General features: G+C 46.7%; 3 long non-coding RNA genes across 3 annotated transcripts; all 3 read right to left on the minus strand.

Annotated features, from left to right (window-relative positions):
• Nucleotides 1-11587: 11587 nt before the first annotated feature.
• Nucleotides 11588-18710, minus strand: LOC140687219 (uncharacterized). Its single transcript, XR_012061392.1, has 5 exons — nt 18637-18710; nt 16779-16907; nt 16303-16435; nt 15862-15915; nt 11588-11668 (listed from the first exon to the last, which is right to left on the minus strand). It is a non-coding gene; the product is annotated as an uncharacterized lncRNA (long non-coding RNA).
• Nucleotides 11841-15569, minus strand: LOC140687214 (uncharacterized). Its single transcript, XR_012061387.1, has 3 exons — nt 15391-15569; nt 13513-13622; nt 11841-12115 (listed from the first exon to the last, which is right to left on the minus strand). It is a non-coding gene; the product is annotated as an uncharacterized lncRNA (long non-coding RNA).
• A 1108-nt stretch (nt 18711-19818) lies between the features above and the next one.
• On the minus strand, nt 19819-26252 carry LOC140687216 (uncharacterized). Its single transcript, XR_012061389.1, has 6 exons — nt 26134-26252; nt 24425-24541; nt 23831-24005; nt 23631-23712; nt 20313-20399; nt 19819-19978 (listed from the first exon to the last, which is right to left on the minus strand). It is a non-coding gene; the product is annotated as an uncharacterized lncRNA (long non-coding RNA).
• Between the last annotated feature and the right edge of the window lie 45625 nt (nt 26253-71877).

Below are 71877 nucleotides of genomic sequence, written 5' to 3' on the forward strand. Positions count from 1 at the left end.
TCTCACGTTTCACCCTGGGAGTGAATGATGGAGGATGAGACAGCCTCATGCCTTCAGCTCATTTTTAACTGAACCAAGCCCTGCTTTCACCACTGTAATCCCTCTCAGTATAAAAACATGTGACATCAACAAGCACCGCCATCATAACCCCTGAAAGTGTTCAAGGTACTTACCTGGGGCAGAAATTCTGTTCAAGGAGACAGAAGCTCCCTCAGCACTGCCGCTCCCTTTTCCCGACTCCACCAGGAGAAGCTGGGAGTTACAGCCGCGGGCTCTCAGCCTGGGGAGCAGCGCCCACGCCGCTAATCTGGACCTCAGGGATCGGGAAAGAGAGGAAGGCAGCCCCGGGGTCGCGGGGCAGGGAGAGCGGGGTGGGGGACGCGGGCTGCAGCCCCGCTCGGAGGCTAGCCCCTGCCCAAGCCGCCCGCCCCGTCCGGGTGTGCAGACCCCGCCCGCCCGGGACACAGCCCGCCCAGTGGTGGGGACGGGTCGGCGGCCTGGGAGAGGAAGCCCGGGAGGGGAGGACTCACGGGCGGGAGAGGGGAAGCGGACGCTAGCCGCGGACTGAGGGGAGCCCGGCTGGGCCAAGAGGCGGCAGGGGCACACCTGGCCCTGGACAGCTGTGGCCGGGGCGCCGGGGCAGGTGGCGCGGGCAGAGGGGTCTGGCCCGAGCAATCCAGCTGAACACACGCTGACTGGCGCCCTGGGGGGCTGTGACACGCCGACCGCCCTCCCGCAGCCGCCTCACCCCTTTCCCGATATCCCCTCACCTTGCACTTCCACAGCCAGAGGCCCCGGCCCCAGGCAGTAGCCAAAGGCCTACAGGGCGACAGAGCTGAGAAGCCATTGGGGCCGATCCCCGGCTCGGAGCTGGAGCTTCCAACCCGCGGTCCAGCTGGCAGCAACTGCGCATGCGCAGGAGGGCCAGCGATCCGCTCTGGGTCCTGAGAGAGAAGGGGAACCGAGGGAGGGAGAATAGGGGAGGAGGAGGGGAGGCGGGGAAAAGTGAAGGGAGACACATGGACAGGAGGAGCAGAGGGAAGGCAGTTATCTGGAATTGGGAGGGGAGTAACAGAGATGGGGAGAAAGCGTTTTACCTCTTGTGGCACCCCGAAGGAGGCAACAGTCCTGCCTATTACACCCTTCTCTTACCCGTCATTGCCCACAGCTCATATTTTACGTCCCTTGCCCAGCCCTCCAGCTAAGGTCTCTGCAGAAACCCTACGGGTATCACACCCGTTGCCCCCACAAGGAGCTAGGTTTACTGTTGCTCAGGGAACCAAGCACCCACAGGTGTTGTTTCTCAGAACTACCTTGGGAAGAGTACATATTCCCCTTTTACATGCTGGGAAACAGGCAGGCACCATCTCTGCCTTAGCTCCACTGTCCCAAATGTTGGGCTGGCAGGGAGCGGGAGGTAAAATGTCAGAGCCCCAGAAGGAGCAGACTGCCTGAGTGTTGGTGTAGAGTCCCCATCACTCCTGGGTAAACCACACCCCAACCTCGGGGAATGATCAAGGGCTCACTGTAGGCCCCTGTGTGTGGGAGAGCTGCCCTCAGTCCCAGTGTCCAACTTGCTAGCTAGGTAGAAGTGTTATTGAGTCCAAGTTCATTCTCCTCAGTGCAGGACAGGCCAGTAAGTTGGGAGGCCAAGTGTTGGGGCATGGAATAGCAAGTTTCTTTAGACCTAGATGGCAAACTAATGTCCTGGAAAACCATCTCCCCAAGTCAGAATTCAGGCTGCTTTCCTATGTGCTTGGTTTTTGCAAACTTCCTGGTGTAGGAATTCCTTCTTGTTAGAATTCTTTGTTCTTGCAGCTATCTCCCTGGGTCAGATCCCTGTAAACCTCCAACAAAACAAACGTTATTTTCTATTCTGCAGCGTGTTATCTTTATATGACTGGAAAAGTGTTAAATACCCTTAAAGGTCAGAGCCTTCAGAATAGGCTCTCCTGTATATTTTAGGCTCTAGGCAACATTGTTTTACAAGCAAGAAGAAGCCTAGGAGACAGAGCACAGGGTTAAAGTCAAAGGAACAGATCTAATATGGAGTCAGAATTCTTCTTTTCTATTACTGTGGCAGAAGCCACTTGAGGATTTAAATCCCTTTAAGTTAAAAATAAGTAAAACTTTTAAGGAATTTACATACATTGGTGGGAACTTGCATAGCATATCTGGAAAAGCACACAAAGGATTGTAAACATTGGCATCTCCAGGGAGGCGTGTAAGAACAGAGGATGAGGGAAAACTACTTTCACTTGAGTATTTTTTGCTCTGTTTGAATTTTTTTAACCATATGCATATATTTCTTTTTCAGTTAAAAGAAATGTGTAATGGAGCAAAGGAGTAACTAGTTCAGCAAATACAGCAGCCATAGACTCACTGAGTCATCATTTTCGATTTAAGCCAGGAAGCATTGACTGTCTCTCTCCTATGTGCCCAGTGCTGTTTTAAAACTTTTTTATATTTTTTTTTATAAAATAATAACATTCTATCCCTCACCCCTGCTCAGGGCTGGTGGGAAACCAACTGAGTTTTTATTGAGTTGTTTTCCAAGGAGTAGAGATGAGTTATAAACAGAACACAACTTCAGGGCAAAACAGGCGGACTAGTTTTCCAGCAGGCCAGATAGCGATGACCGGTTTTCAATAGAGGCGCACAGAGGCTGAGAGAGAAAGCCTCCAGGACCCTACAGAAAGCTGCCCACAGTGCCTTCCCCATGGCACTACTGAAATAGGAAAGAACAAATCTGACTCCATATTAGATCTGTTCCTTTGACTTTAAACCTGTGCCCTGTTTCCTAGGCTTAGTCTTGTTGTTTCTGCACCTTTTGTGAAACAATGTTGCCTAGATCCTGAAATATACAGGAGACCCTACTCTCAAGGCTCTGACTTTGAAGGATATTAACACTTTTCCATTCGTATAAAGATAACAAGATACAGAATAGAAAATAACATTTGCTTGTTGGAGGTTTACACGGATCTGACCCAGGTGAAGAGCTGCAAGAACAAAGGATTCTAACAACAAAGAATTCATACACCAAGTTTGCAACAACCAAGCATTCCCGCTTCCCCTTTTTAATATAAGAAGAGCCTGAATTCTGACTTGGGATGATGGTTCTCCAGGACATTGGTCTACCATCTTCTCTGCTGGCTTTACAAATTAAAGCCGCTATTTCTTGCCCCAAATCTTTGTCTCCTGATGTGTTGGCCTATAATGCACGAGTAGAACAAGCGTGGACTCGGAAACACAAACATACATTGAAAGTACGCATTTGGTATATTAAATGACCTGCTTCCACTCGTATTCCTGAGGTTTTCTTCCCTTGACCACTCCTACTATATTTATGAAAAACCTGTCATGTGGACACATTTCCTTCTCTAGCCACTACCCTTCCATGTAAAAACTGGTGCCAAGAAGGCAATGGAAGTTGCTAGAAGGTATTACCTGGCCAAAAAAGAGCAGAAGTGGGTTCTGGCTGATGTTCAGGAGCAGGCCGGGGCACCTGACAAGATGTCATAAGTACGGATAGACAGCTGGGCACCAAAGGAGAAGCTTCTAAACTTCCATGAGGGACTTGTTGGATAGGAAGGAACAGTCTCAGACTATAGCTCTGATCCCACCACGAGCTTCCTGGGCAAGGCTGGGCAAGTCATTTAAATTCTCTAGACCCGTGCTGTCCAACACGGGAGCCACCAGCCACATGCAGGATTATGATGTTATTCTGTAGCCAGACAGAATTATAAATAAACACTTTATTGCAAAGGGTCAGCAGGTATAATATTTAAAAACATTATTGGTTATCTTGCCCTAACAAGTTATTTTTGTATGTCTAGCTTTCTGTGGGTTGTAATGCCTGCGACTAATGTTTCCCTTACAGTGAGGTATTTTGAAATTATAAGTTACTGGACACAGTACACTCATATCACAGTTGAAAAAAACTGATCTAAATAAGCAAGGTGATCTGACTTAGTAGTTATGAGCAGGGGCTCTGGGGCCAGCCTGCATAAGTATTAATTCTCACTCTCCCTCCAGGGAGTTCTGTGTGAATCTTGGACAAATTATTGTTGTTGTTGTTGTCGTTGTCATTGTCGTTGTTATTATTTGTGCCTCTTTTTCCTTACCTTTTAAATAGTGAGGAAAATGTAGACTCTATCCCCTACAGTGTTGGCAGGATTAAATGAGTAAACGTCTGTGCTGCCCACTTCCCTGGGTTTCAGCATTCTCCAGGCAATCAGTGCAAAATGCAGTGGCATTCTCCACTGTCTTCGTCAGTCTGGGATTCTGTAACAAATTACCGTGTGTCGGGTGGCTTAAACAACCAGCATATTCCTTACGGTTTGGAGGCTGAGGCTTTCAAGGTCAATGTATCTGGGAGAGGATTGCCAGCTCGAAGATGGCTGTCTTCCCACTATCTTCATGGCCCAGAGAGGAGAGAGAAGCAAGCACTTTGGGGCCCTGTATAAGAACACTAATACCATTCATGAGGGCTCTACTCTCATGACCTCATTTTATCCTACTAATCACCTCCCAAAGGCCCCGCGTCCCTATATCATCACCCTGGGAGATGAGGTTTCGACATATGGATTTTGAGGGGATGCATTCAGTCCACACATCAGCTAACTCTCCCAAACATGCAGTCATCAAACCTGTAGCTAATTTCAAAATAATGTTTATATCTCTCTGCCCATTTCCATTCCTACATCTACTAACACTGAAGCCCTGCTACATTTTATTTCTTATTTTCCTTGTAGAGGTTTAATTGATTCCTCTAACTCCAAGGCTTCGCTCGCTCCAGTCTGCTTGACAGCCCTGCCAGGTAGGTCTTCCTTAAAACACCTTCCCACTTCACCTGGTTGTTTTTTAGGTGTAAATGTCAGAATTCTCTCCACACCCCATCCTAGACCTTTAATCCCTTACACTACCGCTCACTATGTTATTTTCCTATTACCACTGTAACAAATTCCCATAAGCTTAATAGCTTAAACCAGCACAGACTTATCAGCTTATGGCTGTGGATGTCAGAGATCCAACACAGTTCTCATTGGGATAAATTCAAGGTACCAGCAGGGTTCCTTCCTTCTAGAGGGTCTAGAAGAGAATGTTTCCTTTTTTTTTTTCCAGTTTACAGAGGTCACCCACCTTCCTTAGCTTGTGCCCCTCAACTTCCTCCATTTTCATGGTCAGCAGCCTTTCTGAACATTGCTCCATCGCTACACCTCCCTCTGATTTTAAACTCAGCTGGGAAATATCCTCCATTTTAAGGACCCCTGTGATTACATTCAGCCCACCTGGACAATCCAGACTACTCACCCTATTGTCTCATCTCAGGATCCCCTTGTCCCATCCCACTCAGGCAGTATGTATGTGGCTGTGACATTCACCTTGTGTAACATTTCCTCATGAGCAATTTATGGTTCAAGGCACTTATAAGTGACTTTTTGTTTTTCTTCCTTATCCTTTCTACATTCAGTTTGTCTGGTGAGATTATATGAATCCATTTTATTTGTGCCCCTGCACTAATCTATAATAATGTATCATGGGTTTAAAGGCTAACTAATAGACAATTTAGGAGACAGAAATCCTCTAAGATTTTTAATCCTAAAATATCTGTCATCCCTTTTGCCATGTACAGTAACATGTCACAGGTGGCTACCCTGTGGCCGGGGAGGGACATGATTCTGCCATCACACTCCCCTCATTCTCACCAATGTGCTGATCAACTAACCAAGGATCTATGCTCTCCAATTCACTCACTTCCTCCTCCTTTCCATTGACTATCCTGTTCCCACCGCTTCCTTCATTCACCACATCAGGATTTCATGACCACATTCTCCCCTAAATGAAATGGGTATCTTGCATCTAATGTCTGACAGCTGTTCTTATTGTATATGCACACACTGACCTACACATAATCCCGTCCATCTCTTTATTTTCCTAGAATCTTCCAGAAGAATCAGTTCCATGATGATGATGATGATACTGACAATGATGACAGGGGCCTCTCAAGGATTCTGATAAAGAGGGAATCGATAAAGGGAGAGAATCATTGCAAAATTGCCCCAGAAACAGGCTTAAAGGTAAATAACTCTTATAGTGTTTAATGAAATTGACTAATATTTAACCATTTTTAAGACTTTATATCACTGAATTTAAAATTTTAACAGGAATTTTCATTCACCACTAACCAAGATTCAACTCTGGGACCAAAATCTAAGGATTTCCGTCTTCTAAAATATTGTCCACTAGCCTTTTAAACACGTGATCCTTTTAAAAAGTTTAGTGCTGGGCTGAAAATAAGCAGGATTCATATAATCTCACGAGACACAGTGAATGTGGAAAGACTAAGAAATAAAAACAAAAAGCCATTCATAACTTCTTGAACTTTACGTTGCTCACAGGAGAAAATGTTTGCCAATGTGTGTGTCACATCAACATGACGACTGAGTGGGATGGGGAAGCTGATCTTCCTCATCAGTCATTTATGCTGATTTGTTAGATGCCAAAACAGTTTCCTCATTGAAATTGCTTCTAACAAGTATGGAAGAATTTAGGTTCTACCAAAAGCAGGCTAAACATTTTCCCCTGCTTTCAGGTCTCTGGACTGAATGTCCCCACAAGAAGGACATGATTATGTTTCATAGGGAAGTCTTCCTGAGAAGCAACAGGCTTTTCTAGGGCAGAACTGCAGGGCTCCCCATGGAGGGCTGGAGGAGGTCTAGAGGGGACACTGGAAAAATAGCAGGAGTGAATTCAGATACTGCTGCTCAGGTCGCCAAAGACAGCATTGCTATCTCTAAGGATATGACATTCTCCCAAATTTTCCATGAGTGAAGGAGCCTGTGAACACTAAGCAGGTTGTTAAGACACAGCAGCACATAATTTGCGTGACAACAAAATTAGAGTATGATTTGATATTTGGAAAATAACTAGCCCATTGTTCTTTGAAACTGCAGCAGTAGCAATAGAAATAAAAAAGACTGAGCCATCTTGGAGACAACAATCAATAAACAATTCTAAATCTGCAGAATTCCTTGACAATAGTCAAGCAATGAGCTAGATGTGTGCTGCAGATACCTCTTACTGCAGGGCTCACTCCTGCAAAGCATAGAACTAGTTTCTCAGCACACAGAGGGAACCAAGTCAAGATTCCTAATCTTTTGAGATTTACTAAATGGCTGGAAAGATCAGACAAGTACATACAGGCAAATATGATTAAATGTAATCAAATAATATCAAATGTGATTTGAGCACAGACGAAAGAGAAATTCCTTTCACCTGGGATCTAGAGAGACTTCTTCAGAAAATGTGGCTTTGGAGACGGCCAAAGACATGGGTGGAATTTTGGCAGAACAGGATGTAAGGAATTTAAAAACTTATTCTATAATTCATATAAAAATTCAAAGGATCCCAAAAATCCAAAACAACTTTGAACAAGAAAAACAAAGTTGGAAGACTTGCACTATCTGATTTTCAAACATTTTTTATAAAGCTACAGTAATCAGAAATTATGGTGGTGGTGTAAAACAGGAAAATAGAATAATGGAACACAATAGAATGTTCAGAACTAAACCAAGACTTATACAGACAATTGATTCTCAAAAAGGATGCTGTGGAGAAAGGATCTTTTCAGCATGTAGTGCTGGAACAATTAGATGGTGATACGCAAAAAAAAAAAAAAAAAAAGAACTTTGATCCACACCTCACAAAATATACAAAATTTACCTCAAAATGGATCATAGATCTTAATAGGAAATCTAAAACTATAAAACAGCTAGGAGAACAAGCATAGGCTTAAGCTTTATGGCCTTGGGTTTGGCAAATTTTTCTTTGCTATGACACCAAAAGTATCATCTATTTTAAAAAGAAACTGATAGAGTGAACTTTATGAACATGAAGACTCTTCAATGCTCTTCTAAACACTGCTAAGCAAATGAAAAGACAAGCCATAGACAGAAGCTATTTGCAGATCATATATCTGATAATGGTCTCTCTTTGTATCTGATCCAGAATAAAGAGGTCTCAAAATTCAATAATAATTCAAACACCTGAATGAATGAGGCCAGAAAACACACTTCAGTAAAGATATCCAGATGGATAATAAGCATATGAAAAGATGCTGATTAAAGGTGTCATTAGTCATTAGAGAAATACTTTTAAAAACCACAGTGAGATACTAGTTCACATACATACTAGAATGAATACAGTTAGAAAGACTGACCTTACAAGGTGCTGGCAAGGAAGTAGAGCAACCAGAACTGATACACACCACGAGGAATTTACAATAGTACAACCATTTTGGAAAAGTCTTTAACAGATTCTTTTAAAAAGGTAAACACCTATGTACCATATAATCCAGAAGTTCCTCATCTGGTGCTTTAGAAAGGAAAAGCATATGTCCATACAAAGACTTGTAACCAAATATTCACTGCTATTTTATTTATAATAGCACAAGTTGTAAATAACCCATGCATCCATCAAGAAGTAAATGCAGAAAGAAATGATGGTCTATACAAACACTGCTCACAATAAACTCTTCAGTAAAAACTCAGCACTAAACAATACTCTACTATAAGACAAATAAGCTATTAATACAGCAACACAGATGATTCTCAAAATAATTACACTGAATGAAAGAAGTCAGACAACATAGAGTAGATACTGCATGAATCCATTCATATAAGGATCTTGAAAATGCAAACCAATATGTTGTGATAGAAAGCAGATCAATGGTTCCCAGGGGAAGAGACGGGGAGGGAGGGAGGGACAACAAAAGTCAGGAGAGAAGCTTTGTGGGTGATGGGTATGTTCACTGTCTTGAGTGTGGTCATGGTTCCTTGGGGATATACTTACGTCAAAACGTATTAAGCTCTACACTTTAAACGTGTGAAAATTATTTTGCCAAGTATACCTCAAAGCTGTTTTAAGAAAAAAGGCACTTTAGTCCTGATCCACCTCAGCGCCTGATTGGAGTGACATGATCAGTCCCTCACACTGTCTGCCTAACGGGAAGGTAGAAAAGCTCTCACGGAAGATAACATGGATTTTTCATTTGCAATGTCTGCCATGTAATAAAGAATTTCTAGACATGCAACATGTCCAGACTATATGACAGATAACATGAGAATAAGGAGCATTAGACAAAGGATGCAAACCCCAGGTGATGTAGGCATCAGAGTTACCAATAAAGACTATAAAATACTTTTAATATATTCAAGAAAATAAGGAAATAAAAAAATAAGGGAGAATAGATAACAGGGTAGAGACTTTCACCAGAGAAATATACTGGAATGTATTTTTAAGAAAAATCAAACTGATACTCTAGAACTGAAGCTTTCAGCTCTGGAAACAGGTAAACAGAGCTAATTAGGATCCCTTTTAAGTAAAACTTTCAGTAATTCTGGGTAAAATATAACAACAAAGTAACACAGAGCTAACTATGGAGAGAGAAGTTCCCTGATGACAATACAAAGAGGACACTTAAAGCCCAGAGTGGTCATCTTGTGAGCTGATGCCACCGCACCCTGGAGGGAAGGGGTTTTCATCTACACATAAATAAGGATACAATGTCCATGTAGGAAAAAGGGTCCATACCAGATGTAGAAGACTCTTCCTCTATATCTATATAGTCAGAGACAGAGATGTAAAGTGGCAGCAGAGGTCACAGTGACACAGGGCCCTGGGCCAAGGAGTGTGAGCACCTCTGCAAGCTGGGAAAGGTAGGATGATGAATCCCTCCCAAGAGCCTCGGTGTGGAACTTAGCCTTGGCCACTCGTTGGTTTTAGCCCACTGACATTGACTTTGCACTACTGCACCCTAGAACAGTGAGAAGATGAATGTGTATTGCTTTAAGCCACTGAGTCTGTGGTCCTTTGTTACAACAGCAATAGGAAAGGAACTCAGGAACCAATATGAACTTGAACCACAGGCTGCCTGCTGTGCTGGCAGGAAGTCCTTTGTCTCTGATCCTGGGGGAGTGTCCTGTCCTCTGGCAGCATCCACAAACTACCTCATGCTAACTTGGCAGTTTGCAGAGGGTTAAATCTTATCCCTGCACAGTTCTTGATATTTAGTTAATAAAAATGATGGTGTCATCATGGGTATTTTTCCATCTTTTAAATACCCTTCAGTCTTCTAATAAAGCTACTTCTAATTAAGAGACCGTGTAAATAGTTTTCAATCTTCATAATAAATAACTGTGGTTTTATCTGGTTACTTAAATTATGAATAATAATGTTCACATTTGTAAAAGTTATTAAAATCAACATTGTTTAATGAAAATATCATTTCTTTTCGCATGAACATGTATTAACTACAAGAAATGTTCCATGCTTTCTTCTACGATTTACTGTTAGAGCCTTAAAGAATAATATTTTCCTCAAAAGATATTACGGCAAAGGGATTTCTTTTGGTGGAACTGTTCCGGCATCAAATCTGGTGCATGTCTCAGGCCACTGGCAACATAGAGATGATAGAAATTAGGAGGCATTATAAACACAGAATCATTTTTAAAGGAATTAACAAAACTGGATGTGTGTAAACAAAGAATCAGAGAATATTCTGGTGAAATAAATGTATTTTTCAGCTTAAGCAAGACATGGGGTGAATAAATCTGAAATGAAAAAACCACCCAGAGGTTAGCAGCGAGTCATGCATGCAGTGTGAATGATCAAAACCAAGTTGTTTCCAAACCAGTGTGCAGGCTTGATGCCTTCATGAATCAAATCTGTGTGGCACCAGGCCACCTCGAATACATGTTGATGAGGTATTTATAAGCCATTCACCATCCCAAATCAAAGCCCACGCACGAGCCACAAGACCATCACCTACACATTTGGAAAACACACAACATGGTGAATAGCACTTTTCTTGTTCAGTAGCCGGTGGCAGCGAACTGTGAGCAGACAGAGATACAGGGACACAGAGGCACCTCCCCTCACTCAGCTGATAAACTTCCGTGCATCCCTGGGGACAGGATTGTCATAAAATGCACCATGGATTGATCCTCCTCCTAGGAAAGGAACCGTAGTGCTGTCATTAGGTTTGAGCAGGGGTGGGTGGAGGATCTCAGAAGAGTTGTTTCAGCACACCAATAGAATTCTTGGCCACCGTGACCACGAAAGACAAGTCCCCTGCCATCCCGGTAGGCACTTGGGCTCCTGACAAAAGCTGGGCTCAGTAAAGGGTTGAGTAGAAGGCACAGACCTGAGGGATGCCCCAGCAATAGGCAGGAGGTAGGGCCTGGTTTATACTGCTCTGGGTGTATCCCAGACTCATCCGAATACGAAATCAGAAATTTGCAAAACAGCAGAGCTGGGGTGGATCATCTACTCCAGACTCCTCACCTTACAGTTAAAAGGGTGGCAACCCTGACAGGCAAAGCAACGTGCTAAAGGCAGAGGGTGGAAGTGTCAGTGCCAGATGAAACGCAGCGTGCAACCCCCGTTCAAGGCCGCTGACTCTGACGACGGGGCCAAGGTTTCCAATGAGGAGAATAAGACAGTGTAAATACTTTGTTCCCCCTAAAACCCCAAATGTTTTTTAAAGGCACAAAAACTCACCTTAACTAGATCTCTTCTGAGGGGGCTCTCTTCTGCTTCTTCATCTTTCTGTCTCCATTTCCCTCTCTCAGACACAAACACATTCAGTTTTGTGAAAGGGGACTTCCTGCCATACAAAGACAGACTTCACATATTCAGAAAGATACCTGAGAAAGCACGTTTCTCAATTCAAGTCTTTGTGTGAGTTCTGGGCAACTGGCTTATTTTCTAGAACAATCGGTAGTTACAAAATCAGGAAATCATCTTCCACAAAGGCAGAGTTCTGGTCCGTGTTGATAAAGTTGGGGATGTCACATTTCATGAGTCTGTTCGGCTCCTCCTCTGGCCACCTGCTGCATCTGATGGCTTCCTGGAGCCGAATAACACTGTAAAGGGCTATGGTAGGGATACCAGCTTTGGCCTTGTCCAAGTGGTCCACTTCATTGATGTAGCAGTGAAAGAGGGACCTAGATTCGTCATTGCACTGCCAGAGAACACCTTGGGCAGCAGCGGTCTTCCAAAGTCTGACACAAAGCTGTTGAGTCTAAATCTCTTCTCGGGAGACTCTGCATTGCTACAAAGAAAACCAAAATAAAATATCGTTCACACTGTAGCTCGGTGACCTGAAGAATCATAGTTTTTGCCATCTACTGAGAGCAAATCCCTGCACAGAGCATGTTGACATGCACTGGAATTGAAAGACATCACTTCTGAACACATACAATTAAACCCAAGGCAAAAGTCTAAAGTGAGGGCCCACGGACCATCCTAAAAAGACATCGTTCCCTGAGAATCCTCAATATTGGTGCCTCGCACACCAGTGTTTCTCCGTGGGACACTCAGATGTCTTCATCAGGATTCGTTAAAGTGCTTCTTAAAATGCAGAATTCTGGGGTGCACACCCTCAGAGTCTCCAGAGGTAGCAACTGGTAGTCTGTATTTTCATAGCCACCAGGATCATTAAACATGCTCAGGTTTAGCACCGCAGTCTACATCGGGTCACCTGAGCATCGACAATTCTGTCTCACGGGATGGGGGGTGCCATGTGTGTCAGGGTGCTGTCCTACCCATGTGTCTCCCCTGATTCTCAGAACTGACAGTGCTGCCCCAATGGGCACGAAATACCACCATTTCACAATGCATACGCAGGGCGCCCGACTGACAGAAACAATCAGTGATAGGAGAGGGGACAAAACTCAGCTTCCTGTTACCTTGTTTCACTTACTGTGGGACGAGTGATCAATTCAAGGGTAATAAATCAGTGAATGAGTGAATAACATGACTCGCATTAGTCCCACGAGTGCCTGGAAGAGCAAGCCTGGGCACATTGAGAACCATAACAGCCCATCTACTTAAATGTCATCCTCCACAGATCTATGTAAAGGTTACTTCCACCCAGGCAGTGACTCCAGAAGGGCAAGAATCATGTATGAACACACTCTCAAATCCAGAACAGAACCTGACAAAAACTAGGCTCTGGAGTCTGTGTTTAGCAAGTGCGGAATCTCAGTGATTCCAGCTCTTACACCTTGCCTTCCCATCCCACCACACACGATATGGCCCTTATGTCCAGTTCTCCCGGGGCTGGGGCCACGGAACCCATTTATAGGACTGGAAGAATCTGATCATTTAAACCATCCCCCAGATTATCATCAAGAGTCACCTGCATTTCAGGGATGAGTAATCCCAGAAGCTTTGCAGTTCAGGCAGCTGAGGGATTTTTATATCAGCTCTGTCTTCTACTGTGACTACCTGGGTGACATCAGACAAGGAATTCTGAAAAGCCTGAACTTTTCCTTTCAGGAATAATCTAATTAACAAATCTCGTTGACCACTCAACAAATGTGATGTGAAGATCAATGATTTACACAGGAGTACAACATTCACTAGGTCGTGGATTTAGAATCAGAGGAAAATCATTTTAGAAAGATTGACAGAATGTAGCTTTAATGCGAATTTAAGTATTCTTACCTTTCAGTAAATCATCTTCCCCTACTTATCACTTCACCCAAGTTTAAAAGATGTCTGAGAACAGGGATGAGTGTGCCAGCAATCTGAGACCCAATAACCTAAAATGTCACCTAGGAAAAAGAGGGGAGTAACACATTTTTAAGAAGCATGGTGAGGATGGCAGGGCCATCCCCAACCCCAGACTAAGAAGCTCTGAGTAATAGCTTTCCTGCCTGCCTGGGGCATCAGCTGATGTGAAAATCCACCCAGAAACCTCACTGTCCAGCAGCTCTTCCGTAACACAGGCTACACTTTCTCAGAATTAAGAATTGCATCCAGTAACCACTTGGCTGAAGAATAAAGACAAAGGAGAACAAGAGAGTTCTGCCCCTCCCAAGGGAGAGCCCAGACCTCGGGCTGCATGCACTGCGCCCACCTCCCTGGAGAAGAATACACTGGAGAAGGGCGTTCTGCGAAACTGGGGCAGCAAAGGTTGAGGTGGGAACAAATTGACCAGCTGGCCAGGGACAGCCCCCTCCGTCGCTGCCTTGGCGGCTGCCTCAGCCCTCTCAGCCCATCCTGCCCACCTCCGGTGGCTAAGCTGTCAGGGAAATTGCTTTGCGACCTGGAGCAACAGAGGCTGCCCTCAGGCCAAGCTGCGGAAAAGATGGGAGCTAAACCCCCAGCTCCCGAGCGGCAGGCTCCATACCCCCGCCAACACCCCGACGCCCCCGCACCCTACCGCAACCCCGGGGAAATATGACCCGAAGAAGTGTGACCTGGGAACGAGGGGCAGCAGAGGCCGCCCCCACGTCAGGCCTGCAGAGAGATTGGAGCTTATCCTCCAGCTCTCCAGGGGCAGCCCCTGTCCTCTCCACCTCCTGATCTCACCGCGCCCACCTCCCAGGAGCAATCAGACCAGGTGTGGGGTGTCAGGCGAATCTTGCGCCAGAGAGGACGTCCCCAGGCCAGGTCAGGGGAGAGGAGAAGAATTGGCCCCATTAGGCGGGGCAGCCGGCCGTCGCAACTGCCTCTGCCCCTCGACCGCATTGGGCCCGTCTCCCAGGAGCAAGCTGACCTGGAGACGGGCATCCGGCTTCTTGGGCAGCAGAGGACGCCCCCAGGATTGGTCGCGGGGAAGAGGAGAGCAAATTGACAGGCTCCGCGCTGCAGGTCTTCTACCCCCGCCATCGCCACCCCCGCACCTTAAAGGCACCGCCCAGGGCGCTCCTCCCCCAGCAGGCTGAGTAGGACAGGTGCGTCTGGTGACCTGGGGCAGGAGAGGCCACTCCCACACCAGGCCATCGGGGAGACGGGAGCCAATCCACCAGCTCCCCAAGGCAGCCCCTACCCCCGCAGCAGCCACCACTCTTGCCCATGACCTCACAGTGGCCTTCTCTAGGGAGCAGGCTGACCTGGAGATGGACGTCCGACGAACTTGGGACAACAGGGACCGCCCCCAGGGCAAACCATGGGGGGAAGTGGGAGCAAATGGACAAGTTCCATGGGAAAACCTGCCGCTGCTGCCACCACCCCCAAAGTACCAAGTCCAACTCCTGGGGTCAGGCCGACTAGCATACACGCGTCTCATAACACAGGGCAACAGCGACCGCCCCCAGGACAAGACGCGGGGAAGATGGGAGCAAATGGGCCGCTCCCCCGCTGCAGGCCCCCGACCACCGCCACCCCTGCACACTGACTACCCTGCCTCCCGCCCCCAGCAGGCAAAGTGGGACAGGGGTGTCCCGGGACCTGGTGCAGCAGAGGCCGCCTTCAGGCCACGCGGTGCAGACATGGAGCTAATCCACAAACTCCTCCGGGGCAGCCTCCCTATGCCTGCAGCCACCACCTTACCAGCCCCCTGACCGCACCGCACCCATCTCCCAGGAGCAAGCTCACCTGGAGTCGGACCTCAGGCAAATCTCCGGCGGCAGACATCGCCCCCAAGCCAGGCCGCGGGGGAGAGAAGAAATGGAGCAACTTCCTGGAACACATCCCCTGCCCCTGCCGCCTCCGCCGCCGCCTCCCAGGAGCAAGCTCATCTGGAGACCCGCGTCCCGCCTCTAGGGCAGCAGAAGCCGCCCCTGGCTCCGCCTCCGGGGAGAGCGGAGCGAATTGACCGGCTCCCCCGCGGCAGCCTCCCTCCCCCCGTGGGTCCCGCACCTTAACGGCCCCGCCCCCATTCCGCACTCAGCAAGCTGAGTGGGACAGGAGTGTCCGGCGACCTGGGGAAGCAGAGGCCGCTCCCAGGCCCAGCAGCTGGGACAAGGCAGCTATTCCACCCGTTCGCCAGGGGTAGACCCGCTCCGCCCCTCTGCCGCTGCCACCGCCCTCTGACCTAACCGCCCCACCTACCAGGAGCAAGCTTACCTGGAGTGCAACATCTGGCGAATCTCTGGCGGCCAAGCCCCACCCCAGGCCAGGCTGCAGGGAAGAGAAGAAATCGATCGGCTTGCCCGGGCAGCCTCCCAACCGCCACCGCCGCCGCCGCCGCCCAAAAGCATTGCAATAGCCTACCGGGGTCAGGCTGACTGCAAGGATGTGCACTTGCCTTCTTATCCTGGCCAGGTCCCTGAGCACCTCCCTGCATCCCTACACTCCCTGCACCTCTGCACCCCTGCTACTCTCTGCAATTCTGCATCCCTCCACCCCCACATCCCCTGAAATGCCTGCGCCCTCCACAGCCCCTGCACCCCTGTCACCAGTTACACTTTTGCACTGCTTACACTCCTGCACCCCTGCATGTCCCACACACCACCTCTTGGGCCTTTGGCAGAGTCTCTGCTGTTAGACCAATGCACAGGGACTCACTCTTTGCCAGTATATGATGCATCAGTGGACGTCAGGGGTTGCCTGCAGGAAGGTACATGTTCCCGGTCACTAGCCTGGGCCACTAGGGTGATCTCTGTGAGGTCACCCAGGACGGGTTCAGAGATGCTGTTCTCTGGGAAGAGAGGAGTTGAAACCGGTCTTGAGGGCAGAGCTGTGCTCACCAGGCCGTCCACGCTTCATGTTTTACACAGGGCTTCGGAGAAGTGAAATGGATCCGGCCAAATAATACCGGCCTGCTGTGAGCCCACCTCAGTCCTGGGCTCTGAGTCAGACAGACTGGCTCCCTCAATCAGGGCCCAGTTTGGGCACCTGAATGGTCCCTTTGAGGCATCCCATCAGTTCTCAGGATGAAGTCTGGCTGCTTCCACCCCATGGCCCTCCCTCCTACTGTGCTGGCCTCAGGAAGGTTCCTTATATGGGGAAGAAGGCAGCCCACACCCTACCCCACCCCTCACCTTTCTCTAACCCAGGCTGGTGCTCTCTCTGCCCCTCAGAGTCTGGGAAGCCATCCCTCTTCAGTTATGTCCCTTCTGAGATGGACTTGCTTCCACTCAATTCTAGGTGAGGATGCACCATGGAATGCACTGGGTAAGAGAACCAAAATAAATAATTTCTTCTGTGAGGTTGTCTGTTTATATACTGGGGCTGGGCTGTGTGTAGTTTGTTACAGCTATTGGTGTGAGAGGCTAAAACAGCCTGTGTGTCCTTGTTTTCATCTCCCTGCTGTTTTGGGTTTTCCCTAGACACTCCTGAGACATTTACTTCTGTTAGTATTATTCCTGTTATTACACACGGGCCCTACTGACATGGAGGTAAGGTGTTGGGGGAGCGGGACAGAGCAGGGCATCTGCAGTCCTGTGATTAGTTCTCATTGAGCCTGTGCCCTGAGCTGTGACCTCCACAAGTGTGTCTCTTTCCCCCCACCCCAATTTGGGTGACACAGAAGGGATTTCCCTTCTCCCAGGTTGGTTAGGCTCTGGTAAAATAATTTCTCATTAAAAAAACAAACAAAAAACAACTTCCCCCAATGAAACAGAATGTTCTGGGTGTATTTCAATACAGTTATTTTCTCCTCTCCAGGCAGGAAGCATGAGGAGTTATCCTCTGACCTTCATTCTGAGAACAGGACACGGTCCTGGATGTAAAATACATGAAAAAGAGCATGGGGCCCCTCTGACTGGCCCCCTGGACTTGTCACACTCTGATTTCCCCACACTGAGCCTCCTGCTGGCCTCAGGGACCTGTTAAATCTGCCTGCCCCCAGGGTTCTTACAAAAGCAGGTTCTGCCTTGGGAGCTGTGACTCTCCAAGCCTGCCCGCTGTTCCCTTTGCAACCTCTCTGAGTTGGGAGCAGCTTTCCCCCTCAGTCTTCTGGGATCTAAGAAGAGCAGTGGGTTTTCAGCTCCCTCAGATCTGGTGTTATTTTCAGGACAGGAGGAAGAACTTCTGAGCTCCACACGAGCTGGACCAGAGGCTGGAATTCTCCCTTCCTCTGCCACCGTGCAATCAGTGGCTGTGGTTCTAGCCGAGTTTCTGAAGATGTGGACTTAAACACACATATCCCAGCCCTCACAGGAGCACACAGTCCCATAAATCCCCCTAGTTTCCACTGGTAACTATGGAGCCGATGGGGACACGGGTTTCGGGACCACAGAGGCCTGACTGCACGACTTGCTCCGTGGCCTATTTACGTGGTTGCTCTGGGCCTTGTCTGAAGTGGCTTGCTTACCACACCTGGTACGTGGGAAACACAAAATAAGTACAAGAACCTTCACTTTTTCTCCCTCCAGGGCCTTCAAACGTAGAAAGTAATAAGTGAACTCAGACAGCCTAGTCACCACAATGAGGTCCGTCCAGCCTGGCTCTCCTGAGTGATGGGCACTGACTTGCACCTTAACTCGGAACAGTAGGGGAACTGCCTTCCTCTAACTGGGCCTCTCCCCACACCAGGCACGCCCTCAGCTCAGACGGGGCCAGCTCCCCCACTGAGGTGTGTGCTGGTGGCTTCAGTGTGACCTGGCCCTGCCGGGACATGAACCTGCAGTGAGTGAGGTGGAGGGTCGGGTGGAGGGGGGTCCCTTCTGGGGTGGCAGGGGGCCCGGTAGCACCCCTCCCAGCCTGGTGCCTGGGGCTCCCTAACACCTCCTACAGCTCCTGGGTTGGCTCCGGTCCTGGCCACTCCACACACCCTCCCAGTATCTTTTCATTTTGTCCCTTTTCTGCTTTTATCAGCGAGAAGTGGCTTCTGTTGCTTGTTCAGTGAAACAGTACATCGGGAAACCAGACTACTTCTAACATCAGTAAAATACCAACCTCGGTCAGCTCGCCGGGCAGACCGTGCAGCACAAAGGCCTGAACAGGGCTGGGCGAACGGCTTACGTGAAGGGTCCTCAGCATCTGTCTTCAGAGATACAGAAGCTGATGGTTCAGGTAAAACCTCAGGGTGGGATTGAGGAATCCAAAGCTGGTTGGTTTCAAAGGCTAATTGGTCAGACCAGACCCCTGAGCTGTGGTCAGAAGCCTGGCTCAACGTCATGCAGACTCAGCGCCCTAAGTGCCGGGTGGGGCCAGTGCTGTTCCCTTTGCAGGCTCTCGTTGGGGATTCACTGTAGCCTCTTAAATACAGCAGAAATTCCAGCCCCATTAGCCCCCACCCTGAGTGTTCCATGACACAAATCCCGGGAGTGTTTAATTTTCATCTTTGTTTAGGAGGATGAAGGTGGTTCAAGAGAAGACATAAATTCACACTTAGTGACACAAGGTCACAGCCAGTACTTCCTCCACGGAGAGCTATGTGCTCCCACAGTGGCAGCTGGGGGCTGGGCAGAGACCCTCTGCTGGTCCCAGAGGGACTCGCTCCTCTGGCCACAACTCATGGGTTGGACAACAGATCCAGAGGGTGACAGAGCATCTTTCCTGGGAATTTGGAACTGACACATAGAAATCAAGTTCACTCATCTGGGGATTGGCGGAGGGGAGGGGTGGTGGTTGGAAATCAAATGAAACCAGAGCATGAGAGAAAGTTAGAAGTGAAAGAGCGAGAGACAGAGAGATTGAGCTTGTGAGAGCAAATAGTCAGAAATAAGGCAAACAATCAGGGGACAGAGGAATTCCAGCTCCTGACCGTCTAGTCTGTCCCAGCCCATCAACGACCACGCGAGATGTTTAATAACATTCCAATTTTGCAGATTAGGAAACAGGCTGAAAGAGGTGGGGGCTGGGTTTGGGTGCACAGTTAATTGAATTGCCACTGGACCCGACACTTCCCATTGCCTGAAGGCACCCTAATCCTCACTGGGACCCCTGTGGTCCCCTGACAGCCCAGCACCCTGATCAAAGGGCCCCTGCGGGATTGGGAACCCCTCTTGAGTGTGGAGAGTTCCCTGCCCCGAGATTCCATGCATCAGCAGGCTCCCGCTCACCCCAGGTTAACATCAGCCCAGCTGTGCAGTCTCCCGACCCGCTTCCCTCCCTGCCAGGCACCCCCATCCTTACCACCGAGTGTACTGCAGGAATTCAGGCACAGGGATGCCCAAATCAACACGAGCCCACCGGCTATAGAAACAGCAGACTCCCAGCCCCACCTGGGTTGCGAGGGGACAGAAGGTGTCCTCAACTTTCATGTGTCTAAGACAATCTTCTTCAGCTGGAGGTTCTAGAGAAAAATAAAAGGTCCAAAACATAGTTCGGTGAGGAATTCCTCCAAGGACCTGACTCCAGTGTCTACAACCATGTGTACCTACCCCCGGACTTGGGGTGAAGGTGGATTATTGATCAGCACAACCCCTGGTGGCCCAGCTCCTTGGCTTGGCTGCCCAGAGGGGGCTGGGGGAATGGGTAAGGCCAGGGCACTCAGGAAAAGCACAGAGGACCTGACCTCTCCCTTCTGCACTCGTAAACCCTTCCCCAAATCTCAAGGCATTGGACAGAGATCTGCCACAATAATGAGATGCTCCCATCTCTTCACTCACTCCTGTCAGTTCACTTACATGCTGAGCATCCACTGGGTCCCAGGACATGACACATAGGATGGCTGATGGGACAGGCTTGGTCCTTCCCCCTGGAACCTGTTCAATCTGATCAAAGAATGATCACTCATAAAGAGTTTCTCAAAATTATACAGAGACCAAGGACCAACTGCAGAGTGAACCAAATTTAAAAATATATATGAAGATCCCCCAGTCTCCCCGCCTAAGGTTAACAGCATAAAGCAAAAAATTCTTGCCTTTAATCACCAGGGAATTTGTCACCCCCTCTCAGGTGGAAAGGAGAGTTATTCTTTGAGCACGTCACAGAAGTGCTCCATCGGATTGGACCAGGGCATCTACATTCATTCAGCAAATGTGTATAAGCTCCTACTACATACGGGAATCTCCTAACAAGACCGTTCCCAAGGCTCTCGGGCTTTATCAGTCAACAAAATAGACATGACTCCCCATCACTGGGGGCTCAGAATTTTAGCAGAGGAAACAGGCAGCATGTTGGGGTAGCAAGAGTTTGGAAAATTTTTTTAAAAAGAGTGATATGAGCAAACTCGGGTGATGGCGGTGGGGTGGGAGGCAGGCAGGAGAGAATAAGGCAATCCTGGCAGATCTCACGGAGTAATGAACTTGAAGCAGAATAGATCCGGAGGAAGAAGGAAGAGCCGGAGCCAGAGGCCCCCAGAGTGAGGGGGAGAGTGTGGGCAGAGAGGCAGAGCACGCCGGGTCCTGAGGCCTTTGTGACGACTTTGGCTCCTAATGACATGGTGACACGTTTAGTGAGTTTTGAGGGGAGGGGTGATGTAGTCCAACTTATGCTTTTGTGTTTGTGTTTTTTGGGGGGAAGTAATTTATTTATTTTAATGAATGTGCTGGTGATTGAACCCAGGATCTCAAGCATGCTAAGCATGCGCCCTACCACTGAGCAACACCCACCACCCCCAATGTATGTTTTTACAGGCTCCCTCTGACTCTGTGTGGATGAGAGATTGTAGGAAAGCAAAGATGGAAACAGAAGGCTATTGGTATCCAGGAAAGGCTGAAGGTGGCTCTTAGGAGGGCGGGGAGCAGAGAGCAGGTATTTAATTAAGACAGAATATCCAGAATTTTCTAACAAGCTGGATTTGCTGTCTGTGAGTGTAAAAGAAAGAGAGAGAAAGGACATGGTTCCAACATCTGGGCCTGGACAATGGGAGGGATGTCCTCTCCATCCACAGGGGATGGGAAAAGGTGGGGCTGAGCAGGTGGAAAGGGGCTGGTATCAGCTCAGTTCTTCAATGTCATGGTTAAGGGGTGTATTACATATTGCCACAGAAGTGCCTAATAGGTAGAGGAATCTGTTTTCTTTTTCTTTTTAACATTTAAAAAATATAATTAAACATATTAATTGTATTATGTGAATGATTTGGGAATTTTGTTTCATGCCAAGTTATATGTTATATATAGCCAAATGGAACATATATCAAAAAGGGGAGAAATGAGGGCTTTCACATAAACTGACTGTCCGTAACGTAGGTAAAATTTCAATAAAACCAGTCTTCAGGGCAAAAGCCTCATCTCGGTGTTACATAAAAATAAATGAAAAACGACTATGTTGATGTACCATTATTTCATGTTACATAATAGCCCCAAACTAACAGTGTTTAACTATGAGGCTTGTAGAAATACTATTCGCTTTATTCACATAAATACAGAAGTGCAGAAATGTTCTAAGGTAGAATTAGCATCTTAGTGGAAATAATACATATTTGAGCATTTTACATGATATATATGTACTGATTCAAAATTTGGAAAAGTAATTACATAGTAGAACATATGTATGAATGTGAAAGCAAGATGAATGAAAGGAAAAGAATGTGATGTGAGTCTCAGGGATAAAGGCTCAGATGGAAAGGGGAAATCAGGGAATTTTGGAGAAATCGAGAAATTGATGGCATGCCAATTTCCAAGGCTGGGTTGCTTCCACCAAAGGAATAGCAGAGAGAGAGAGGAGAGGCCCAGGAACCCACCCTGGGGAACACCCACAGTATATGTTTGGAAAAAACAGGAGACATTGGCAAAGGACCAGCCAGCAGGCCAAAAGCAGAAACAGACAGAGAGATGGGCTGGAGGTTGAGTGAAGCAGGAACACGGGGTAGGAGGGATGGAAGAGCTGGGTCAAATGCTGCCGAGGGGCCAAGCATGATGAGGAGTCAAAATTGACCACTATATTTAGCAACATGGGGTCACTGATGGCCTTGACAGGGCAGTTTCCATAGAGCGAGGGATCAGGCGAAAAGCCAGAATGGGTGTAAAAGGGGATGGCTCAAGAGAAGATGCAGACAGTGAGTTTAAACAACTCCTTAAAGATTTGCTGCAAAGACACAGGGTGGCAATTGGTGGGGGTGAATTAGGGTCAAGGAGTGCTGTTTGTTTAAGAGGATGGACGTTTATATACTGATGGTGCCAACTAGCAGGAGAACAAAATAGATGAGGCAGTGAAAGAGAGGATGGTTTTGGGAGTGACAACCCAGAGAAGATGGGAGGGATGGGGCCTCGGGGACTTTTGGAGGAACTGGCTTTCGATGCCACTTTTAATAAGCGCTGGGGCACCGAGAGTGAGGTCACAGACATCAGAAGGCGAGCGGATGTGCTGGGAGTTGCTTGTGAAATTTCTCTTCTGTTGGCTTGTCTGCTTGTTCAAAGTAGAAAACTAACCTTACCAGCTGAGGAACAAGGAGGAAGAAAGAGTTACTGGAGCCATGAGCAGAAGATAAGAAAGAGCCTTCCAGGGAGAATGGGACAGTAAAAAGGGCAGGGGGAGGCGGGGGAGTGCGCTCCCAGAAAGTTACATTTTCTCTTTGACGTCCCCAAATGTGTGATGTGTTATTACCCTTCCTGCTGTCTACAAAATAAAAATTAATTATGGTTCAGAGGAAATGCTATTTCATTCTAAGAGGCTGCCTGTTTCTCAGGAATGGTCATCTTAAACTGCAAATATTACAAACAATGTTGAAAAGATGAACCTGTGTACCTAAAATCCCCTATTTTCTATTAATCTGTTTACTACTTAGTTCCCCTATCAATAACACATAACAAATACTGCCATGATGGAGGTACATCGATGCTTAAAAGGAAATGAGATCTGTATCCTTTTGCTAAATTCCATGGCTTCCTTAATATGCAGTTCCACTTGGAATTTAGGAATGTCTGGTATAAGAAGTGAGAAACAGTTTGAGAAAATCCCGGCTCAGAATTATACATCACAACCACATCTCACAAGTATATACAGCCGTAAAAAAGTTTAAAAGCCAAACTCCGTAACTACTCTTAAAGACCTTTGCAAACCTGGGCCTGCCAAGATGTTTCCAAACTGGAAAGGAACTCCAATCTCTTGCCTGGTACCGGACCAGAGGCTGGCCAGCCTTTTCTGTAAAAGCGAGAGAGTAAATATTTTCAGTTTTGCAGATCATTTTGTTGTAACCATGCAGGTAGGCAATAAGAAAGCTAAGAGCACTGGGAGACAGGAAACAAACGGGCATGCCCACACTCTCCCTTCCACTCAGGGCAGCTTCTCTGTGGTGGGGAGCTTTGCCACAATCACTTGCTTCTTTTTTCCATTGGTTTCTTTGTTTCCACCTTACTGCTCGAGCTCAGAACTTCAGGTGGGCCTGGTCCTTCAGCATCCATGCAGAGAAGGCTGAGCGGGGTTGGGAACCCCACCTGATGGAGAAGAGAGATTACTGGGAGGGACATTGTGGAGGCCACCATGACACGAGACAATCACACCTTCCGGGGTGAAAGGGAACGAAGACAAGGGAAGGACACAGTAGTGGGACCCCTAGGTCGCCTGCCAGGCTTGTTCTCTCTCCACGGCAACCATGGGGGCCTGGGGGGTGTTGGGCTTCAGCTACGGTGATTAGGATGAAGGGACTCAATATAAAGGACCCTCCAACTCCTCACTAGGTTCCAAACGCAGCCCCTCTAAGTCCACCCTCTGAGTTTCTGGAACTCTGCTGGAAGAATACATGAGCAGGCCAGAACCAGAGCCCAAGCCAAACATGACAGGGGTCTCGTGGGGCTGTAACCCCATGCTCAGTGGTCAGGGACTCCTTGCAAATCTGCAGAAATCCCTGTTCCACCTCATTCCTGGGAGAAACCCCAGATCTCCTCCTGCTCTGTCTGTTCTTCTCTTGAGGCTATTGTCCTGGAGGGATGCTGAGTCCTTGAACCTGGTCCTCCAAACGTACATAAGCAGCCTGTTCAATAAAACAAATTATGCACTTTTTCACATTTGCCAGTTTTTTGATTCCAGAAAGGCTGTGGGACTCATTCTCACAGTCTCCTGTGCCCCCACCACATGGTGGCCCTCTGCTCATGTAAACACGATTTCCCACAACTGCACCCTGCCTCCCAGTTTGTCAGAGGGGAGTGTCCCACAAAGACACAGGTGTTTGTGAGGATCCTGTCCCCCAGCAGAAAGCCTGCTCCTGGAGCCACGGACAGGGATCTGGCCTCCTAAGCCGCTCAGCTCTAATTCAAAGCCTAAAGTGGGGGCCCCGAACATTGCTGAATGACTTTCTGAATCACCTGGACTGGAGGGGACTGATTTTCTTTCCAGGAATGGAGGTAGCACAGCCTCCATTTTCAGGGCTGACCTTGACGATGGATCTAGTTCCCCCGACTGCACCACAGGAATGAGTGGCCCTTCCATCCCACAGGTTGGAAACCCAACCCAAGGGAGTACTGAAGCAGTGCATTGCTGCCAGGTCCAGCATCCCTGCAGAGTGGCCTCTGCCCTTGAATGACCCCCTTCCCAGGGCCTTTCTTGCCCGGACACCACCACACCCCAGGCTGTGCCAGAGCTCTGGGGCTCTGCGTGTCCAGGTCACACAGGTGGGACCTGAGCCAGGTGTCCCCTGGGCCTCAAGGGAGAGAGGTCTGCTTCTGCATCAGGGGAAGGTGACCCCACAAGGCTGGCAGGACACTCTCAATATGGACCTCCAGGAGCCCTGGGAGCAGTTTCCCTGCAGGTGTTAAGAGCCATCATCAGGAGGGCAGGCCCCTCTTTGTGCAGACCATCCAGCAGTGCTGGGCCCACGTGCTGACCTCAGAAATCTACATGCCCCCAGGATACCCCAGGCAACCTCACAAATTCGTCACTTGGTGACCTGGGTACCACGAGCTCCTTGGCCATCCCATGAGGGTGGTCCTTGCAGGCATGGTCTCCAGGTTCTCCCGTTGAGAAATCCCCCTGGGTTTCTGTGGTCACAGAGCACACACCAGAAGATTCTAGTCCTGCAGTGACCCCCACAGCAGTCAGCTCCCCTGTGCATGTCCAGGGACAAATGACAGCAATTTATTGCCAGGAACCGTGATGAACAAGGGGGTGGGATTCCATACTAAGTTCAGGATCCTGGTAACTCACTCTGCACCCCAAAAAGCTTCCATGAGAAATGTGTGTATTGGGATGTCTGTGCCCCTAGAAGAGCTGTTCCTGAGGGTTCCTGGGACCCTCCAGCCCCTCTCAAGGTTCTCAGATCCTGGGTCTAAATTTCTATCTGCCTCTTTTGGTGTACGGCCACCTGTGTCTCGTGGTCACGGGTCACTTTATTGCATGACTTGGCATGTTCTTAGTGCTCGTCCTCCACCCCTGCACTAGACTCCCAAGATGTTCCCACTGACCCTTGGCTCCCTGGGTGGCTCAGGGGGCCCTAAGTCTGCACCCTTCACTCTCCTCCTCTACCCCCACCTCTGGGGCCACCCCTAGGTGGACTTGGAGGTGTTTGTAAATGAGTCTTACACAAGGACATGTCTGGACAAAGCAGGACCCCACCCCCGGAAAACTCACCTGCTCCCTTCTCAGAAGAGGACCCCACAGCCCCACATTGCCTCCCAGGGGTCTACTCAGGACACAGTCCCCCAGTTCTGGGCAAGGTGTCTCCCTGGAATCCTTGCTTCCAGGAAGAGTCTTTCTGTCCTTCTTCAGAGTTTAGAGGTGTTCCCATGTCCCTGACCACCAAGATGTCCAGCACAGTCCCTTCAGTGACCTGGAGAGACAAGGAACTTATGTGGCCACAGGTCTCACAAGACACACCTGCTGGGACCCCAGGCTAAAGGGCTGTCCTTCTGCCTTCTCAGGTGTGGCTCCCGTGGTACCTTTTTGCAGGGGGCCCAAACGGGGAGTGTGGCCCAAAGTAGTTCATGGGGCTCTCTGGGCAGGGAAGACTTGGGCCAGGTGGCCTTGCCTGGTTTCCCTGCTGGGCCACTCTGAAAACCCCCGCTCCTCTGGCTGTGGCTGGAGGCCCCTCAAACCTCAGGGCGGGGCCCTTTCTCTCAGCCTCCACTGACTCCAAAGCCACGCTGGTGCTGGCGAGGGGAAAGAGCTTTCTTGCCTTCTTTTGGCCAAGTTTCCACAGGTGGATGCTGCGGGGAGCTGGAGAGAGAGGTAGCACTTGCTCAGATGTGAGTGGTTAAGCAATTTGACACCCTGTCAACTAGCCTTAAACATTGGAATGAGGTCTTTCCCGGTAAAGCTGGAAGTTACTTTCAGTAACTTGTCTAAAGATTTCTTTTTTTTTCCCACTTAAAGACTCATAAAACCTCTCCCAGGTCATTCTTGGTATGGACCATTATCCAGGGATCAATCAGGAAATGCAGGAGGACAGGGGTGGGGGTGGGGGAGAGGGGAGGTTAGATCAGAGCCCACGGAGAGGAGATGCCCCTCCCAGGAGCCTCACACTGGGCAGTGGCTTCTGGCATCCAGCTCTCCTGTTCTCAGGCCCATTCCATCTGCGGGGTTTTCCAAAAACATAATGGTGGAAGGGCCATGGAGGACACCTAGAACTTCCAGAATAGACAGGGGGAGCAGAGTTACCATGCTGGCCCTGGGTTTGGAGACAGACCTGCAGTGGAGACCACAGGCTTCTGAGAAGCCAGTTTCGAAATAAAGGCAGTATGCGCTGGAATACCCGGTTCGAGAGAGTGCTTCATCATAGACATGTAATTTACATAGTTCTCACCACTAAATTCTGTGTTCCCAACACGCTACATGAATGACGGCTTCAACACACATTCATTTCTGAGATGTGAAAAAGTGTAGAGCCGCTCTTTCATCCTACATAATGGGCATGGCTACACTTAAGAACACTTACCAAGATTTCTCAGCAAGAGCCAATTTCGAAATAAAGGCAGTCTGTGCAGGAAAAGCCTGTTGGAGTGAGGGCTTCCCCATACACATGTAAGTTATAGAGTTCCCCTCACCATGAAACGCTGTTCCCAACATGCTACATGCATGAAGGCTTCGACACACATTCAGTTCTAAGATGTAAGCATGTGGAGAGCCACTCTTTCATTCAGCACAAAAGGCATGGTTACACCCAGGAAGATTTACCCAGATTTCTCAGCTGCTTCCTTCAGCCAGATTCAAAATAAAGGCAGTTTGTGCTGGGAAAGCCTGTTGGAGCGTGTTCAGAGCTGTTTCGGGCTCTGTCCCAGCTGGAGGGTGCAAAGCCCAACCTCCAGAAAGAGGGACCAGGACCCCACCCGCCAGGTGGTGTTGCCTTTGTAGGGGAACAGTGATCTTTGGGTAAGATATTTTGCGGCTCTCTCTAAAAACCGCTTTGACTTAAGTTTGCATCCTAGTCACCAGTTCCAGGACAACAGAAAAGGCATACCCTACATCCCTTTGCACTCAACTCTTCCCAAAAGAGCAAATATTTGTCCATGAAAATACCAGCTGCTCTTCTAAGGCCCACTAAATACCCAGCAGTGTGGGCGGTGCACTCTTGATCAGGGACAGGAGGAGAGGGGACAGCGGTCCTCCGGCAGGCTTGGCCTGGTGTGGCAGCTGCGCTGTGGGTGCGTGGTGGGGAGGGAATGCAGGGAATCCTGTTTGAGGGGCCTCTGTGCACACCTGCATTATAGTCTGAGGTTTCATACAAAGGCTCCAGGCATCCTAACTGGTCAGATACAGCCCCCACCCTTGGGCTGGAACCACCAGGAGATAAGTACCTGTAACAGGGACGGTGCCTGGTGTGGGGAGAGGTCATGGGACACTCCGGGGGCAGGGGCGGTGGTGCTGGGGAAGGCAGGGGATGCAGTGAAGGGTGGAGGGAGCAGGGTCCTTTGCTTGGGGGTGCGAGTTCTTTGGGAGACCACAGGGCATGGCACACATCATCCCCACCCTATACCCCAAATTCCTAGCCCCGCCAACACAGGGGCTGCTCTGCACCCTCTCAACGTGGCTCTCCTGTAAGACCGCACCCAACCAGGCATCTGGCACCCTTCCCTACCTCCCCTCTTGGGACAGATCCCGTCTTCTTGGAAACTGCCTAGCAGCGCGTATTCAAGGCCGGCAGCCGGCCTGGCGGATCTGCACTTCAGGTGCCCTACCTGGCCAGCCGTGCCTGCCTGGGCTCAGTCCTCTGTCTTGCCCACCGGTAGCCTGGGTCCACTTCCGGTGCAAGCGGAGGCCGCGGAGCCCAGGCTGAGCCCCGCACACAGACAGGTGAGGGTGCCCCCGCCCCGCTGCCCCGCTGCCCCGCTGCCCCGCTGCCCCGCTGCCCCGCTGCCCTGCTGCCCCGCTGCCCCGCCCACTGGTGGCAGCACCGCCCCAGCCTCCGGCCGGCGCCACCTGCAGGTGAGGACCTCCGCGCGGCCCCGCCCACCCCGGCCCCGCCCAGCTGCCCCATAAGCCTCCCCCCACCCCCGTCCTGGCCGGGCCCTGGCTCCCATTGGCTCCGAAAGTTCTGCCCTCGCACGTCTAGCCTCGGGAGGACGCAGACGCAAGCGCTAGGGGAGGGCCCCGCGGCGTTGCCATGGATAAAGACGCCGCGCTCCTCGCAGGCTGGCGTGCGCTTCTGGGGCAGGCAGCGGGCTCCCGAAGTGTGCAGCTGCCCGGGACCATGGCGGTGTTTGCTGCTGGGGATGGCGGCTTGCTTGGCCAGGCCACTAGTTCTGGCCGCGTCAGTCGGCGGCCGACATCCTTTCTGGGGCGGCGTCTCACAGACGGTAAACGTACGGCCGCGCCGTTGGCGGGGCCAGTGGACATGGACCGGGGTGGGATCCGGGTTGGTGTGGCGGCCGGGGAGGGCTGTGGTGGCGGGGGGACAGGGCTGGGGCACAGCCTCCGGCTTTCCTCCCCCTCGGGCTCTGGGGCTTGGACCGCGAGTCCGGGTAGCCCTGAGTGGCCGCGGCCTCCCAGAACCCCTGGGAAGGGCAGGTGGAGGACCCGTCTTTTATGAAGCGGGGCCTTACCCGCGTTTTGAAGAGTCCCAGAATCAGATGTTGGAATAGGGTGGTTTATCAGCCTTGTATATCAGCAGGGAAATTTCAGTTCCATCCAGATGTTGGCTCCTTCGATAAAACTCAGGAATAAGACAAGGGTCAGTGTCAATTAGCAGTTATCTAGGGCTTGACTCAAAATAGACTGTGCGGGGTGTAGAGATGGTAGATGGGCCCTCCCTTTCAAGGTTGGTAGTATTCTGGGATTAGAGGCCTCAGTTGAGGATTACATCCTCATCTGCAGTAATGGAGGTTGTGGGAAACATTAACACAGAGAAGGGAGGGGTGTTGCTGCGGTAACTCATTAAAGAAGCCAGGACACTTGCCTGGCTCTTGTGTAGGAGAGTCTCGCCTAGGGTAGGGCAGCAGTTATCAAAGTGAGTCCGAGGCCCCTGAGATGCAAGACTATTTTCGTAGGAACGCCGGGAAGTCACCTGCCTTTTGCACACTCTTGCACTCCCGAGTTTCCTGTGGGGTTTTCCAGGGAAAACCTGGTCTGTGATATCACAAAACAGGTAATGTAGAGGCAGATAGAATTAAGCTCTCACCAGTCCAAAAGAGATTTTCAGAAATTAAAATCACTGCTATTCCTCTAATTAATGATTTTTGTTTAGAAAAATATACTTATTTTTTGCTTAAGAGTATTAATGGTATCATGTAGTAGGTTGTTATTATTTTTAAGTGAACTCATAAGCATTTTTTAAAGTTCTTATTTAACTTCTAACACAGGAACTATTGATAGATTTAACCCACATAAACAGCAACCTTTTGAAGTCCTCAGTATTTAAGAGTGTACAGGGGTCTTTAGGCCAAGAAGTTTGAGATCCCCTGGAGAACGGGTGCTCAGGTACTAGTCAGGTGCTTAGCGTTGATAGACAGATGCCAAGATGTCTTCTGCATGTGCTCCCGGACTCGAAATAATTGGCCACACAGAGATCGGTGGGCAGTGCCTCCACTATACAAACCAGAAGCTGCTGAACGTGTCTTGAGTCTAGGCCATGTGCTGTGCAGAGATTCCCATTGTATCTGTTCTATCTAAGCCGGGATTCCTGTGCAGAGACCTGGCTCTGAAGACCCGCTCTCCTTTGCTCCCTGCCAGGTACCTTCTGTGTTATGTCAACCCTCCGGAGGGCTTCAGCCTCCGTAGGGGCGTCTGTATCCACATCGCCTTCCTCCTGAAGACCCTGCTGAAAATGGAAGAGTCGGTGCTGGTGATACCCCCTTGGGGCCGCCTCTACCATTGGCAGAGCCTGGACATCCACCAGGGCCGGATTCCCTGGTCTGACTTTTTTGATCTCTCAAGTCTCAACAGAAACATCCCTGACAATGAGTATGAACAGTTCATTGCAGGTGAGATGGTGATCGTTTAACTGGGGCCAGACGGTTTTTGTTCTGGTTCCGATGTGAACATCGGGCCGTCTTGCTTCGGGTTTGTCAGTCTGCTTAGGGGCCGTGCTCATGTTTCCTGCACTGCAGGTGAATTTGGTCTTTCCACAGTTTTTCTCAGGAAATATATCTGAAGTGTATGAGCTCTGTGTTCCCTCCCCTCTGAAAACCCTGGCCTTCTGGTGAGATGGAGCGGTGACAAGGAGGCCACTGCCACAGAGGCCTTGTCCCAGCAGGACTCGCTCCCTGGGCAGTAAGGGCCATTCTTACCTGAAGGAAAACACGATGTATGTGTACCATGGGCCACGTGCTGGAGAAGGTATGTAACCTCTCATTCAGTATAATTTGGTCCTGCTCAAGCTTCCCATTTTACTTTTTGTAGGAGGTAAGAGTTGAAGATTTTCTTTGAATACAGCTATTTAGAGCTTATCTTTTTTTTTAAATTGAAATGTGGTTGATTTACAATGTTTAGTTAGTTTCAGATATACAGCTGTTTTGTTAGTTTCAGGTATACAGCATAGTGATTCAGTTGTACATATACATAGTCTATTCTTTTTCAGGTTCTTTTCCATTATAGGTTGCAAGATACTGAACATTTTCCCCTGTGTTCTACAGTGAATCCTTGCTGTTTGTCTGTTTTACATATAGTAGTTTGTAATTGTTAATCCCAAACTCCTAAGTTTGTTTTCTAAGCCTGTGAGTCTGTTTTTGTTTTGTAAATAAGTTTATTTGTATCTTTTTTAAAAATTCCACATATAAGTGGTATCATATGTTACTTGTCTTTCTCTGTCTGAGTTATTTCACTTTAGTGTGATAATCTCCAAGTCCATCCATGTTGCTGTAAATGGCATTATTTCCTTCTTTGTTACAACTGAGTAATATTCTTTTATATCTAAATACTACATCTTTATCCAGTCATTTGTCAGTGGGCGTTTAGGTTGCTTCTATGTCTTGGTCATTGAAAACAATGCTGCTGTGAACATTGGGGTGCAGGTATATATTGAAATTAAGGTTCCCTCTGGATATCAGCCCAGGAGTGGGATTGCTGGATCAAATGATGTCTTTTTTTAGTCTTTTGAGGTATCTCCATACTGTTTTCCACATTGGCTTCACCAAACTACATTCCCAGCAATAATGTAGGAGGGTTCCCTTTTCTCCAAGCCTCTCCAGCATTTATGGTGAGTGGATGTTTGAATGGTGGCCATTCTGAGTAGTGTGAGATGATAACTTATTGTAGTTTTGATTTGCATTTCTCTGAAAATTAGCGATATTGTGCCTTTTTTTCATATGCCTATTGGCCATTTGTATATCTTCATTGGAGAATTGCTTGTTTAGTTGTTCTGCCCATTTTTGGATTGGGTTGTTTATTTTTTTTTCTTATTAAGTTGTATGAACTATTTTTATAGTCTACAAGTTAAGCCATGTTCAGTCTCATCTTTTGCAAATATTTTCTCACATTCCATAGGTTGTCTTTTCGTTTTGCTTATGGTTTCTATTGCTTTGAAATAGCTGATAGGTGTAACTAGGTCCCATTTGTTTATTTTGGCTTTTATTTTCTGTTGCTTGGGTGGATTGCCCTAGGAAAACACTGCTGAGATATATGTCAAATAATGTTTTGCCTATGTTTTCTTCTGAGAGTTTTTTAGCGTCTTGTCTAATGTTTAAGTCTTTAAGCCATTTAGAGTTTGTTTCTTTTTTGGTTTTTTTTTTCAACTCTATTATATGCTTTCGATTTGTGGTTACCCTATTTTTCAAGTATATCAACCCATTATCATATCTATTTCCTTTAGACTGATAATCACGTAGGCTCCAACACATCCTAAGAATAATGAGAAAAAGGAAAAAGAAAGAGAAAAAAATCTATCTTTTCTTGCTATTGTCTCACTTTCCCACCTTTTTGTATTTTGATGTACTTTTTCTTTTTTACATCTTCATGTTTATTGTCTTGTAACTCGTTATTTCATTTCCAATGATGGTTTTCCCATTTCTATAGCATCCTGCTTCCTTTCTGTTTAGAGTAGAACCTTTTAATGTCTCTGTTTGGTTCCATAATGCTGAATTATCTCCCTAACCCCCTCCCCCCTGAGCCTCTGAATACTCAGTACAGGGAAGCCAAACCATCCTAGCCTTCATCGGTCTTGGGATGCAATCTTCAGAGTGGGAAAGAAGAATCATTGAAAAATAATATTCTGTTTGTTGCTTTCTACCCTTGCCCAGAGAGTGAGAATCACCTCTGAAGGCGGAGGAAGAAAGATGGGGGCATGGGGCACAAAGTCTTTTCTCCTTTTGCTACTGAAAAAATGATTTCTTTTGTAATTAGTGATGATGCCCTTTAAATTGGTAAGATCGAGATTCCACAGCTTCAGCGCCTGTGAAAAACCAGCTGGGAGAAAGCTCTCCAGGGCCCCTGCAGTGGGAAAGGCAGCCCCTCTGAGCACCTGTTGTTCTGTATTCTTCCGGCCTCCACACAGGTTCACTAGGCACTGTGCAGGACGATGCAGTTCCCCAAGGTGGAGGACTGGGAGACCCCTGCTTGGTGGCGAGCCACAGGAGCCCACACTTGAAGGACAAAATGAAGAGTAGTGGGGCGGGCATAGGAACAGAGGATGGTTGAGACCCAGGATAGTTTCCTGGAGGCCAGCAGGTGAGACTGGCGGGGCAGACGGGGCCCTGGTGCATGGGCAGTCCTTGAGGGATCTGAAGCAAAGATATGAACCAAGATACTGGATTCGTGTGGGGGTAAATCGCCCCCTGGAGGCCACGTGGCAGTGCAGTGAGCCCAGGAGGAGCGGGCATTTCCCCAAAGTTGGGTTGACAGATCACAGCCAACTCACTGGGAACCGAGAGGTACAGAGATATTGTTAAATTTTGTCCCTCTTCCTGGAAAAAAATTGCTTCCTGTTGAATAGCCTGTGTAGTTAGTGAGAATTAAAGACATGAAGTAACATTTCCTCAAAAGTCATCCATTGTGCAGTTGTTAATAAGGGTCAAATGCAAACTTGAATAGATTAAATCAAACAGTCATCATCGTATTTTAAAATCTTTTAAAATAAAAAATCTTGCTGTCTTTGTTCTTCATTTCAGGGTTCACTTGGTGATAATAGTAACAAAAGCAACAGCAAACCTTTAAAGAATTCTGTCCTGCTGTTCAAGGAACTCTGTGTTCATGACAAACCAATGAGGTGGCACTTTACAGGAAGGACAGTCATTAATCACACAGCTAATAAATGGCAGGGGTGGGACTTGAACCCAAGCTGTCTGACCCCAGAGCCCCCTCTCAGGCCCTTCAGTGCAGCTCATCACTTGGTATGCCCAACAGAGGCCAGCATTAAAGAGCAGCGTGACCTTGGCTGCTTGGCCTCTGTTTCTTCATCTGTAGAATGGGGGTGTGGGCAGTGAACTCTGTGAGCTCAGTGGTCACTTCCTCCAGCTCTGCTATTCTACTGCTTTGAGTTAATTTAAGAAGTATCCGAGCCCCTGAATGGCCCACCCATAGGCTGGCGCTTTGCTAGGCCGTGGGTTACGGAGAAAAATAAGATCAGCCTGCTTCTCCAAGGAGCCTGTGTCCCTCCACGGCAAACGGCTGTGAGGCCCAGGCTCCCTCGCTGGCAGTCGGGGACTGGGCAGGAATGTCTGATAGAAGATGGAGGCAGAGCCCTTCCGGGAACAGTGGTGGCCACAGAGCTATCAGGAGCGGGAGCATCTGTCCAGGCTGCTGAGAGGGGGGCCCTCATGAGGCCAGTAGCCCCCCCAAACTAAGCCCTCAGGACAAAGATCCAGCCATTCCTGCAGTGTCACAACAGAGCCAGTCCATCCTCATCACTGTGCCCCTGTGCTCCTCTGTCCTGGGGCCTCTCTTCCCCCTACACCCAGAAGACTCATCTCTCTCTCTTCTCTGAGTGTCCCCTCACTTCACCCATGGTCCCTGCTTCCTAGGCCACCATCTCTGGAGTTGACGATTTGCCCCCTCACACTCTCCGTTTGATCAGGAGCCTGGGTTGACCTCCTTGTGCTCACTTTCCCCCATGAGGTGATTTCTCCTCCTCTCTTGGGAACACCTGGAAAACCCAGTCCATTCCTAGCAGTGCCTGCCACCCTGGCCTCCCTGCTCATCTGCCTCAGTCAGGAGCAGCTGGACCACCAACTCTGTATTGCCTCACCGCCTACCATCAAGACGTCAATGTTGATTCTCCCTCCACCACCCAGTATGGTCATTGTAGGGTCTTCTTCTCCGTCAGCCTGAGCCAGACACCTCCCATTCACCCTACCCCCGGGCTCATACCCGGGCGTGTCTCCACCCCAGGTCCAGCCTCTCTCCTTTATGTGCCCAACTCTAGCCATCCAGCTGCTTCTCCACCAGCCTCGTTGGCCCTCCTTCACCCTCACTGGGGCATCATGCACTGACTCCTCTGCTTTCCTACCTGTCCACGTTCCTCTTACTTCCACTTCCCCACCTTCCAGCTCTGCATCCACAGTAAGCACTCTCTTTATGACCAACAAAACTCCCTTGACCCTTGATCTTTTCATTTCCTCACCAGGACGACTTCCATCTCGGTTCACCCAGCTCGATTTGTTCTGAGCCTGCAGGCAGCAGGCTCTCCCAGCACAGATTTCTAAGACTACAAATCAATGCCCAGCATGTTGCCACTGCCAGGCAATCCTCCAGGATTTCTCTAGTGAGCACATTTCCCCACTTGCCACACAGTGGTGTCAACATTCTATGCTCTCTGCACACCTCTAAGCTTCCCTCTGTCTCTTCCCTGACTCCCAGCAGACGGCCTTGCCTCCTGCTTCAGAGAGAATGACATGTTACTTGAAGGGAACTCGCTCACCTGCAGCAAATCTGCTCACCTCACCTTTTATCTGTCCCTCTCCCACCTGGACTCTAGCTGTAGTTGTTCTTAATTTAGTGAGTTTAGTTGACATATATATACACAATTAAAAGCTTAGCACACTATAGGCTACCTTCTTGGGCTTACTTTTTCAATTTAACATAGGGTGTATGATGCATCCACTTCGTTGCATGTACCTACAGTTCATTTGTTTTAACTGATCTTAAATGTTGTGTGTGTGAAAGTAACACAAGGCAAGTGTAAGCCAGGATTCAGGATGCTGGTTACTTCCTGTGAGAAGAGGCCTAGGGCAGGATAGGACACAGTATGTCACTGTCAATAGTCCTGTTCTGGTGCTGGGTGATAGGTTCACAACTGTTTCTGATAATATTAATTTTAATACATAAATACTTCTGACAGGCACCTAAGGTGAGAATGTGTCATGAGCCAAGATATACAATGGTAATATTACATCATTATTGTTATGTAATCTTGTTATAAAATATAATATTCATAATCCTACATTGTTATGTGTTATATATTATATAGATGCATGAATTATATATTATGTATATAAATAACTACATATGTATTATATACTATCTGATAATAAATAAACAGAACATAACATGCTAGTATATCTACTATTATGTATTATTTAATAAATAATATACTATATCCTGTTATATGACATGGCACCTAATCTTTAATCAAATAAAAATATGTCACTATATGTAATGGTAATTAATAAAATTAAATGAAAGTGCCCGCAGCTTTTAATGCCAACACCGCTCCAGCTGTCACTGTCTATCTTCTTCCCTTTCATGGTCGAGGTCCTCACGGTGCTATCTGTTCCCCTTTTCATCTCGTTATCCTGAACCTTCCTCCCCCTCCCATCCCATGCTGCCTTCTTCCCCGTGGTCCCTCTAGTCACCAGCGGCCTCTGGGGCACTGATTTCAGGGCAGTGTCTCAGGCCCAAGCTCACCCGCCTGTCCTCCGCCTCTGCCACTGCTGGTGGGGACGGGGCGGGGGGCAGAGTGCACCTGTTGTCCTGGAAGAGAATACAGCACAGACTCCGTGACCAGCAGGAGGTGTGGCCGGGACCTGCAGGACTGGGGGGAGAGCCAGACTGTCTGCATGCAGACCGGGGGCACTTGGAGTGTGAAGAAGCCCAGTCCTCACTGCCCCTGAAGTGAGGAAAACACCCTCAGGTGAGTTAAAGTGCTTATGACCTAGGTCTGTTGGCTGCAAAGGACAAAGGGGTCCCTAAGGGGAGGTTAGTTGATGTTCCAGGCCCCACCAAGGCCCTAAGGGCTGGCGGGGAAGCAGGCTGGACGCTCCACTGGACCCAGTGTCCCCTCGGGGGTGGGGCCTTCCGGAACAAGCAGAAAGCCCTCAGTCTCTGGGGGAACGCGGCAGTGTGGGAGCATCCCTGCAGTGAGTCAAGTGACGTCAGGGCCTGTGGGATCCGTTTTTATGGCCACATTGAGCCACAGCAGAAGCCACAGCAGGAGTGGATTCCTGTCTCTCCAGCTGACATCCTCGTGTCTGAGTGCCAGGCTTCAGACCCGATCCCCTGGGGCGCTAGGACAGTTATACACAGAGGCGGCTCGGGGAGGCCTCAAGAGGGCTGTATTGGCCTTGCTGTCGACATGATTACACAAAGATCAAACAATCCATCGATGGGAAGAAAATAAGAACCATGGTCACATCTGGACCGCAAGCTTAGATGTGGTATATGGGTGATATTTATCGACAATCTGGCGAGGATCTGGTCAAAGCTAGAGGCCAAGGCAGCAAACCGGTAGTGACACTAAGGAACATCGTGTTGCAGAGGCTGGACTGGGGGTCTGAAGGCTCCTCCCAGGAGGAGCCTCAGTGTTTGGGAGGTGGCTAACGTGCCTGCTTCATGTCACTAGCAAGTGATGCCACCTGCGGAAAATCAGCTATAATCCTGAGCCGGGTCAGCCCTGGGTGATGTGATAAAGGCTCCTACAAGAGGAGGCGCCAGACGGATAGTGAACCAACCAGCAGGCTGATGAGTTTCTGGCCTGTGTTTATCGTGCTTTCGCAGCCAAGAATGAGGAGAGAGTTGAATGGTTCACCATGAAGATTTTAACAACTTAAGAGAGTTCCGTGTCTCACTGCATTTCAGTGTCACCCGGAGGAATTCAAGAGGTGTTTAGACCCAGAGGGGACTAACAGCCTCTTGGTTCCTCATCAACCTGACAAACCCACCAGCCCTCTATGGCCAGACCTTGGCAAGTGCCTTCCCTTGTTCTAAGAAATCCCTTTCCACTCACGCCTGTGGTATGCTATTATTTTTGTTTAATTAATGGGAATGAAGTTACCTTACAGCCTCTTCAGACCTTTCCTTGGGCCTTCTGCTCTTAGACCCCGGCAAGGGGGCCCGCTGCCCTGGGTCCTGCACTGCAGAGGGTCCCTCTGGCCCTGACACTTCCTCTGGCCACGCCCTCCATGGGGTGGAGACAGCAGGGCCAAGGGGGCAGGGTCATTGGCTCCATCCCATGCTCTAGAAGCCCAGGACCCCAGATGCCCTGTCTCAGCAGCCCCTGACCCATTCCTAGTGCCTGCACCGGCTCTCCCGGAAGCTCAGATTCCCAGGACTCACAGAGAGGCCAAAGGGCAGCTGTATGTATGGAGGGTATGAGCAGATCCCGAATGTGAGTTTTGAGTGTCCCCCTGTGAACATCCAAGGCCACTTGTGGCAAGGGATGGACCCAGCATTGGGAAGAAAAGGATCAGGCTAGTGGTCAGAGACTGGGAATCAGCTCTCCCCACACGCTCACTTTCTTTGCCGGACTCCCCTGTGTCTTGGAATTCTAAATTTGAACCTGGTCTTCCCCCTTATAATGAACGTATATTTGTAAAGGCAGGACTTTAGAACCTACTGCACTTAACATGTTTACATGTACAGGATGTGAGCTCCCAGGTATGCTCTGGCCTGCACTTCCAAAGGTCCAGAGCAGTTATGTTGGCTCTACTGAGACTGTAATTGGTAAAGACCATCTCCAGAGAGGAGAGCTCCTGCTTCACGCTCCAAAGTCAGGATCTTCTGAGTGGATAAAACAATGGACACTGTGACCCTCAATTGTAAATTGATTTAGAATAACGCCAATGTGTGTAAGACGTGTGTGTGTGCACGCGCGCACCTGGGGACGTGTGTTGTACATGATTGTGTGTTTGTGTGTGCTCACGTGCACCTGGGGATGTATGTGGTTCTGTATGTTATGTGTGTGTGTGCGCCTGAGGACGTGTGTGGTTGTGCGTATGTTATGGGTGTGTGGGTGGTACATGACTCCATGTGTGTGTGCCCGTGGGGATGTATGTGGACTAGAGCCAGTGTGTCTGCACGTGTGTTTGTGTGTACGTGCATGCATTACTTTTAATAGTAGAAGCTGTCCTTTAGAAATACGATGTAGTAAAAATTGTATGATGTCCTTTGCTGTATAAATCAAAATTAAAATTATCTTCAATCACCAGAAATTTAGTCCCCCTCAGATTCTGTTTTTTTTCCATATTGATTATGTACTCATTTTACTGATGAGGAAACTGTAGCTTAGAGATGTTGACTGATTCAACCAAGGGCATGGAGCTCGCGCGCCCAGGGCCAGGACCCAGTCCAAGCCACGCTGCTCCAGAGGCCTGGAGCCCTGCTCATGATCATGCGTGGCCTCTTGGCGGGGGAACAGATTCTGATGGGCTGTGGCCAGCGTGCAGGCTGCCCGTGCCGGGGACTCGGGAAGCCGGGTGGAGAGTACCAGACAGCAGACAAGAGTGAAGGGCTGCTCAGAAGTCAGATAGTTTCCTAGGTCTTGGATGAGGAAGGAGGCTCACTGCTCATCCTTGATCCCTTTGCTGGTGGCCAAAAGGGACCAAGGCCCACGAGAGCACTTCTGGGAGCTGCCTGCCAACACCTGGAAAAGGACTGCTCAGGACTGGCTCTGCAGTAGGAGCAGAGGAAGGAAATGTCGCCTCCTGGTGGACATCCTTTGTGATGGCAGTAGGAGGCCTAGGAGCCTTGGTATCGAGGTGGCAAGGCAAGGTCCTAGTGGATGATCGTTTCCACGTGTCTTAAAAATCATTGCTTCATATATTTTATCCATTTTGTGGTTTATTTTAGGGTGGTAAATATGGTCAGTGTTACTCCATATTACCTAGATTAATTTTTTTATTGTTAATTTTCTCTTCAGTGATTTGGAAGCTATATTGCCTCTTAAAGAAAATTCTCTCTAAATCTTTATAAATCATCTCTAAGTTCATAAATTTATATGCAATTGGACCAGTATTCCTATAAGAGTCTCAAAAATGAAATAATCTATTAGATCCTGTTCCTCAATAATGATAAATTTAGCATATTTTACCTCTCTGTTGTTCTAAATTGTGTGTGTGTGTGTTTGTGTGCTCCAGTTACTACTTTTTAGACAGTTGCTTTAAGTTTGTTACATTAACAAAGAAAATATAGGTATATACATCTTGGATTTCATTGCTCACTACCACTATTTAATCCCATGTCTTTCCCACTTTTGAGTTATTTACTTATTGGGATTTCCCAATCAACTGGACACATGATTGACTAATTGTTTTTGAGCGGTGGACTTGGAACACTTACATATCTATATGCAGATTTATGTTCTCCTCGTCAACAATTCTCAGAGTGTTGTTGATGGCCCAAGCCTTGTTTTAAATTAAGGCATTGTTTTTCATCACCAAAAAAAAAATTATTAATTTAAGGTGTTGTCTTTTTATGGCTGGCTAGTCTTTTATGGTGAATGGATATTAATACAGATTTCCTTAACCTTCCTCCTTCTTTTTGCCATAACTCGAATTCATTGAGAAGCATGTTTTTACCATTTCTCAGATGGGCTTCAACTTTGACTTCTGCTTTAAACCATCACCCCACTCTTTTTCTCCATGCTTATTCCTGAAAAAGTGAGCTCTCTATTGGTTTATAGGTGGTTCCCGTCAAAGATGTGTGACTCCCTGTCCAAAGTTCCAAAGGAAGAGAAAAGGAAAGATTCCTGTTTCTGGTGGTTACATTTTGTCAGGTTAGAGATCTAGTTATCCATGTGGCTGCAGTGGAATCTGCAATATCTTGGCTCAGAGTTTCGTTTTTCTGTCTTACTAGGGGAACCGCATTAGCTGGGGTCACGTCGCTGTGGCCGTTGTCAGGATCCTGGGACTGAGGCAGCCCCTTTGCCTCCTTGTTATTTTGATCTTGCAAACTGGGTCCCAGTTATGTGAACCCTGCACCTGGTGGCCAGGATCACCCCACACGTGACGTGTACCCAGTTCCTTGGCGTCCCTCACTGCTATCAGCTAGTTCCAGTAAGAGTACGTGATGGCTTCCACTACTGTCCTTCCTCCATCCTCTCCAGGCAGGCCCTCCTTTCCCACTAGTTGGCCCTAAACCTTCTCTCCTGCTCTACATACGCTGACGGAATTCCTCAGGGTTTCCAGCAGGTAGATGGGTCTCTTCTATGTTTGGACCCCTTCAGTGCTTGCAGTGAAAATATAGGATGTGGGAAGGAGGAGCTTGGGGATTCTCCATATCTAGGGCCTCCCTATCCAGCAGATTCAACTAACGGTGGATTGAAAATATTGTTGAAAAAACAGAAAGTTTCAAAAAGCAACACTTGAATTTTCCATACACTGGCAACTACTTACATAGCATTCATGTTGTATTAGATACCATGAGTAATCTAGAGATAACTTAAAGTACACAGGAGGACACAGTGAAAGAGAAAGTGACAACAAATATATGTGTATACTCATGTATAACTGAAAACTTGTGCTGTATGCTGGAATTTGATACAACTTTGCAAAATGACTATAACTCAATAAAAAAAGTTTGTACATATACATAAAAGTAGATGGGGGGATGTACATGAGTCCCATGCAAGTCCTATGTCATTTTATACAAGAGGCGTCAGCATCCATGGATGTTGACTTCAGGGTGAGTCCTGGAACCAGTGCCCCATGGTTACCAAGGGATTACTGGAAGTCCAGGCTCCTTATCCCAGCCTGCCATGTCCCCACATGGTCTGACTCCTACCTGTACCACACTTCCCTTGTCACTCTCCTCCAGCCCTGGCAGACTGCCCTCTGATTCTTGAACAGGCCACACTCACTGCACTTCATGTCTGGCCCTTAGAAATACCCATTACTTTCTGAGCATGGCTCTGCTTTCACAAGATGGGCTGCATTGTCACTAGAGAAGTCAGTGTGGAGGTTCCTTTAAAAACTGAAAATGGACTTAACTCATGATCCAGCCTTCCCATTCCCGGGCATATGTCAGAAGAAAACTCTAATTCAAAAAGTCACATGCACCTCAATGCTCACAGCAGCAGTATTTATAATAGCCAGGACATGGCAACAACCCAAATGTCCATTGACAGGTGACTGGATAAAGAAGTAGTAGTATATTTATAAAATGGAATACTACTCAGCCATGAAAAAACAAATAATGTCATTTGCAGCAACATGGATGGACGTAGAGATAGTCATTCTAAGTGAAGTAAACCAGAAAAAGAGAAAAATGCCATATGATATCACTTATATGTGGAATCAAAAAAAGAAACATATGAACTTAAATACAGAAGATAAACAGACCCACAGACATAGAGAAACAAACTTACGGTTCACAGGGAGAGAAGGGGATGGGAAGGGATAAATATGGGGATTCGAAAAGTGCCCCTCTTGGGGAGTGATGGAAATGTTAGCTATCTTGATCGTGGTTATGGTTTTCTGGGTGTAGACATTTATCAAATTCACCAAGTAGTACATGTGAAATATGTGTATTTTATTGTACAGGTATCATACCACAATAAACGTGCCCTTAAAAAAAAAACAGGAAAACACTGGCAGCATTTTGTCCTACGTTTTTATGTGTCTTAAGTGAGTGGGTCTTCAAGATTCTGGTCTGCCATATTTTCTGAACCAGAAGTGCCCTCCTTCCCTTTTCTTTGGTAAACTGTCAGTGGGTGGCATTTATTCCCGTGGCTTCGACTGCTCTCTGTCCAATGATTAACTGTCAAATCTTTTCCAGCATGGACATCTCAGTTCAGTCCCAGAAATATATTTCTAATTGACAAGTAGACATTCACATTTGGTTAGCACATAAAAATCTCAAGCTCTGTTTGTCTGGATTTACACTCGCCCAGAACTAGTTTTACTTTTTCAAACAATGGCATCACTGTCCCATCTCTTTTCTGTGCCAAACATCTGGGAGTTTTCCTTTACTTTTCCACTCCCTCACCCCCATCAGTACTACAATTCTATTCCTTAATGTCCCCCAACTAAGTCCCTGCTCCTCGCTCCCCACTGCATTAATTCCCACCCCTATCTAGTCTCCCCAGTGCTGTACTTTAGAGTGAACAATCCACTTTGCTCACTTTTAATGACTAATCTGTGTCACTCTCCTCCTTAAAACCGCAAAGAATTCCACGCTGCGTGTGTGAGGAAGTCCACGCTCTCTGATTTAACGTCACACCTTCTCATCACCTAGTTGCTGCTTTTTTTCAGCCTCAGCTTCCGTTAGTTCCTCACAGCCTCTAGCCTCACTGACCTTCCTTCCCTAAGTGCAAAGTGCTCTTAGACATGACCAGGGGTCTGCACGAGACACGCAAGCTGCTGAGAATCCCGTCCCCACCACGCACTCTCCTGGTCTAGAGATTTGCTGGAATCCGTCAGATGTCAGTGCAGAAAGCATTTCCTCTCTGACACCTTCCCTACCTTCTAGAACACAGCCCCAGGCAGTGCAAGAGCCCCTCTGAACATATAGTATATATGATGCAAAGTGACTCTTACCACATTGTTTTGAAAATCTATTTAAATTTGTATCTTCCACGACACACTGTGATCTCCTTGAGGGATGGGGGGCTGTGTGGTATTTGTCTAGACAGCTAATGTCTGGCATAGGCCCCGGGCCATCGGAAACAGTCTGCTGACTCATCAAGAAGACTTGTCGTCTTTGCGATGTACGAAAGACTACATGCTCTCTGATCTTACACCATCCGGCAAGGGTCAAAATAATTTCACATAGAACTACAGAGGCAAAATATGTGTATTCTTTTCCTCTTTGTGAGCCCTAGATCATAGGCATCCTGGAACGGAGGTGTCACTCAAAGCTGTCTGTCCCCTAGGCTGTTACGCCCAGCTTCAACATATTTTTTGAAGTTGTAGGGATACGTGTACATCACCCCGTCTTAAAGCAAATGGTGCTTCAGCCTGACCAAGTTTAATGTCCATATAAAAATCAGAAATCTTCCAAACTGAAGCCTGAAGAAACATTTCCCTTTTCTCCTTCCAGTCTGTCTGCCATCTGCACCCCACATCCCCACTGCTCATCTGCATCAGGCCACGTTCTATCTAGAAACATTTCCGGTGGGACACTTGGACAAGAACTAATTACAGCAGTAATGAAACTGGTCCCATGAACGTAGGCTCTGCACAACAAGGATGTTTGACGGGAGGCCTCAGCCGTGGCCTGCAGGGTCTGTTCACGTTTTCTGCCTGGCTTCCCTGCAGATGTTGTGCAGAAAATGAAGCCTGCAGTTAAAGTCATAGAAGGCCCAAGAAATCCAGAAAAATGGAGTGAGATTCATCTCCTTGGGAATATTTTTGAAAACCATCCACTAATAAGAAGAAATTTAAGAGGTTCGTTTCAGAGCAGATGATGTCCAACTGCAGGTGGGTCAGTTTTGTCATTGTTGCTCGCTAGTTGGCTTTCTGCTGCTTCTAACATGCCGCTTTTAAGAGAAGTGGCCTGAGTCGGCCCTCAGAGCAGAAAGGTGAGCTGGGCCTGGAGACAGCCAAGCTCCTCTGCTGTGTAGTGACCCGCTGAGAAGGAAGGGTTGGCCCAGGGCTTCCTCTGACTCTCTCCCTCAGTTATAAACTCTATGAAGGGAAAATGGAACAAAAATCTTAATTCAATATGGTATTGTCAAAGTATAAAAATAATTGTCTTTGGAGGGGATGGTATAGTTCAAGGGGTAGAGTACATGCTGGATTCAATTTGCGGAACCTCAATGTAAAAAAATAATAAGAAAAAATCTTTAAAAAAAGAAAAATAACAAAGAAGAAAAGAGATCTCAAACAACCCCAGTTTAAAAAGAAAAAAATTCCTTTAAAAATAGTAGTCAGCTAGGTCTTTTGCTAGATTAGGAGTTTGGGATTAACAGGTACACACTACTATGTATAAAATAAATAACCAACTCTCAGGTCCTTAATAAATTATTTCAACCTGAATCCTTTTTCTTTTTTCCCCTAAGCAACCCGTGGAAGCCTCTGAAATTCTCATCTTATAAAAGAATTCATTTAAAGGTGGTTTGATAGTTACTGGTTAAAACAGTTATTTGTGGTTCCATGAATATAGGTCTAGTAAGAAAGACAGACAGTAAACCAGTAAGCAAATAAATATATGATGTACTTCCAGGTACTAATAATTGCCACAAAGAAACATAAAGCATTTTAGGAGGGAAAATGTTTGAATAGGAAATATGTGCGTGCTATTTTAAATAATCTGGTCAGATAAGTCCTCTCTGAGGGTAAATAATTTGAACAAAGTCCTGAATAAAGCAAAAGAATAAGCCATGTATGTAACAGACAAGAAAAGCCTCCCAGGCTGGAAGAAGTGTAAGTACTAGACTTGGAGTTAGAAACGCAGCTGTCCTGGTGGGGACCATCGGGGCGGTGAAGATGGGCTGGAGCAGAACGGTGAGAGCTGAGGCTGCAGAGATCGGTGAGGGCCCGGATCACATAGGGCCTTGGTAGGGACTCTGGATATCCTTCTGAATACAATGGAAAATCACAAAAGTATTTTGCAATGCGGAACAACTTGATCTGATTCATACTTTAATAAGACCGTTGTGGGTAACGTATGGGGAATAAGCAATGGAAGCAGGGCAAGGTAAGCTGATGGGAAGCCAGTGGGAAGAGTACTGCTGACCTGGAGAGAGACACCGAGGTTGGACTGGGATGATGGCGGGAGACGGGCAGAAAGGGGGACACGATTTAACAGTAACGGTCACAGGCCTTAATGCTCGAGTTGGACACAGACACAGAGTGGTACAGGGTGATGGGTATGTGATATTTGGGGATGAGCCACAGTTTTTGTGCAGAGACCTGACAGGAGAAAAAAGTGGGGATGTTGACGTCGGTAAGAAAGGTTGGTGGGTTTTGAATTCCCCCTAGAGTCGCGTCTGTTTCTCTGTACATGACGTCAGCCGAGCAGGGATGGGTGTTCCTACTTCTGCAGAGAATTGCGTGTCCTCCTCATCGACTAATTCGAGAGGCCGACCTGCCCATCCAATTGCAACATCTTGAATCTGCTTCTTTCTATCCAGGAGGAGATTTCCAACTAAGATGCTAATCAAAAATTCCCGTGTCCAGAGTTAGAGATGTGTGCCTTTGGGAGGATCTCAGAGATGCCTCCACAGAGGCTCGGTGTGCTCTCTCTCCCTCAGAGAACACAGTTCCCTTCAGTCCGCTGGGTCTCAGCAGAGAAGATTTCACACATAGCCCCTCTCAGGCCCTGGGGACCAACCTCCCGCTTGGCCGAGCTCTGAAAATGAGCACGAGTTCCGGGCAAAGGGCCTTCTCCAGGGGGCCATCTGGCAGATTACATGAGGACAGTGTACAAAAGGGTGGGAGGGTTGATGGTATAAATGCATTTTAATTTTTGCTCTGAAACTGATTCTGTCCTTCCGTTTTGTTAAGCAAGTGTTCTTAGGCCAGACATGATTCTCCTTTTATCTTTCTATTTGATCATCCAAGAGGTTTAGATAGGGGATTTCTTTTAGGGTAAGGATCTTTAAAAAAAAAAACCTTGCAAATAGCGTCTTGTTAGGCATTTTGACAAGTGAATTCTCCAGGCAGTATTGAACCCCCTTGTTCCTCCAGGGGGTCTCCAAAGGTATACATGTTCCAAATCTGACCCAAAACCAATGAGACTTTTCTTTTTTTTAAGAACTTCATCATGGGCAAAAGATGTCACTAAAGAAGGTGAGAAAACAGCAGGTCCCCATAATCCAGAGTCCCTCCCAAAGAGCCCACAGAAGTAAAGAGGAGATGAACGAGAGAAACGTTTTATTTATACACACGCAGGAGCCAACCAGAAAAGTACCTACCATGTTAAATGGTGAAAGTTAAAGGCTTTTTTATCAACCTAACTTAATAGGGAAAAGGGAAAGGAGAGAATTGGCTTCCATGACAGGTTTTCTTCTGCATCTTTTGAATCTCAGTTATCTTCAGCTTAAAGAGGTTTTGTATTAACCGTGGGTTCCATCTGACTTTCCATTCCTCGAACTTTGTTCTTCTTTTTCAAAATTCACTCATGTATTCTGACCCCCTGGATTTTCCACGTGAATTTTAGATTGATTGTCAATTCCTGCAAAATACCACCTGGGATTTGGGTAGGCATTCTTTGAATCCTTAGATCTATTCGTGGACCTTTGTCATCTTAGTAGAATGAAGCCTTCTGCTCCATGAATATGGGATTATTCTCTTTGAATGTAGGTCTTAATTTCTCTCAACAGACTCTCTCATCTATTGTAGTCTTCAGTGTCTAAGTCGGGTACTTCTTGCTCACCTGTATTGGATGCTGATTCAGAAGAGACACGACCTCCTGGAGAACCTCTGCTTCCACTGAGCTGAAATGGAACTGAGTCCTGAGAAGGCTTTAAATTCTTTTAAAAATAGGATTAATGTACTTTAATTACTCCATAGATGAGTAATGAATGGGTCACATTAGCATAGGATTTTAATCCTTTTAGAATTAGTAGAGTAATACAGACACAGTACAAAAAATGGAAATATTGCCTAAAAAAGAAGTGATTTGTAATTCCCACCCACAGCGGTGTCTGTCATGAATGATTTGGTGCTTATGTCTCAATCTCTGTGTCTCTCAGTATGTCTCTCTCCATCTCTGTCTCTCACACACTCACAATCAGATCAATTTCCATCTATATTGATTTCACACACATGTGGTCGTGCAGATGGGACCCTGGATGCAGAGAGTGGGTCTGCATACTTCCACCCTGAGGCCTCCCTTGACATTGGGTTGAGACCAGGCACCCACTTTTCCAACTGAACAGCATTCATTCATCCACATGAACCAGAACGAATGGACCCCATCCCCTCTCCATCAATATTATTGTTGCTTTAATTCCAACTGTTTCAACCAGTGCTGTGATGAACACCCTTGAAAAGGCATCTTTGAATAGGTGTGTAAGGATTTTAGCGGGATGAACTGTAAGTATCAGATCTTCTGAGGAAGAGATGCATCTGTGGCCCTTTGATGCGTCCTGCACCCTGTTCTCCTGAAGAGGAGCGTCCCTTCACTCTTCCCTCCAAGGGAACAGCTGGAGCCTCTGCCTGCTTACATTGTCACCAGGGCTGGTTGTCACCTGACTAAAGAACCGCCAGTGTGATGGTGACCGATGCTGTCTCTGCAGTGTTTCCGTCTGCCTCTGTTCTCACCTGAGAGGTCAAGCATCTCTAACACACACTGGCCACCTGCATTGCCTCTCATTGGAACTGCCCATGTCTGTTCTGTTTCTGTTTAGAACACTGAGTTTCAAAAGGATTTTGGACTACAGGAATGGGAAAAATTTCTCCAACCTTGGGTTATGAGGAATGCATTTTCCAGGTTGTGGTTTGCCTTTCAAGCAATTTTTCTGGGCTTTTACTAATTTTTTTGATTCGTTTGGTTTTGTTTTTGCCACAGGAAGAGCTAAGCATCTCCCTTGTGTCTTCTGGCTGTGGTGTCACAGGGGGAACAGCAGTGTCTACCCTGAGATTATGCACAGAGTTACCAAAAGGGCTTCATTTTGTGCATCACATCTTTAATCCCCCTGCATATCCCCTGAAAATAATAAAAATGCTGTTCAAGTGAAAACAAACAAAAATCCTCAGCCCCAGGTGAAAACATGTGGGCAGGAAGGAAAAAATCCTTTTTTAAAATTTCATTGGCAGGGAACAACCAGTAGAGGTAAAGACACGCAAAGAGAAAGAGGACTTGGGGTTGTCAGGGGCTGGGTGAGGAGGGAGGGGAGTGCATGCTCTGGATCCAAGGTTTCACTTTGAGGAAAGAAATAGTGTGAAACTAGATGGTAGTGATGGTCGCACAACATTGTGAATGCCCCTAATGCTCCTGAATTGCACAATTTAAAAGGGGAAAAGTCTACATTTTATTACATGAAACTCTAAAAAGAAAAATAAAGGATGTCATAAGTGATGTGAAACAAGCAAAGGAAACTAAAGAAAATGAAACAAAAACATCTCCAGCGGAAGGGACGTCAAGTTTGTGGGGGGACTGACGGTGGGATTTTGGAGAACATTTTGGAGAAGAAGGTGTGGGTGGTTGCAGAGGGGGCTCTACCCCAGGTGGTGGTGATGCCTGAACTGTTTCTCCGTTGCCCAGCAGTCCAGCTGCAGACGCAGGTTCAGGAGGAGCTGCAGGAGTGGCAGGAGGGAGCTCGAGGTCTCCTGCTGGATCCAGTTCGTCCCATTTTTGGTCTCTGACATCTTCCCCTGCCCCTGCCTCCTCTGTAACTATTGGAAGTGGAGAGAGTTTTAAGTCTTGTGGAAGATCTCATGCTGTGAGAGAGGAAAAATTTACGCACCTGCCTCCCTTTCCATGTGCCTCTACAAGGACAGAAATCTTCCCAGAGCTTTCCAGACAGCTCCCACCCAGAAAGTGCCCACAGGATGTGTTCTGTGACTGAATTTTTCCAGACAGGTGTTCTGAGGCCATTCTTTTTTCTGGTCCCAACAGTAGCCTCTAGGGACACCTCCCTGTGTGGCCCAGCCTTCGCCCCACCCTCACCTACACACATACACCAGCCCTGCCTTTTTGACCTTTGGTCTCTGCTTCGGGGGCTCCTGGTCCTCCACCTGACTTGCAGCGAAGTGGGCACGGTGCTCCAGGTCAGACCAGGGTGTGCTGAGCTACCCGTCAGCCCCAGGTAGGTCCCTGGGAGAGCCCTGGGTGATGTCTGGGTCGGAGGCCTGCCCCACTGATTTGTGGGCCATGGTGGTGGGGACCCCTCCATATCCAGGCCCACCAGGAGTCTGCGCTGGCCCTCAGAAGAGTGACACACCAGCCCTTCACTTGGGGAGGGGGCGTTGGTGTTCTTATTTATCAGCTTCTTTTCAATATGTGGTATCTGGCTCTGCAATGATAGTGACCAGCAGCTGACCCAGCATGGAAGTCTCAGAGTCCTTCCCGGCCAGGAACACTCCTGATTCTGTAGACTCTACCCTCTGCTGCTAGATCAGACCGGAACCTTGTTCAGCTCAGACATCCGGGAGGGAAAATACCCAGAGAGCATTGGCTCCACCTCGGGCAGCAGGACCCTTCCCCGGCTCTCCACATCCCAGCCAGCCAGCTTTGTCCTGGGCTGTCTATGTGACCGGGCCCCCCAGGCCTCTGTCCTGCTCTTTCTTGAGGCAGATACCCATCCCCAACATGACTGCTTCACCTCCACCAGGCAGGATGGGGCCTTGTGGCTACCTGGATGGGATCTGAGTGGTGGCCCAGCCTGGGGGGGCCTGCCCTGGGCCTCCCTGTGTTACCTTTGGGTCTCTCTGGCCAAAAGGCCAGAGGCGCCTTGGGTGAGACCTGACCCAGTGCCGGCAGCGTTGGTAGAGACCCTCGCTGCGGGCTTTCCGGGGCCTGCGGCCTCAGGATAATGGGATGCAGCAGAACATGCCTCTGTCTCCAACCAGGTGAGCTGAGTAGGGACTTCTCTACAGAGCGGGTGCCTGGTGACTTCGGTTCCAAGTTCTGTTGGGCTCTATTGCCAGGGAAGTGAGGTCACTTCCTGGGGTCCACTTCTCCAAGCTTCCTCCTGACACAAAGCTCCTCAAGGGCCTTTCTGGGCTTCCAATCTCTCATTTCTCACTCCATGCCATGTCCACACACAGTGACACCAACTCAGCCCCCCCCATAGCCCTGGGGAGGCCTGGATGCAACCAGTGCCGCAGCTCTGAAGACACAGCTGGGTTCAGACCTGGCTCCCCCTACTCAGCAGTGTTATCATCCTGGGCAAGCCACGTGACTCTCAGGGTCTCCCCAATCCCTCATCGGCACAGTGGGGATCATTCTGGCCCCTGCTTCCTAGAGAAGCCATCCTGTCTCTAGACCTAGAAACACCTATTGCATCTGTCACCCCCACGGGCTGGCATCACAGGGAGATCGTGCACAGACTCAGCAAAGGAAGGACCCCACAGAGGGCTGGCGGAGTGCAAAGCACACCCCACACAGGCCGGGGTCTGCCCTGGGGTCTGGAGAAAGTCACTTTCCTTGCTGCTTGCTTCCCCGCTCACAGTCGTGAGACTGAAATTAAATACAACTCTGACATCGTCCGCTCTGGCATACAACCTCCTAGGACATTCTGTCATGTTGACATACAGGCCCAGTGTCACATCTCGGCCTCTGTGGTGGGCTGCCCCACAATGGCTTCCTATTTTTTGCCTTCTGTTCCCACACCCTTGTGGGATACCCACACCCTCCCCTGGAGGGTGGATCGACTTTGGGACCAGGTTCTGACACATAGACTGACTTGTGAAAATGTATGTGAGCTCCACTCATTACCAGCTCCAGTGTTCCTTCTCTCTGTCTCTGTCTCTCAGTGCCTCTCTGAGTTGTCTCTCTCTCTGTTTCTCTGTCTCCCCCTGCTTCTCTGTGTTTCAGTCTGTCTGTCTCTTTTCCTGTATGTATGTGTGTATATATTTATGTGTATATGTGTGTATTTATGTGTGTGTATTGTACGGGTCCAGGGCAGGTCACTTCTGAAAATCCCTTGACGACATATTGATTATTTTGAATTCATGTTACTGAAGAAACATCTTTGAAAATTGTGCAAGCACTTTGGTGGGATCTTCTCTAAGGCTCAGCACTGCTAGGGAAGGGATGCACCTGTGGCACTTTGATGTATCCTACACCTTGTTCTGCCGGAGAGGAGCGTCCATTTGCTCTTCCTTCCAGGGTACCTCCTGGGGCCTCTGCCTGCTCACGTTGTCACCAGGGCTGGTTGTCACCGGGCTAAAGACCTGCCAGGGTGATGGTGGCCAATGCTGTCTCTGCAGTCTGTCTGTCTGCCTGTGTCCTCACCTGAGAGGTCGAGCATCTCCAGTACAAACCGGCCACCTGCACTGCCTCTCGTTGGAACTGACTCTGTGTGTTTTGTTTCTTTTCAGAACACTGGGCTTCAAGAGCTTTTTGGACCACAGGGATGTGAAGCTTTTTTCCGATCTTGGGTCATGAGGAAAAGTTTTTCCAGGCTGTGGTTTGTCTTTCCAGCTGTCTTTCTTGGCCTTTGTTTTCTGCTTTTGTTTGGTTTTATTTTGCCACAAGAAGAGCTAAGCATCTCCCTTCTGGCTCTGGTTTCACACTTAGAACAGCAGTGCCTACCCCGAGATTATACACAGAGTTACTAAAAGGGCTTCACTTGGTACGTCTCATCTTTAATCCATCTGGACTTTCCTCTCAAAATACAAAAATGCTAATTCACGTGAAAACAAAAAAAAAAATAATTCACCCGTCCCTACTTAAGATATGTGGGCAGACAAACCAAAAAAAAAGCCACCTTTTATACGATTTCATTGATAGGGAACCTCCAGGATAGGTAAAGACATAGAGAGAGAAAGGGGATTAGGGCTTGTCATGGGCTAGGGAAGGTAGGACGTGGGGTGCTCTTTGTATACAAGCTTTTACTTTGAGGAAGGAAATAGTCTGAAACAAGTGGTGCTGGTCTCACAGCACTGTGAATGCAATTAATGCTCCTTAAAATTGCACAATTTAAAATGGGAAAAGGCTAAACTTTATTCTTATATATTTAAAACAAAAATAGAATATAGTATAATAGAAAAGAAAAAATCTTACTCCATAGAAGATCTGTCCTTTTGGCTTTAACCCTTTGCCCTCTTTCCTAGGCTTAGTTTTACTAGCTCTGCACCTTTTGTAAAACAATGTTGCCTTTAGCCTTAAATATACAGAAGAGCCTACTTTCAAGGCTCTGATTTTTAAGGATATTAACACTTTTGCGCTTATATAAAGACAACAGGTTGTAGAATAGAAAACTACTTTTGTTTTGTTAGAGGATTTACAGAGGCACTATGACCTGGTCTACGTAAACAGCTGTAAACCAAGATAATGGCGGACTAATATCTTGGAGAACCATCTTCCCCATGTCAACTTCAGGCTCCTTTTCTACTAAAAAGTGGAGGGGCTGTGGTTGGTTGTTGCAAACTTGTTGGTGTAGGAATTCTTTGTTCTTGGAATCCTTTGCAGCTGTCCACGTGGGTCAGATCATGGTGTTCCTGCAAAACCTGCAACAAAACAAACATTTTCTATTCTGCAACTTGTTATCTTTATAGGAGTGCAAAGTGTTAATATCCTTAAAGCTCAGACTTTTGAGAATAGGCTCTCTTGTTTATTTCAGGCTAAAGGCAACACTGTTTTACAAAAAGTGCAGAGCTTGCAAGTCTAAGCCTAGAAAACACGGCAGAGGGTTAAAGGAAAAGGAACAGATCCAATATGGAGTCAGATTTGTTCTTCTCTACTACAGTGACTTTTGGTGAGAGCTAAGTGGATGATTCCTGGGTGGGTCCTCCACTGTCCCAGGCTGGAATTCAGGCAGGATCCCTGCCAGATTCACCATGATTTTGGACCTAATCTACCGCACAGAAAGTGACAATTATTGGATTAAAATTACCTTTCAAAATCCCTTCAATTGCCTGTAAACTATACCACAGCAGGGGATGTCTCATTGGCCAGTCAACTGCCAGTCTCCCCTGATGCAAGGGACAAGCGTCGTGGGGAGATCCATGGTGGCCTGGCCAGTGCACCTTCCTACTTTGCTCTAAAGCTTTGACTTCCTCACTTTGATGCTTTAAAAGCTCCCTTCCCTCTTTCCTCTGGCCTGGTGTGAATGAACAAGGTCCCTGCACCCACCTGGGCTGAGTCCAGGCCATGAACACAGCCCCATGCACACAGCCCACCATCTGCTGTCTACCCCTGGGATCAAGTGCAAACTCTGAACTCCCTCACCCCAAAGGCCCGCATGCCCAGTGCCTCCGCCCTAGGGGTCCAGATCACCATCAGTACCATCAACCACCCAAAGCCCAAGGCCAGTGGCTGGCAGCCTGGAATCAACCTGACCCATCGGGTCAGTTGAGGCACACGGGTCAGATCAGGGTGCCAAAGTGGGAATTGGAACCACCTTCAGCCCAGCCTGCCTCACCCTGTAGCCTCAGACATTAACTATGAAGGTGCACACTAGGCTGGGTCCCCCACTGGTGGCAGTAGTCATCATTACTGGAGCACGGATTTCCCCACCCCAACCACAGGGTGAAGGGTGAGTGAGTGAGCTCAGGGTAGGGGTGCACTCAGATTTAAGGGGATCCCATGGTGTGGGGGTACAGGTTGAGAGGTGTGGGGCCCGATCAGAGTGGAAATGACCTGGCTGAGAGGTGAGGGGGATAATTTCAGGATGTTGGGTGTCCTGTGCTGAGGCATGAGGGGTAAGCTTGTGGGTGTAGGGGCCATAGGTTAGGACCTAGCAGGATGGGGTGTCAGGGCAGGGACCATGGTGTGAGGAGAAGGAGCCCTGTCTTCAAGGTCTGGTGGGAGACTGGGCCTGGCCAGTGGTGGGAGGGTAGTAACAGGGAGGGGAAGTTGAGCAGGGAAAGTGGGGCTGGGTGGGTGAGGCCTGGCCTAGGGCAGTCGTGGTTCTAGTTCAATGCCAGGACCCAGTCGGTGGCTGGGTGAAGGCTCTGGGGATGGAGACCCGGCAGGACAAGCAGGAGGGGCCCCACCTGGCTCCTCCCGGCCCCAGCGGCCAGGGCCGGTAAAGCAGGAGACCCACCCGAGCAGTTTGCGCTGCGGGCAGGAGGATGAGGGGCGCGCACGCGCAGACGGACAGACGCGCGGACGCCGGAACCCACCCAGAACGCGTGGAAGCTGGCGGCAGCCGGTTGCTCCTGGACCAGCTCCTGGAAGAGGAACACGGCCTGGGGCCTGGGCCGCCGCTTGCCCGCGGCTCGGCTGCAGCTGCCGGACAGTTAAGAGGGCGCTGGTGGGGGCGCGCTGCTCGGGGAGCCGGCGGGTGACGCCTGGGCTGTGCAGCTGAGGAGGCGCCCAGGGAGGGGTGCGGAGGTGAGGTCCCGGCCGCGCGTCCCGTTAGGACCCTGAGGCGGGTCCCAGCCGCCGCTGTGGTTGGTGGTAACCCCGGTATTAGTAGTTCCTGAACACCGCGTTTTTGCCGCCGCTTACACACGGGTTTAGGAGAGCAGGTACAGCCCCGGGAGTTGGGAGGGCGCCGGACGGTTCCAGAGCATCTCCGACTGGCCCTCAGACGATGGCCTGCTCCTTGCAGGCGGGTGCGGTGCGGTCGCGGGGCCTCGGATGGAATGGGGACTGCCCCATGAGAGCCCCTGGATTTGCTCCCATCTTACCCGCGGCCTGACCTTGGGGGCGGCCTCTAAAGACCCAGGTTAGTGGGACTCAGGTTACAGGTCAGTCTGCTCCTGGGAGATGGGCTCGGTGCGATCAGTGTGCTGGGATGGCTGCAGCAGCAGCGGGAAATTGTTGCAACCTCCACGCTCTCACAGGGCAGCCCCAATCCCGCCATCGCAGCTGCCACCTTTCCCTGACAGCACAGCACTCGCCTTCCAGGAGCAGGCTGACCTGTAACCTGAGTTCCACGAACCTGAGGCAGCAGAGGCCAAGCTCAGGCCATGCGCTGGGGAGTTTGAAGCAAATCCACGGGCTCCCATGGGCAGACCCCATAACCCGCCACTGCCTTCGACCACACCGTGCCCTCCTCCCGAGAGCAGGCTGACCTGCGGACCGTGCCTGGAGCAGCAGAGGCCGAGCCCTGGACAGGACGTGGGGGAGATGGGGGCAAGTCTACCAGCTTGCCAGGTCGCTGCCCATCTCCCTGCCGCTGCCCCAGGTTCGTGGATCAGTTGTTTCCAAGTCAGTGGTTTCCTGAGATGCAGGCGTGGTGCAGTCAGGTGGCGGGGGCTGCAGGGAGGGGTGCTGCCCCAAGGGGAGCAGGTGGACTTGCTCCCATCTCCCCTAGGGCCAGACCTGGGGACGGCCTCTGCTGCCCCAGGTTTGCAGGACGCATGCCATGTCAGCCTGTCCGTGGGAAGAAAGCTCAGTGTACTCGGGGCAGCCTCAGTGGCTGACAAGGATTTTAGAAGTGGGCTCTAGCCCAGCATAACTAACTCTCTTTTCTTCTCTTGCTTCCTCAGTTGGTGGCTGTATCGGCTTTTTCATTATAGGTTATTGCTAGATAATGAACATAGGTTTCTGTGCTATATAGAAGAAACTTAATTTAAAATCTCTTTTTATATATAGTAGCTGACATTTGTAAATCTCGAACTCCCAAATTTATCCCTTCCTATCCCCTTTCCCTGGTAACCTTGATTGTTTACTAAGTCTGCAAGTCTGTTTCTGTTCTGTAGATGAGTTCACAGTGTCTTTTTCTCTCTTTTTTTACATTGCACATATGAGTGGTATCATTTGGTATTTTTCTGTTTCTGGCTGCTTTCACTTAGAATGACGATCTCTAGCTCAATCCATGTTGCTGCAAATGGTTTTATTTTGTCCTATTCATGGTAGAGTAGTATTCCAGTGTATAAATATGCCACAACTTCTTTATCCAGTCATCTGTTGCTACATTTAGCTTTCCTCCATGTCTCGGCTCTTGTATACAGTGGTGCTGTGAATACTGGTGTGCAGGTATCTTTTCACATTGGAGTTCTTTCCAGTTATATACCCAGATGTGGGATTGCTGGGTCATAGGGTAAGTCTGCTTTTAGTTTTTTCAGGGATTTCCATGCTTTCCATAATGACTACACCAAACCTGATTCCCACCAGCAGTGTAAGAGGGTACCCTTCACTCTACAGCCTCTCTAGCATTTATCATTCATGAACTTTTGAGCGATGGCCATTCTGAATGATGGGAGCTGATACTTCATTATAGTTTTGATTTGAATTTCTCAGTTTATTAGTGATATCGAGCATTCTTTCATGTGCCTATTGGCCATTTGTGTCTTCATTGGAGAAATGCTTGTTTAGGTCTTCTGCCTATTTTAAGATTGAGTTGTTTGTTTTTTTGTTATTAAGTTGTGTGAGCTGTCATATATATTCTGAAAATTAAGCCTCTGTTAGTCGTATCATTTGCAAATATTTTCTCCCATTCGTAGGTTGTTGTTTCCTTTTGTTTTACTTATGGTTGTCTTTGCTGTGAAGAAATTTATGAGTTTAATTACGTCCCTTTTGTTTATTTTTTTCTCTTATTTCCATTGCCTGGGTAGATTACCCTAGGAGAATGTTGCTAAGATTTATGTCAGATAATGTTTTGCCTATGTTTTCTTTTCGGAGATTTATCATGTCTTGTCCATCTGCATCTTAAGCCTGTACTCAACATCTGTGCTTCAGTTTTGAATTTTGAGCTTCTTAGAGAAAACCTACTCTTAGCTCATACGTCAGATTCAACATGTCTAAAGCTGATTTCATAATCTTTTTTCTTGCAGCGTCTCCACTTATTCAGTGGAATAATCATTCTTTCGGTCTTGAATACACAAAGGCTTGGAGTGGTCTTTGATTTATCTTTCTCTCACCACCCTCCACATTTTGTCAGCTTCTTGAACTGTATGTTTTTGGTTTCAAGTGTCTATTCTGATTGCTGATACTCTGATGAAGAGCTTTCATCCCTGATACATGAATTTTTCCTTCTGCTGAATTCTTGGATATTCTCTCCCCCCCTTTCAGTCAACCTACAGTTTTGGTGCTCCAACATCTACAGTCAAGTCAAAGACTTAACACAACCAGATCTCAGCCAGGGAGTCTCGACCCTTCATCATTTTGGACTTACCTTATTTGTTCCAATCATTGTGTAACTTAGCCTCCTAGGGTAACCTGTGCCTTATTAAAAACCAGGAGTCACCAGCCTTTTCCTATCCAGTCCTCAGTTAAAACAGCTTAGAATTGCCCTGAGAACTAGTTGGAGCCCCATCCCCTTCATAGAGTCTTCCCTATTTATTCCAAAGACTTCTAGCTCCTCTTTGTATTCCTGTACTGTTTATGATCAGTAGTCTGTAATCTTGGATTTGAGTACTGACTTGGTACCATTCCTGGGTGGTTTCCAATGTGTCTCCTCACTTAGCTGGTAACTGGAGAAGACTCCCTTGTTCAGCCTCCTTTATACCCCTCACCCTGCTTAGCATCGGGCAATAACAGGCATCCAGGCAGTGCTTACCTTCTTTATTTATTCGCAGTGGTGGTGGTGTGGATTATAGCTAATAACTATTAATTCAGTGTTGCAATTAAAAAAGAAAGCCAAGAAAATCCATAAAACTTTATCTCCATGTTCAGTTTAGTGCTTTACCTCAATAGTTTTCTTAAGACTGTGTTTACATTCACATAGTGTTCAGTGCTTGTACAGTTCCCTGAAGCAAGCAGGTGAGATGTCATTATGTTTGACTTTCATGTTACATTTCATATTGGATATATTTGTGCAATGACAAAACCTTCTTTTATAAGTAAACAGCCGGAAGCCCAGAGAGACTAAGAGCCTAACCCAGGGTCACCTGGTTAGTGTTTGGCACAGGCCAGGACCGCAGTTCACATCTTCCAGCTGATCCTCTTCCAGTGCCTTTTCATTCCACTGCTGGGAAATGTAGCCCCATCAGCCAAACGGCGAAGTCACATTGCTGCCCCTTTACCTGCCAGTGATGGCAGTGCTTCAAAAAGTGGCAAAGGAAAGGTCAGAAATAGGAGTGATAAAAGACATGGAAGTGCTGGAAATGGATCCTCAATCTCCTCCTCCCTACTTGAGCGCCACACAAGTGTCCCACTCTGACAGTGCTGTTCATTGTTTATAACATAGCCTTAAAATCAGACTGATCTTTTATAGGACATGCTTTTATCCTGGTCCCTTTCCTGCTAGTAGTCACCGTCATGGGCAGAAAGTGCCTGGCTGTGCTCTGTTTGTCACATAGGTGGGAGGGAAAGTGGGAGAGGGAGTTGGTTGAACTGAAGCCGAGCTTTTTACAGCTCTGTTGTTCTAGGACCAGAGCAGTTCCACTCTTGCTTTCATCACCTCTCCACCTCCGAGTCCCAGCCACCCATTCCTGCCTGATTCCCCACATGCCACGTCCTGGGGGAGGACAGAGTGGTGGGCAATGCCCCCTCCGCCCTCTGCTCTGGGAGGTGCAGGAGTCTGCATTAACTTTTGAGCTGTTTTGGTAATTGGGCTTTCCCAGCTTTTCTAGACATCTCCTTTCCAGCTCTGAGAAATTGGAGATGTAACTTAACCATACATGGACTATACTAATGTATTCAGTGACATTAGTGTCATGTTGTCTGTAATTGTGTTCTGTGACTGGATAGGAGGTTTTTTATCTCACAGGATGCTTCACATCTAATTCTAAAGTCCTAGAGGCTGCAGGTGTAATCCAAGTTCTTACATGTCTGTAAGGTAGACATGAACATTATTTGATAATATGACCATATGTTCATAGATTACAGTTAGTCCACCGGCTCTGTATCTAATGAAAGTTTAAATACCAAACGCTTGAAGAAAATTTGCAGGCCATGTCTTTTTGCCTGTAAGTAGTTGCAAAAACTGAAATCACAACTCTACCACAAGCCACAGTGTTTCCCAGTAGAGAAAGCCCTCTAATTTTACAACCTCTAAGTAATGCAATGGTTCTTTGAGTGAGATGAGGGATGCCAGAGTATTTTTTGGGACACTAGAGTGGCATGACAAGTATTCTGGGACTGGTTACAGTTGAATCTCTACTTCCTATATCCTGGACTGATTACAGAGGCAATGTTAGTGCGGTAACTATCTTGTGAATGCAAGTGTAGCTAGGAAGACAACAGAGAAATTAGAAGGGATATAAAGTAATGGAGGGACTTCATAGCAGTACAAATGGTGACTTTGACACCACCAGCTGCTGATGTGAACTTGGCAAGAATTTGTGAGAAGTGGTGGGTGTCATTGCAAGCAGGAGAGTCCTGCAGCTTTTGGGGTGAACAGGCAAAGGGGAGAGCAGATAGGGTGGCTATCCAGGGGCTATTTTTGTCCTGAATGTGAAAATGTCTGGTCCCCTGTTCAATTTTGCAGCCACAACTTCACATGACTCAGGGCATTATTTCCACCAGAATACCATAAAAATATAAACAACCTCTGTTTCCCAAAGTGTTTGTTCTCGATCTGAGATGACTGTCCTGTGGTGGTAGGTAAGTGGGCGATGGGGCCTATTACATCACCCCCTTTCACTAGAAGTCTACCTCGCTGCTTTTCAACCTACTCCTAGAGGTGCTGTCATTCTGTTACACCTAGGCCTGTAAGACGGGCTTGCCTGAATCCTCACGTGAAGAGGGATGGTTATGTGCAGTTTTAAAAAATTGCTTGGGTCATGTGGTCCTTTGTTCCTTCCATTGGAAATCACTATTCCAGAGCAAATAGTATGCATCTATACAAACTATATTGTTTGTAAGATGTCTTTAGAGGTTTTGCAGTAGGTTTAAATATTTGCTTGGTGATGGCATCTTGATTGATTGAAGGAGGCAACCCTCACTAGGGGCATTGTGTGCTTTCTGCCTGAGAGTTCCTTTACTGGCAGCAGAGTGTTCGTAGGCAGAGTTAGAAAGTTACCTGGTCTGAGAAGCTGAATTTGCCCACAGCTGGGAATTGGCGGAAGAGTCTGTTATGGAAGGAAAGCTTTAGGATTATCTGGTAGCAGAGTTCTGGGATCCAAACCCTGGGAAACCTCAGCTTTTGTAGAGTATGTTCTGTAACAATAGGCTATAGGATAATTTTTACACTTGTTATAGGATGTAGAGTTGGGGAAAGGCTTAAAAGTGCAAGAACCTTAAAAGAGAATCTCCGAATATTTTAAAGAAGACAGTTCTCAGAATGAGAGCTTTTCTGGAAAAGACTAGCTCTTCACTTCACAGGGGAAGCAGGGAGCAGGTGTAACTGCACTTACGGTAACTTAAAAGGTAAACCTTACCCTCCCACTTAGCTGTTTCCTGGTGTAGGTTCATCTCCCACATCTGTAGTTTTAGACCTGATGTGTCATTTTCTGGTACTCCATTCTGCTTCTTAGTGAGAGACTGACCCAAAGTCACATAGCAATTGAAAAATTGCGCAAAGGTCTTTATTGTTAAAAATGTAAACCTGTGGCAGGGTGCTGCATTTGCAAGTGACTTTCAGTACAGAGAACACTGAAAAGAATGCAGTGTTATTTCTTATTTTATTCCTTTAAGCCTTTGAATAGAAGGTTTTCTTTGCAGAGTGTCTGGAGTACATCAGAACAAGCAGGAACTAAAATAGCTTTAAGAAAGCTCCAGTATAGACGTTGCTTATAGTGTGGTATCTGTCTTATGTTAATTCTTTAAAGCAGGAAGTTGTAACTCTCAATTTCTTAAGCAAATATAAACATTCTTGACCCTTATTGACGTTCTTTGTTGGGTGAAGCTGCTTTTGCTTCCATTCTGAGCATTGAAAGGCCTTCTATGATACTTCTACCACTCCTCAGTATTTTATTTTCCCTCTGTTGTGAACTTGTTTTTAAACTTGAAGCATATATAAATATCACTAACTTGCTACATATGTAGATATTCTGTGTTACATACTCAGAAAGTTTGTGTACATCACACGTATCTACATAATTCCCCCCTTTCCAACTGTGTTCCTGATGAAAGGATGGTGGGAAATGGCATTATGGGGATATGTCTTACAGTACACAGTGTTTCCCCTGTTCCCTCTACCATATCTGGATTTTCTTTCATCTTTCAGCTTCTAGACTTACTAGCTCTTTTTCTTAAGCCAGGTGTATCTCATCCCCCTGCGCACACACACATGTGTACACACACACACACACACATTCTACTGTAGGGAGTAGTGTGCACCGTCCAATTCTCCCACTCCAGCTCTGGACCCACCCACTGGAGGCAGTGTCTTGCACGAATTAATTTGTAAGTTGCTTTTTAAAACTCGAGTGGTCAGGAAATAGGACTGATATCCACACCTAGTAGGCAGGCCCTCAAGGACAACTTCTATGGTTAATGCCAGGTTATCTTAATGTTTGAGTACCTGGGTTTCATGTCTTCCTGTGCCACCTGTGTGACCCATGATTCCCACATTTCTGTCTCCTGCTAGAATTTTTCTCTCCAACTCTGGACTCTTACAATCTTCTGCTGATTTGACATCTTCACTTGAAACTCTGATATCTTAAAAGCAACATGTGTAAAAACTGAGCTCTTGGTTCTCCTACACCCCAAACTGGTTCTTCCTGCAACCTCCCCCATTCAGTTAGTGGAAACTTAATCCATCCAGCTGCTTGGGTCAAAAAACTTGGAGTTATTCTGACTTTCACTGACATACCACATGAATTCTGTCAATAGATCTGGTTTAACACTGCCTTTAAAACATATCCAGAACCCAGCCACTTCTCACCATGGTTCCTGCCTCCACTGCTGCTTCCGTACCCTGAGCCACTGTCCTCTCCTCCTGCACAGCCCTTCTCAGAGGCTTCCCTCCTTTCATCTCTGACCCGTTTCGACTATTCTCACCTGGCAGTCAAGTGAGCCTCGAAAACCTAAGTTAGATTGTGTCGTCCTTCTGCAGTGCCTCCCCATTTCACTCTGGGTAAAAGCCACAGTCCTTACAACGTCCTCCAAGGCCATACAGGATCTGCACTGACCCTTCTCCGCAGCTCCAGCCGTGCCCCCATTCTGGAACATGCGAAGTGCACGCTGGCCTCGGTGATGGTTATTCCGTCCACCTGGGACTTCTCGCCTCCAAGTCTTAGTTCTAACCTCAGTCCTCAGTGTGGTCTGCTCTGGTATTTAATACAACATCACCCTCATCCCATACCCTAAACTCTCTTTACCTTGCCCTTTTTTGATTTTTCCATGGTTCCTCTTTCCTAACATGCCACCTCCTCTGCTGCTCTGTTGTGTGAATTGTCATCTCCACCCCCATCCCAGCTAGACTCCAACAAAGCTCCGTGAGGACAGGACTTTTGTATTGTTTATTTATCTATTCCAACTGCCTAGACTAGTCCTGGGTACATAGTAGGCAATCAAAAATTATTTGCTGAATAAATTAAAAGACTATTTTAAAAATGAATCATCATTTCAGGAACGGGTGAGGATAGGAAGCTGCATGAAGGACAATGGTGCAGTAAATAATGATATTTGCCTGTTGTTCTTTGTGTGATTTATATATGTGTTTTAGTCTTAATTTTGTATCCCAGTTTCTTAATTTAATAGCTGTATTAAGGTGTAATTTACAGGCCATAAAATTCACACATTATAATTGTACAAGTCAGCCATTTTAGCTATTTCTAGATTTGTGCAACTTTGTCCTCACAAAGTCCCCTTGTGTCCGTCCATATGCAGTTTGCCCCCCCTCAGTGGCACCCTGATTTTATTTCTTTTTTTTTTTGGCAATCACATCTCAAACAGATAATTTACACAGCAGTACTAATATAGCTTTGCACTTTTAGAAATGACACACTTAAATATGAAATTAGCGGTCATTGCTGAATGTAGATAGCAGTATCAGACATTGGTGAGAAGAATGGACTTGAGTGTCAGACTGGCTGCAGTCTTACCCAGCTCCACCATTTACCAAGTTACCCAAATTATTTTCTGCCTCAAGCTCTTTATCTGTTATATGGGGGTAATAATAGCAGCTTACAGAGTTGTTGTGAGGATTAAGCAAACAGGGAAACAAAATTTAGTATAGTGGCCTGCTTATGTTATTACCTAAGAAATAGCCTTGCAGGTGGAGGGCAAAATTCAAATCAGTTTCTAAAGTATATGTAAAATATAATCCAGTTCCTGCCTGGTTTGTAAACACTTATGCCTACTGAAGAATTTAAAAGCAGGCTAATTTCCAACAGAAAAGATCATTTCTCAGCATTTCTTTCAAAGATAGCTGCAAAATCACTTTTACTAACTAAATGTTCCATGCCCAACTCTGACAGAAATTTGACAACAGGGACGTAATTATCTACATTTTTGTTAAAATGATGCTGACCATCAGGAAGTGTTCTCAATTATATTTTAGCCTTTATGTTGAGAAATACTGTGAGACTTCTTCTAAATTAATGGGTGGGGGCATTCATTGTAGCTCTTGTAGCCTGATAAGCCTGCACTAAATTATCTTTTTTCAACTTTTAATTAAAGTAATAAATTAATTTTTTGCTGGGGTGTGGTAATTAGGTTTTTATTTATTTATTTTATTTTTAGAAGAATTACTGGGGATTGAACCCAGGCCCTTGTGCATGCTAAGAACATGATCGTTCACTTGAGCTATACCCTCCCCCCTAAATTATCTTTAATAAGGTCTTTTTCTCTGTTTTGTTACTTTATGTACAGAAGCACAAAGCAGGGTCATCAGAAGCCTCTCAATCACAAAGATGATAGTAGTGAAAAACATTGCGCAGTGACAGTGAATCCTTGGCATATGAAGAAAGATCGTCAAGTCCTGAATGAATTAAGAAGGTATTGTTACCTTAACATACATGTAAGCATGGCTCTCTTACCTTTGTTTTTCACTTTATAATGAAAATAATCCCCACCTGTCAAGGTTGCTTTGTTTGATAGAGGGAATATCTTAACCCTTTTCTGCAAGTTTTTTAAATAAGTAAGAGCAGTTAATTTATCAGAAGTGTGAATGGTGTAATCTGGTCTGTGTAGTATGGTAGCCACCAGCCACATGTGGCTATTGTGAATTGAGATGTTCTATAAGTGGAAAATACATAATAGATTTTCAAGACTTCGTACAACAAAAATAATGTAAAATATTATTAATAAGTTTTAAAAGTGTCAATCACACTTTTGAAATGATAGTATATTGGATATTTTGGGATAAATGTAATTATTACTGGAATTAATTTCACTTGTTCCTTTTTATTTTCTAAATGGGATTACTGGAAAATTGTGACTTGCACTATGTTTCTATTGACAGTGCTGGCTTCTAACTTATTGCAAATAATATGAAAAGAAAATTTTGATTAAAAATTTTGTAATTGAGTAGTTGATTTGCATCATAATAGTTTCAGGTGTACAAAACAGAGGCTCAACATTTTTATAGATTATATTCCATTTAAAGTCACCATAAAATAATGGCTATATTTCCCTGTGCTGTATGATACAGCCCTGTAACCTATCCATTTTATACGTAGTACTTTTTACCTCTCAATCCCCTAACCCCTTCCTGCCTCCCCTCTTCTCCTTCTCCCCATTGGTAACCACCAGTCTGTTCTGTGTACCTGTGAGTCTATTTCTGTTTTATTATAGTCATTAATTTGTTTTATTTTTTAGATATACATATAAGTTAATACATAGAATATTTGTTTTTCTTTCTCTGACTTATTTCACTTAGCATAATACCCTGTAGGTCCATCCATGTTATTGCAAATGTCATTATTTTATTTTTTAGTGGCTGAACAGTATTCCATTTGTGTGTGTGTTCATGTGTATATATGCGTGTGTATATATATGCATACATGTATATATACATATATATATATATATATAAAATACCACAACTTCTTTATCCAGTCATCTGTCAGTGAACATTTGGGTTGTTTCAGTGTCTTGGCTATTTTAAATTGTGCTGCTGTGAACATTGGGGTGCATGTGTCTTTTTGAATTAAATTTTTCTCCAAACATATATCCATGAATGGGATTGCTGGATCACACGGAAGTCTATTTTCATTTTTTTATGGAACCTCTTTTCTGTCCTCCATAGAGGCTGCACCAATTTACATTCCCACCAACCGAGTAGGAGGGTTCCTTTTTCTCCTAAAAGGTAAAAAATTCTCTACATTTACCTACTTTCCTTTCAGTTTAGGACACAGTTTGGCAAAAGCCAGATAGAATTTAATAGGAGTAAATACAGTATTTATTTTGAATGTCCATGCATTATGGATAGATATGTTATTGATGAGTTGGTTCCCTATTTTTGTAGGTGCAGATGTTTTTATAGCTTCACAGACATTTCAGTCTTGCAGAGAGAAAAATTTCTTTGTATTTTGCTGAACTTGTCCGGGTGTCTTTATCGGATTTGGTCCAGGCCTGCAGAGGTGAATACACATCCAAACCTGAACCATTTGAATGTCTGCAAGATATTAAGAGTCTAGAATATCAGATCTGGACTGTAACTCTGGTAAATGACATCAGTGACTGGACTCAAGAAAACTCCATTTGAGGGCAAAACCTTTCATAAGCCAAAAAGGCTTTGAAACTGTGGCAAAGCCAGAGACTTTTGTGCGCCACTTATGGCCACAAACCCATGAGGACAACCACAGGCCTTCTGGAGTGCCAAGGAAATTCCATGTGAGGAGTCCAGCACTCACAGGAATCCAACAAGTCCCTGTCTGCCAGAGCACCTTCATTGCTACTGTGCTGTTTTGAGTAAATGTCTTTTCATCAGGTTCAAATTGGTTTGTTGTTATTTTTTTGCATAAAAAAACAAATTCTTGTTCCCTGGTGTAAGTAAAAGCCTAACATTTTCTGATTTCTTTTGACAGAGAAAATATGAGCCTGTGGATCTAACCTCATCTGTGATGGTCTGCAGCTGGGAGCAACCAGATCAGTGTCAGTCCCCTTGCAGCCATTGGCTGGGAGCCTGCATGTTCCTTGGAATGGTATTTGAAACATGTCACACTAGCCGTGCCTTCGCTGTGGGCTGGGAGGCGAGTCAGTCAGAATCTGCATTATGGAATGTAAGTTTCAGATCCACAGCTAGGAGATCTTTTTTAATAGCCAGAGAATATAGTCATAACTATATCTATTAATGTATTTATGCAAGAACCTTTTTAAAGATTTTTTTTATTATAAAAAGTTACCCCCAAAATTGAAAATGAAATAACAGTGGAATTAAAAACCATCTGTACCTTAATTATATATAAAGGATCATAAAATCCTTCTAAACTTTTTTTTGTTCAAATGAAGACATTTTTCCCTTCCAAAAAGGAAAATTATTATTTCACATTTTTTTGCTTTCTCCTTTTATTATATATTCCATATCAATAAATATAAATCTTTTAAATCCCTTTTAATTGCTGTTTAACACTATATTGAACAGATATGTAAATAGTCCTAGGTTTCAGAAATTTAAAAAATTGTCACTACAATAGCACTGCAAAGAATATTTTGGTGTTTCTATTTTTAGTTACTAATTTGGACTAAAAATTAACAAGTTTGCTTTTCTTTATCTAAAACATTGGTTATTTTATGAAGGAACTGTAAGGAATTTAAAAAACTTTTCAGTAATTTCAACAAAGAAATTATCTTTAAGGCAAAAATGTATGATGGATTGCAAATCTATTTTTATTATATCTTCACTTTTACCAGTGTGACATATGTGTGTGTTTGCACAAGTGCTTTAACTACCAGCAACGTAGGAAAAATCTGTATACTAAAAATGTGAAAATATTTTCCTGGTTTGTGTTTTCATTCTCCCAATATAGGTTTTGGATGACAAGCTTGTATTTGCAAAAGTACACCCCCTGTGGGAGGTGTTCTGTACATACGCTGAGATACTGCACATAATATTGCCTCTGAAGCCCAATGATTTGAAAACCCGGTCCTCAGCCTTTGATAACTTCAGCTGTTTGATGAAAGTCCTCCAAGTGGATGAAAGTCTCAACAACCGGAACAAGAGTTTTTCAATGCCCTATTTGAGAAGAGCTCCGTGAAAGACTTTTATATTCAGGATAGAGATACATTCTTCAATCCAACCACCAGAAACCGCATTGTAAGTCTAAACCGAGTTTAGCTGCTGTCTTGGGGGTGATTTAGAACCTGCTGTTGAATTATCAGTGATTTGGTTTGGTTGGTTTGATTTGGTTTTTAAAAGCTGCCCATAAAAAGGAAAAAAGAGAAAGAAAAGAAATATGCCTACAGATTCCTGTTAGGATAGTAAACAGTGGCTGGTTAGTTACCTTGTATAAACCACAAGCTCTCTTAGAACATTTTTAGGTTTACTTCATCCTTTCTCAGATCAAGTATCAAGTAAGGGACAATGTTAAAAAAAATTCAGGATTAACAGGTTTGTGAGCTCCAGGATTTGCAAGGCAGCTTTCCCTCCCCATGGTGTAAGTCAAATGGCAGAATTGAAATAAAGCACCTCATGTATCCTCCGGTGTTAACAGGAAAAGGCTAATCTTCTTGACCTTGTTTCTTCCTGGGTAAAATGAAGATAATATATCAGGAGGCGACAAGCTCATTTAAGGCAGGAAACATGTTGTCTTGTTCACTGCTGAATCTCAGGCACCGGGAAGGCTGAGTTTAACGAGTGAATGAATGAACTGTACTTCCCCCACAGTTACCATGTGGGACAGTGAGGATTAGCAGCTAAGAGCATAGACTCTAGAGGGGAGGGCACAGCTCAAGTGATGGGGCACATGCTTAGCAAGCATAAGGTCCTGGGTTCAGCCCCCATCACGTCCTCTAAAATAGACATATAACCCTAGTTACCTCCCCACCCCCCACCAGAATTACCTTATTATCTCCCCACCACCAAAAAAAAAAAAAAAGAGAAGTGGCCAAGAGCGTAGACTCAAGCTGGAACACCTGTGTTGGTTTCTCGCTGTCGACCTTGTAAATGTCATTTACTCTCTGTGTCTATCAAGTTCCTCACCAATAAAATGGGGATAATTGTAGTACCCACCTCATAGAGATGCTATGGGGATTAATGAATCTGTGTCAGTGATACAACAGCCCTGGCTTATATTAAGTACTATGCATCTGTCAGCTCTTTTCATAATTACTGACAGATGTTATTATCGACAAAAGACGTATTAGTTCTTTGAAAGGGAAATGCATGTTAGACCATTTCATTTATCACTTTCTGTAATTCAGGCTTTTCCCTCTGAAATACCATTTTATGTCTGTACACTAGAAAGCCACAGGGCTTTCCAAATTTCATCTGTCTGGGTTCTTGTCATGATGGCAATACTGCAGATTGCTGACATTTTTTAGGGACTCCGTCTGAGATGACAGCAACCCCTCAAATTTAGGAGCTCTTCTCTAACTGATAACATCTCGCTAGAAATGAAGTTTTTATAATGTAACAGCTTCAGACGCTTAATGATGCCATAAATGCAAGGATGTTATATCTAAGCTCTTTAAATAAATCCTGTCATTGAAATAAAGGAAATACTATATTATAGCCCTCTATGACTTTGTTATCTTTGCTATCCGTTTATCTGACTCTCTAAGACCAAAGAAAGCAAATACTAAGATTGATCATTACTACTATGTGGTACACGTATTTGTGGATGAAGACAATATTGAAATGCACTGTTTAAGATATTAAAATGGACACTAAACAGCTTCTTGATGCATATGCATGAACAGAACAGGGAGCTGGGTGCAGGGAGCAGACACTGAGCTTCCTGGATTAGAGACCCAGCTTAGCAGTCCAGCCCAGCAGTCCACATGTTTCATATTTATGTCCCAGCAAAATTAGCAGTGACAGTCTTAAATGAACTTTGGGGACACTTGCAAACAGCTGTCATGATTACTATTGTGGGACACCAGGAATCTACAGTGTTTAGTTGGTATCTGTGCATAACCAGTTCTTTTCCACTAAAGCTTCTTGTAATTGCTGGTCCCACATCCAGGCTGAGGAATCATCTCATGTGGTGTTTGGGAGGGAGGTAAGTGGAGTCAGGACCCTTGTTAAGGCTGGGTGGGTAATAATCTGGTGCTAGTACAAGAGAAAGGAAAGTAGGTCAGGTGGGAAGGAGAATGACTGGATTTAAAATTTGTTTCTTGAGTAAGCTAAATATATAACATCATGTCAAGTTACTTTGTTGTTTATATTCCATGTGCTGTCACCGAATAACTACTGAATTGTGGGGACAAAAATGCCTGGGTTTTAGAATTGACCCTGCCCCTAACCTGTCAGGGTCCAAGTTCCTCTGGGTGTCCAAAGAGGGGGCTGGACCATCAGGTGTCCCTCCACTGCAGCAGTTTGGGCACTTGGGTGGACTAGATTTTTGCTGTGGAACACTGGCCCGGTTGTAGAACATTAAGCATCTGCAAGGCTCTCACCAGGTACCCACGGTGGTCCCAGGACTGTGACATCCAAGCGTTCCTTTCCACCCACGTTTGCAAATGACCCTCAAGGGGTTAATATTAATCCTGGGTGAGAATTATGAAAATTGTATGGTACCTCCATCCCTCCTGGCAAGTGAGGGCCCCTTATTTACAAATGACCATGAAGTGTTAGCACCAAATTTTATCAACAGAACATGTGAACATTTTGTGACAGTGACGCTCACCTGTTTGCTTCTGATTCCCAGTGCCACTTCAGCCTCCGTCAGAGGACCTCAGCTGCCCCAGTGATCAGGGCCTTCTGTACAGGGAATGGGCTCCTCCTCGAAGCACAGACAAGCAGCAGCCCTTAGGTCTCATCAGGTGAGCTGTTGTGGAGAGCACCCCAGTGGGAAGGGCTCAGGGTTGTCCTCATGGCATCTGAGTGCGACAGTCCTCCAAGAGTGTTACCAACCAGGAAGCTCACAGGAGCTCTGAGCTTCGTTGCCCCAAGTTTTTACTGCAGGCTTTATTACAAAGCCATGATTTATTGGGTCACTACCGACATGGCTAACCCAAACCCTAACTGTAAGTCAAACCTTTCCTTAGCCCTAAACTTTGAGCCCCTTCCTCTCCTGGTGGCCACTCACTTGTCACAAAGCTCAAAGCCCCACTCCTCTAATCACATGGTTGGTGTCTCTGGCTGGCCAGTCCCCATCCTGAGTCATCTCATGAACACAAGTCATCCAAGGTTCCACCATGAATAGCAAAGACACTCTTATCTTGGGAAATTTCGAGGCTTTAGCGGTTGCTGCCTAGGAACTGGGAACAAAGACCTACCAAATTCTTCATTACATAGGAGTAAATGTTATATTTCATTTAAATTATAAAATGAGAGAGAAATTCTCACTGCTTTTCTGTATCTGCTGTTCGACACCGTTTCACTACACCACGTGATTGTAATGTCGCGCTCAGCATGTTTCTTCTCAGAGCACCAGCGCCGGCTGCTCCCTGGGGGCTTATGCTGTTTGGGCAAGGCTGCTGGGGGGATGGAGGCCAAAGACAACCGAGAAAACAAAAATAATCGTGCAAATAAGGAAACAATGTCAGATTGAAATGAAGAAATAACACAGTGTTGAGATGGGAGACTTGGGGGGAAGTGAGTTAAGAAAGCTATCTTTGAGTAGGTTACATGTGAGCTGAGATGGCGATAAGGAGGCTGGAATTTGAAGATCTGGGAAAAGTCACCCATGGAATAGAGGCAGCTTGTCCATTGGCCCCGAGGCACAAATGTGCTCAGCAGGTTTGTGGAGACACTGGAGCCAGCGCTGGTGAGAGTGATGAGACGCGAGGTTTAGAAGGGCATCAGGAGCACGGAAAGGAGTGTAGACTCTAAGCGCAGTGAGAAGCAGTCATGATAGCTTAAGCACTTAAGTAATTTTCTCTCACTCACATTTTGCAAAGATAATGTGGAGAATGTATGGCAGGGACCCAGGAAGCAGGGAGGCCAGGTAGGAGGCTCTTGGATTGGGCCAGTTGAGAGATGGTGGGAGCCAATGAGGAATGCGTTTGGGGAGTGGGGCTGACGGGATGCAGTTATGGGCTGGCTGTGGATGGTTAGGAGAAGAGGAGGGTCAAGGTAGCCCCAGGTCGGTCTGGAGCCAGGTGTCTGTTCTTTCTTATCTCAGTGCCCCATGCAGGTGCCCACCTACTTGGGCAAACCTCTTAACTTTCAAAATGAGGGTTTTAAAACACTGAAGTCTATTTGTTGTTTCACATTTTATGGAAAGATTCAAACATGTACAGAAATAGAGAGAACAGTACAGCCAGCCTGCCTGTATCAGTCACCCAGCTCCAGAATTATAAACTCAGAGTCACTGTTGTTGCATCTTTCATCTCCATCTCCTCCCCTCCCCCACTATGGGGTCATTTTGAAGACAATCCTACATAGCTTAACCTTTCATTAGTGAAATGACA

This window comes from Vicugna pacos, chromosome 19 (genome assembly GCF_048564905.1).
Source record: "Vicugna pacos chromosome 19, VicPac4, whole genome shotgun sequence".
Classification (NCBI taxonomy): domain Eukaryota; kingdom Metazoa; phylum Chordata; class Mammalia; order Artiodactyla; family Camelidae; genus Vicugna; species Vicugna pacos.